This window comes from Dicentrarchus labrax, unplaced genomic scaffold (assembly GCF_905237075.1).
Source record: "Dicentrarchus labrax unplaced genomic scaffold, dlabrax2021, whole genome shotgun sequence".
Classification (NCBI taxonomy): Eukaryota; Metazoa; Chordata; class Actinopteri; family Moronidae; genus Dicentrarchus; species Dicentrarchus labrax.
Genome location: NW_026136701.1, coordinates 19,209,194 through 19,269,594, shown reverse-complemented (window position 1 = coordinate 19,269,594; position 60,401 = coordinate 19,209,194). Strand labels below are relative to the sequence as shown.

The following is a 60,401-nucleotide window of genomic DNA, read 5'->3' as shown; positions in this document are numbered from 1 at the left end:
AACGTGGCCCAAATCAAAGTTGAAAAGATCAGATTTTGTATCATCTCCTAATCTATTTTTACTATGGATAGAAGCTGTGAAGTATCTGATCGATGTCAAACGTAAAAAAGGACTGTACTAATACACTGTTGCACAGTACTCAGATGCAAAATACACCTCTATACAATTATCCATCCAAAAATAAATTGGAGCAGCTAAGCCACACAGGCTACTGGAGGGCAATTAGAGCTTGAGCCCTTGTGGCCTCTGCAGCCTAGCAGGCGGGGCCTCCTGACACCCCTGGTTGGGCCTGATGGAGTGGAGCTTCATCTGTCTAACGGCCTGGCAAAGGTCCACAGGCCTGGACGAACACAACAGGCCTCCATCAGGCCAGCTCGTCTGTCACAGCTTACGTGGCCTATTGTACACCAGTGCTCATTAACAGCACTAAGTCATGTTGGTGGCTCACTAATGCGTGTGGAGAAAGAAAAACAAGATCCACAATCAAAGTGCTTCTAGTTGGTGCTACTGTAACTTTATTCTGTGTTTAGCACATGGAAAATAAAAGTCACGTTCTAAAGAAACTTGAAAAGGACTATAAAATTAGTATATGATGATAGCAATTGAAAAAGAAAATTCAAAAATAATCAACATCCTCGCACATTTATAAATGTTTGTTCTAGTAATAAGAAATTTTCTTTTTTATTTCTTTGGCTTTTTAGTCCACTGTTGTCAACAGGGATTATAAACAAAATAAAACAACAAAAACCTGTAAATCTGACAGTGTGGATGCTGTCATTTCTAAAGGCCATGATATGCACATAATGTTTGGAAGTGATTGAAAATGATAACTCTTCCTTACACTTCATTACGGTGTCTGCAGGGACTTCCATTGCCAGATAATTTCCCCCTCAAAGTGTTGCCACAGGCTCAGTATCACCTCTAAATAAGTCTGTTTTCTTTCCAGTGCCAGAAAGAACATGTATTTTGCTAATCCAGCACACACACCAAATACAACAGTTAGATCAAACTGCCACTTTCCAAAGGTATGAGAGGCTGCCAGCACCTATTAACTTCTGCACTTTAAATCCAGCTGACTTAAGTGACTATTTTGTCAATAATGCAATGAGGTGCATCCTTTACCAATAAGGATGAAGACTGAGATAGTGCGTAATAATAAAAAAAAACATTGATACGTTATGCCATATCTGTAAATTAGAAATAATATAAATGGTCACAAAGTTAAACGGGTCTTGAAAAGGGTTTGTCGGGGGCATCTGAGGGCACGCTGTCTATGAATCCGGGGTTAATCGCTTTAAAAGCAGTAATTAGGTGTTAAGAAGTATGCTTGTCTGTTTAAATTAGCCTCTGAGCCAGATTACGCTCTGTGACTTCCGAAAAACCTAATCAAAACTTGAATTGAAGTGGTTTTAAAATACTTGTTTGTGCCCATTTTCAACATAACTGAAAATGTACCACAACAAAAAATAAAATGCTGGAGAGCATTTACAAAGATACAGAAAACCCAACCAAACAGACGTACAGGTAAAAAGAACAAATTCAGTTTAGATGCCAGCAAATGTCCTCAAAGTTCAATAATCCTCATGAAGATATTTTCACTTTAGTGGAGCAGGAACATCTTACAGGTACATGTAGACAGAAGTAGGGTCAGTATTGCTTTTTTTTTTTTTTTTTTTTTTTTAATAAAAATATCTTACTTCCACAAAAAAGGACAATTAAGACAACCAACTTGTATACATTTTTTTTTAAATTTCTCATCAAGTAATAAGTAAGTAAGTCCAAATACAAAAATGTTGCTACTACTGACCACATGGCTCTACTTAGCCTCTCATATACTATATTGCAGTTTGTCAGTACTGTCTGAAATCTGTCTGAAATATACAAAATTACTGTTGACACAAGTGTTAAAACATTCAGGTTGAAGATTTTCTTGTACTCAAACAAGTATTTTTCTAAACCTTCTGAGCTAAACCAAAATAAACAACCCCCATAGATTTGAGGCTAAAAAACTTTTGTATTAATTTTCAAAGTTGCTTAAACGTCAGTGAAAAAATATCAGACCCCTTTGGTGTCATGTACCCTCTTTACTGGTACGCGAAACAAACAGTGGAAAAGCAGTTTGTAAACATTCACGGGGAGCAGCTCAAACATCTGTCCGCAGTGGCTCATCAGATCACATGTGCTGCCAGGTTTTATCCATTGACTGAATGTGCTCTTTGGCCTTCATCCTGAGGGCTGCGATGCTGGAACTCCTGTCGTCCTCCATCGGGTATTTATCGTTGAAGCTGGGTGAGCACTGGTAGGGAGGAGGGCCCATTGGCTGCATACCCTGAACCATGCCGGGTGGGGTGTTGAGGAAGCTGTGACTTGGATAGGCAGGCTGCAGGCCCTGTGGCGAACCCATGAACCCCGGGATGGTATGCATAGGCGTGGCACCGGAGATGGGCGAGGTCAGCCAGGGATCTAGGGGCATCGGGTTGGCCACTGGCCCCACGTTAGGAGGCATCTGGGGACGATTGAAGGATAGCATGGGAGAGTCATGCAGCTTCATTGTGCTAGTGTCCATCTTCTCTTGACGCCTCCACTTGGCCCTCCGGTTCTGGAACCACACCTGGACAAAGAGAAATGAAGATGAGACGATTGCAGTGATGCTACCACTACGTGGTGCAGGAGACGGAAACTTTCAAATGTATTTGACGTCCACAATAATTTCCATTTCATTTCAAGAACCGTTTTTGCTGCTGGGAGTGAAATGACGGATGGGACAACTTACTAATGCATTGATGAATAAATTGTGGTATTGTGTAGGATAAATTGTTCAATATGTTTTGCCTAACGAGGCCTATAACTTAATTTAACTGCAGTTTTCTTTTCAGTAGTACGCCATTAGCATCTCACATAGTTCTTACCTGAACTCGAACCTCAGGCAAGTTGACCTTCATTGCCAGCTCCTCACGGCTGTAGACGTCGGGGTAGTGGGATTTCTCGAAGGCTCGCTCGAGCTCATGAAGCTGGTAGGTGGTGAAGGTGGTACGGTTTCTTCTGTGCTTCTTTTTAGTGTGCTCTTCTTCTTTGATGGCCTCCGGGGACCCCTCGGCAACATCCAGTTCCTTCTGCAGGTTGCTCATTTCTTCATCGCTCTTGTCACCGGAGAAGAGGTCAGATTCTAAAATGAAGGACGGGATGCATAGCAAGGTGTGTAAGATTCAGACATCAGAAATGATTGTAACATTTGAAACAACCGACTTGCATGCAGCTGGTGTTAAGCCGGTAAGCAGTCCTTTGATTTTGGCAACAGTGCCATCTTGACAAATCTTATTTGGCTAGGACAGATTGAGAATGGTGGAGCTAATGGAGCAATTAAGGCTCTTGGAGAGGTACAACCAGTGTACATCTAATACTACAAAAACAAACCTCTCAGCCAAGAGAATTAAATGACATATCAGTGAATCTTGGTGAAGACAATTTGATCAATATTTATTCATATGAAATACATTTTGAAATGAACATAGCTTCAGCACACATTAGCTTCTGAAATGACTCTTTAGACAGCTCTGATGATGCTCAGGATTTGCCTGCTTTACTTTAGACTGTGTGTGGGACCTTTTGGGTGTGTAGAAGAACACAAAACATGAATCAACATTAGATATTGACCGATCCTGAAATAGTTTTTCAAAACTTGTGAATCACTCAAACCTAAATAACCTCCGAAACATTCACAAATAATATTTTCAGGCTTATGGGTCCAGCAATATGTGACAGATACACACACGCACAAACAATCAAACACTTATCCCTGATCTAATATACGGTGTGCTGTCTTTTACTACTGGAGGAAAACATTTTTGCTTATGTGTTGGTAATTCCAAAATAAATGTAATAAACAGCCCAAACAAAAAGTGAAATCTAAACTTTTCTCATCATGTTAAAAGAGCTTAATGACTGATGCCCTTTATACATTTGAGAGCTTATAAACACCAGGGGTTTGGCAAGTCCAAATTACATCACGTCTTTCACTGAATTCTTCCCTTGCAGTAATCCCATAGTAACAGATGCTACCACTTAAATCTACGAGCCCCCACCTCCTCTAATGGGACTTTAGTTGGCTTCTGCACAAACAGTAGATAGATAGTACAGTAGAGCAAGTGTGTGTGTGTGTGTGTGTGTGTGTGTGTGTGTGTGTGTGTGTGTGTGTGTGTGTGTGTGTGATGCATCAAAGCTTGTTCATATACCAAATTGTTTGTAGCAATATGGTCAGCAGATCATTGGAAATAATGATGCCAAGCAACAAAGGCTCAGTGTACAGTGAGATCTTTAAAGCATGATAGTTTTAAAGGTCAAGCCACGAGTAAGGGATGATCAAAAAAATCAAAAGTTGCTGCCATTCTTTTCTGCTGAAAGGAAAAATAAAGTGTTTCCAGATCAGCAATATCCCATCTAAAGTGTGTCATCCTTACTGTAACATGGTGAACTCTGTAGCTTTGGCATATAATTATATCCGTACATGTTAGAGGCATTAAGCACCCTCATAGAGGTGTGTAGTCTGCAAATCTAGCAGACAGACCTTTAAAAGAAATCTAATTTTCTGTCAGGGCTCATATGAAAGTCTTGCTTTAGAAAAAACCTTTTACATCAGAAAACAGTATTACATTGTTCAAAGAAACAAATCTCTCCTTCCCAGTGTATATTAGGTACAGAAATCTCCACTGTCCATCTGTTTGTCCTCCACAGTCTGGCCTGTTCAGTTGTAGCTCACTCATTGGCTTTTGTCTGTTGTGGCTCCTGTACTGTACCGTTCACATACCTTGTAGCTATGTCAATATACCATTAATATATTCAGCTATCAAGCATAGCTTAGCTTTAGTAGGTTCTATTCAGAGTCATGTTTTCTTTACATTGTGTCTCTTGTGTTGACAGGAGGCATGTGGAATTGTATCAGCAGGCCACATTCAGGCACAATGTGAGCTGCAGTTGTTTATGGGCATGCCAATGTCTATAAAACAAAGTGAACAAAAGCTGAAGTTTGTATCAAACAGCATACCTTAATAAGTGTAGCTGCTTTGCAGTAGGTAGTAATGACCTGCAGAAGGCTAATTTCACTGGCTTCTTAAACCCTTATTTCCTGCCAGACCCACCAGTGGGTCCATACTTACAAAGGCCTGTTGTGTGGACAAATGCTGGACAAATTGCTCTGATCCACTGAACATTATTTCAAATTTGCTCACCATCCCGAAGTTACCAAAGATAGAAAATATATCAAGCTGATTGGACCTCTCTCACACACAGCGAGAAGAGCAAAGGTGTACAATAACTAATTACATTAATCTTATCTTTCCTCCATATAGATGTGCCATTGATACCAGGACCCTGGCATGTACCCTTTATTCATATTAGTAGTGAGAGAAGGAAAGAATGACATGTTACAGGGAAATGGCTGTAAACTGAAAGATGTTCAATTTATTTGTATTTAAAGGACCAGTGTGTAGGATTTAGTGACATCTAGCAGTGAAGTTTCAGATTGCAACTAACTGACCACTGCATCTACAGTGGTCATGAAACTTGCGAAAAAATGCAAAAGGGCCTATATACAACAAGTGTTTGGTTTGTCCATTCTGGGCTACCGTAGAAACATGGCAGTTCAACGTGGTGGACAACAACACAAGGATTATTATATTCAGGTGATTATACAAGAATGAAAACATACCTATGAATATTGTATTACATTTCTGCCAATAGATCCTGCTAAATGTTAAACACTGGACCTTTAATATAAAGTTGAGGTGCAGCCATAATATATTTTCTTATTGCAATTAGTTAAGCTTTATAAAGATTAAATACAGACACAGAGTCTATTTGTGATATGGTAAGCACTCATGAGCAAAGGTAACGTTATCTTGGACGCTATCAGCCATTTGTTATTTATGAATTTTCCTTTGGCTGGCTTTCGTATCTCTGTTGTTTTACTGTAGATGTGAGAGTCCAGTAAAATAGCATTTCCGAGAAATGACTGGGGTACGTTTTATCTTTAGAAAGAAGCACATGATTGCGCTTCACTTCAGTATTATGCTCTTCCTTTTCCACTCACCAAAAGCCCCGCCGTTTTCGCTCATTTTTGCAAATTGAAGGCTTTAAAGTACAAGTTATCACATTTACTTCACATCACTGTCATTGCAAATAAGTGAATAACTCATCATGAAAGTGGTTGCTAAAAGGTGACATTGAATGTCTATGCAGAATGGCACTGGTTCAATATGTAGTTCAATAAAACTGTGTGGGACTAAACGGGACAAACTTAGTACAGCTCTAATTCAACTTGTTGCACCGTTAAAGACCAAATTAATCCTTGATCCTGAAAAAATGTATGAGAGAGTTTTTCTGACTGATGATACTTTTTGAAAAGACTCACCGTGGTAGGAAGAATGTTGGGAGCTGTCACCCAGCTCTGGAAGGTGTCCATAGGGGTCTGACGGTACCTGCTTCTCAGGGTGCTGTGGGTTTTCTATGTTTGTTTTTTGGCTGTCATCATCTCCTACCGAATGGAGCAAAGGGTCCTTGTCTTTAGTGAATCCCAGTATGACGTCGATACTGTGGACCCTGCCCCCAACACTTGACCCAGCACCTTTTGCCATGTCATAGTTGTCCAGGCAACTATCGTCCACTATTCCCAGAGTATCCATTGACAAATGCATCCGAGCCTTTGGAGACACTTAAGCTCTTCTTTTCAAAATAAAGCAAAATTCTACCAAGCGAGACGAGGCAGAGTAGTTGTTCTACACAGCGTTTGTTCTCCTTCTCGTGGAATGGAGCAGATTCACTGTATGCGACACGCGTGGGCCGTATCGTTCAAGGACCTCGTCAGTGAGGCTGAATGTATTGTTTATGCAAAAGAAGAACAAACTCACATCTTTGTCTGAAAAGGAATGAGAGAAGAGAAAAAAGACAGTAAAGCAGTGCTCTAACATTTAAGAAGTAATGTAAGAGTTGTAGTGGAAATCAGATCCTAGTGCAGCAAACCCGTTTCCTTGTTTAGATTATTATGACAAATTACTTTAAATAGTGAGTGTGAATATCTTCCCTTTTTATGCCAAGAAATTTCACCAAGTTATTATTGTTATTATTATTATTATTTATTTTATTTTATTTATTTTTTAAATTTTATTTTATGTTTTATGTTAGCTTATTTTTACTCTAACCTTGTATTGCTTTCCAACCTTTGTATTGAAACTGTTGCTCAGTAATTTCCCTTGGGATAAATAAAGCTTCTTGAATCTTGAATCTTGAATCTTATTATAGTTGGTAGAGAATCTACCCAAAGACATTTGACAATATCTTGAGAGGCATCAAAAGGCAAACTGCACTCATATTTGTATCTCTTACTTGAATAAAAATGAGCATAATGGAAACCCATACATCAATAAATACCATAATTGACTGAAATCACAGTAAGAAAGTACATCAAGTAATCTTACCTTCCTTCAGGTTCCTAGCACAGGCTATGCTACGCGCATGGTGTCTCTGTAGTCCATAAGTAGACAAATGACACTAACGGTATCTACTGTAGGCACTTGTTACTCCCAGCTAAGTCCTTGAAATCCCCCACACACAAGTGAGCAAATGAGCTGTTGGAGTCCTGTGCAACAAGCACATGTAATGTCTTTCTCTCTTGACAAAACTCTCCTTAACCAAACAAGACACCAAAGCTTGTGGGGCAATGGTCGTAAAACCAAGGGGTCTAAGAGGTTTATTAATTGGAATCCTTCCCCTTTAAGAATGACTGACAGTTGTTTTCTGGTCAAGTAATTGCTCCAAATGTGTCCTGCATTCAGACCACAGAGGGAGGCCATTGCTAATGAAGCCTCAACAAAACTTTCTTTCAAATAATCTATTGTCTGAAAGATAATGGCTCGTACTGAAAGTTTTCGCTAATCCCTTCATTATAGACAATGTAAGGGAGAAAAGACACAGAGATGGACTTTTAACTTGAATGGTTAAACACTGTAAAGACTTGTATTCGAAAAATAGTTTCATTTAAGAAGGCTCTTAATTCTTTATGAGCAGCATTGCTTTTGGAATAAAAATGATATAATGGTTTCCAACTGTATTATTAACTCCATTTAAACTAAATATATGTAATTGTAAAAGGTTACTCTGAATAGTACACAACTAATAAGTTGCACCTTTTAATAATACAAACTTAGAAATATCTAATGTCTGATGCTGCATTTTCTATGTTTATACTGGGGGGACTTACCAGAAGCCAAAATTGTAATGAGTTGAAGAAGCACAGGTCTAGAGAAGCAGTTAGTGTAATAAGTGTCAACCCAGTCGTTATCCCTTCAAATGTTTCTGTTAAAATTGTGACATACAATCATATTGTTTACATGTGTTAAATGAATACACAACAAATAAGATGACCTTTTTTACAAAAAGTCTTGTTGCTCAGCCTCTGATAGTTCACAGTAGAATTGGTTCGGGGCATTGGGGGTGTTTATTCTGCAGCCTGCAAGTTTCTCCTATGCCAGCTGGCACACCCAAGCTGTGGCAGCTACAGTAGGTGTTGCAGAGATCAATCCCAACCTTAATGAGCCTAAAGACTTCACTAGAGATTTCCTCTGACCTCACTCCTCCTATCTGAAGCTATATTTAGGAGTTCTTTGCAGGGCAAACAAAAACTCTGACAGAAGTGGTGCATAAAAAACAAATGTTATGCAGATTTATGTGTTTTTCATTTAATTAAATCTCAAGCATTAACCAAGCACCACAAGAGCATACTTACTGTTTTATTATATTAAGTTAACTAACTTACTTACTTTAAAACCCCACAGTTTGCTGATAAATTACATATTTTTCATCATATGCTGCTAGCAATTATTACATGAAATAGGAGAATGGTAAAAGTTCAAAAATTTAAAAAGATTTAAATACCATTTGACATGTATTAAAGATCCAATTAAGGGGCTTCCATCCATGGATACACTATCCTCTAGAAGACACGGACATGCACAGAGAGTTAACACTTGTTGGCACGATTGGCACATGTCTAAGCAGCTGAGGAACTTTAAATTCTAACAAGTTTAAAGCCATCTGGCAACACTGTGCTGCATGGCCAAAGCTTTCTATGTGCAGAATGGCTGTAGGTTAAGTGGCTTTGGCTGAACACCTTTTCTTGGTTGACAGGGTTCTTTTCCAAGAAAGCAGAGAATATAACATCCATTACTTTTGCCTGTGAGCAACGAGCTTTGTGCACTACAATAATGAAATAAAGATCTTAGAGATGCCCTCATGGCAGGGATTTGCCAAGTAAGTTTCTGCCATATGGTGACTATAAAGAAAGTCAGGCCTGAGGAGAGTTTCACAGAGCCATCTCTCTACAACTTGATACATGCACCAAAACAAAAGAGGATGCAAAGACAGCCTAATTTCTTCATTTATTTATCCGTTAATTAATAAGTTATTCTCACATTAGACACAAGCCGTTTTAAATGACTGGTAGTTATGTTGGTTTCACAAATCAAATATATCGTCAAAATATTGTTCTAGCTAGGCAAAACATTGAGAGGATAATTAATTAGTGATCCAAATGATAAGAAGAGTAATTCAGTACATCCAGCTGTTGCCAAGAAATGTTTATTTCGTTAAAAATATAATAATAATACAGCAGTACGCACTCAGTAAATTCTGTTCCCTGTAAGAAAACCAATACAAATTAGACATGGTTAATTTGAAAGATGTGGTACTTTACATGTATGCAGGTGGAGTTCTAATATAAATATATTATCACGTTGCATTGTGGGAAATGTAGGCTCCAGGGTTTTTGCTGCTTAACCCATACAAGGGACAAAAAGAGTTGATATCTTGGCCTGTGCTGCTTCTGTTTTGATTTATGGAAGTGCAATACTAAATCACTGGAGTACCCACTTTAAATTTCAGTGAACATACCCAGCAAACATTTTGACATCCATCCTTCCATCTATCATTCATCTATACATGCCTATCCTTTGCAGGGTCTTGGTGGTGGTGGTGGGGGGCTGGAGATGATACCACATTTACAATTTATGCAGGGGCCTTGAAATGACACACCTACATGGAGTTTAGTCTATAATAAATATTTTTTTATTGCTATTTGATAAGTCTAAAGGCCTGCTCTTACATTTGTATTTAGACATTTGCACTTGGAGATGTTACTCTACTGTTGGCAGATAATGTTTAACACTTTCTTAGATCGAACTCAAATAATTCTGATGACCTTTACTGTTTTGCCCACTTTATGAATGGCTCATATTAAGATACTCTTAATACCACCCAAGTCGTAGGAAGGGGGAATTGATAATTTATCATGGTAATATACTAAAGCTGTCCCTCTTTGCTTGTTTCCCCATTATCCTAATTGAGTATAAATTGGTTAAGAGGCTGCAGCATAGCTATCAAGGGGCTCCCATCCATGGATACACTATCCTCTAGAAGACACGGACATGCACAGAGAGTTAACACTTGTTGGCACGATTGGCACATGTCTAAGCAGCTGAGGAACTTTAAAAGCTAACAAGTTTAAAGCCATCTGGCAACACTAGGCTGCATGGCCAAAGCTTTCTACGTGCAGAATGGCTGGGTTTTAAGTGGCTTTGCCTGAACACCTTTTCTTGGTTGACAGGGTTATTTTCCAAGAAGCAGAGAATACAAAGCCCATTACTTTTGCCTGTGAGCAACAAGCTTTGCTGCTAGAATAATGAAATAAAGATCTTAGAGATCCCTCATGGCAGGGATTTGCCAAGTAGATTGCTGACATATGGTGACTATAAAGAAAGTCAGGCCTGAGGAGAGTTTTGCAGAGCCATCTCTCTCCAACTTGATACATGCACCAAAACAAAAGAGGATGCAAAGACAGCCTATTTTCTTCACTAATTTATTCCTTAATTAAGAAGGTATTATCACATGTAAGCAGTTTTAAATGACTGGTAGTTTTCAGTTCTGTTGGTTTCACAAATCAAATATATTGTCAAAGTAGTGTTCTAACAAGGAGCCAATCCTGCATGTACAGTGTGTGCAGGGGCCTTGAAATGACTACATGGAGTTTAATCTATAATAAATAATTCAAAGGCCTGCTCTTACATTTGTGTTTGGACATTTGTTCTTGGAAATGTTATGCTACTGTTGGCAGATAATGTTGAACACATTCTTAGATCTAATTCAAATAATTCTGATGACCTTTACTGTTATGAATGGCTAATATTCATATGAGACTTGCAAGATACTCTTAATACCACCCAGGTCGTCGGCAAGGGAAATTGATAATCATTTTATCACATTAATATATTAAAGCTGTCCCCTCTTTGCTTGTTTCCCCATTATCCTAATTGAGTACAAATTGGTTAAGAGGGTGCAGCATAGCTATCAAGCTCCTTAGTTTTATCAGATGACAATTTAAGCCTCGGAGATCCTATTAGGAAGAAAGCAGCTAATGTTTGAAGGCGCTGTGTCAGCTTACAGGGGGAAAGGGGGATGGTGACCAGCAGGGGGATGACAGGGAGATGATGGAAAGGGAGGGTAAAATGCTGAGAGACTGGTCATGTGATTAGCTTGAGCTGAAATGTGAAGAAAAAGCTGACTCCGTCACATCCTGTACAGTCGTAGACGTGCTGGTTCATGATCATTTTGTGTTAGCCACTTAGAAACAGGATCCCTTTTTTTCCTTTTACAGGACTTAAAAACCTTTACTCACTTTAAACTTAATTCTCAGAATTTTAAATGTCAGTTAAGGATATCTCACATGGCTATAAATGTCAAAATATATGTAATTTGATTTATTTTTTAATCATTAACTAAAACACGAGTAATCTAATTTGACTGTCAAGTAACAGAGGGGAGAGGCAGGTGTCAGGGTAAAATGTTTAAAACTAGATTTAACCGTTTATGTTTTATAGGTACAAGCAACTCAGAATCCTGCACGGTGCACATACAAGCCACAGGGTGAACAGACGATACTGTAGTTGAAGTGGATGTATATTTACTATTTATTTAATATTTTTGTCCTACTTCTAAGCTAGTTCAAAGCCTGCTTTGTTAATATTCTAACTGATGCAGACAAACTCATTAAGCAAGGTAAAAATCTTGGGGGCATTTAGTTACTTTATCTTTTAATCTTTTGGTCTGTCATAATAGTCAATGGAGTTAACCCTCCCTCCACTCATCCCGATTAGGACCTTAATTGACCTATGGTTAATAATTCTATCTTAAACTCTAACCTCTTTAACCTGTTTGTATTTGAGTCATTTGTGGAATACAATGTTTTGTACTGTAATACATAAAATGAATTAAGTAATAATATGAAAATATAAAACAAATATATGGGATGAAGAAACTTGAATGTTCGCTAAAATACTATTAATGCTATTAAAGAGGAATTTAAATGCAATATTACTCTGCAGCGAAATTGTTATTTTTTCTATCTTCAATATACAATCCATTTATTGTTTACATGATTATATGAACATTGTTGCACATTTGAATGTGTCCTATGTCTCTGTATCCAAGAGGCCTTAGCCCAAACAATGTGTCCTAGCATAAGGACAGTGTATTAAAAGGTTAAAGGGTAGACAGAGAAGCAGGTGGCTTTGAGTAAAGCTTCAGATCACAGTCTTGTCATCAGCAGCATTACCACGTTACAGTAATGTTGTTGGCAAGGGAAAACATTAGATTCCTTTACAGTCACATTACTTTGGTTAAGGTTAAGGTATGTTACCCTGGTGTAGGTTTGGGTTAATTATTTTGTTTTGGCAGAATAGTAGACAGTTGTTTTCTTAAAATAATAATAAGAAGAAGAAGAAGAAGAAAATGTTATATTAGATCAGGCCCCATAAATAGATAAAATGCCTAGGGGTTGCTCAGCACTGGAAAGTGGGGTTTGGCTAATTTAATTTAGGCAGAAAATAAACAGTTACTTATTCACTTCCTAAACCCAGATTTACCTGTCTGTCCTAATTCTAAAAGACTGAACTAATGTCATTTGTGTTATAAGCCCAGTACCTGCAGTAATGTCGTCATCAGTGCTATAGGACAATCTCCACATTCAACCTATTTCTATTTAAGGGTGGTCTGCCCAGGTCCTGACCCTCTTTTTAATAAGATTAGCAGCACTTAGAGCTGCAGCTTGACACGGATCTGCGGTTACTTGACATCTTGGCCAGGACAGCGCTCTTTCACCCTATTTCCTTACACTGCTGTGTCATCTGTACCCAAAGACCATCACAGCATTTACTGAGATACCGGTTTGTGCTTCCTGCTCAGTGGATCTTCTGTAGTCCGAACAATTTCAGAATTTTCTGCCCAGTGTGGATGTACTGAAACTGTGACAGCCAAGACCTAGATACTGTGTCTTACGTACATTAAGTAAAATGACGACGTGTAGCTTATCCTTAATAGCTTAATGAAGTAATCTCTTGTTTTAACAGCCAGGCCCTAGTTTTGACATGTCTTGTTTAATTAGTTGCAGAATTAAATTCAAACAAGTGTTAAACTTGTGAAATATTATATGCAGACTAACATTTTTTTTTTTTTTTTACGTTTACTACACTCTAGTCTGATGGATAGCTTTAATAATTTCAAATAAACTTTCTAAATGGAAAACTTTAAACTGTCTTATTGAACACCCTATTCCACTTGAATTCAAAGAAATAACAAGTCTTAAACAGGCTGCCACACTTTCAATTGGACAATGAGACCTTAATGCCATTACCTTCAGCATTACCTAACATTGTAAGGTGATTAAATAATTATTGTTTTAAAGCACACTGTCTACAAGATGTGTTTAATGGTGGCTTCTTGAAATTGAGCCCTGACAAGTTATTACACACGGAGCCTAATCTGCTTCTCTGGCTAATTTGAGCCCCAAGGAAATAAACCCCCACCTAAAGCTACCTTATAAGCCTCACTCACGTCCGTTGATGTCACACAAGTATTACACGTTGTCACACAGGCAAACAAGTTCCAACTGCCTAATTCACACCCACACACTTATATATATAAAAAAAAACTGAAATCAACTTCATGTTATCTGATAAGCTATTATAGCAATAATATACACTGTGATAGATTAAGAAAGACTTAGGTTTAATAGAATTCACCTTTGTGTATTTGGGAAGTAATTTTGTTAATCAAGGAATTGTTCTGTTATATTGACAATTAAATATTACAGATACTGAAACATACTCCATCTGTAAGGATTTGCTTGTATGGATTGAAATCCTTCTCTGTGAACTTCCATCCACTGTAACAAATGAATAGTTATGACCTAAAACAAATGAAAGCCTGTGCACAGTCAAGACAAAGTTCAAGTCAGCTTGAGACTGAGTGAAGACCAAACCAAATCTTTGTATTTTGTCATTTGAGAGTTAACTATAACGTCAGGTATCACTCAGATACCTGATGATGCAGAGTCAGGAAACCACCAGTTATAATACACTGTAGTTTATTGGGTACCTGTGCAATCTAATACAATCCAATAAACATGGTGATGTTGTACTGGACAGCATTATATAAGTGTCTAACCTAACAGGCCTAAACTAATCTTTCTTCCATTTCAGTTACAGCAGCTTAATTTAAAAAGGCCAGTGTTTTCTCATATGTCATATTGGCAGTTTTCTCAAAATGTTGTAATTATATGACTGAAAACTCAACATCATTGACCAGTGTCGATACATAAAGACACAGATGAAGGCTTCTGTGTAATAGCCATGAATCATACCTGGGAAATGCAAACCCACCAGTTTATTTCTAGTACCACCAACATGATCCACATTGCAGAGGCACCCCGTGTCACTGGGTGTACTGTGCTGTATACCAATACTGTATCATTCCTTCACTGTCATGTGAAGGTGTAAGACTTTTTTTGTCTAGTTTATGTCTGTGTTTACATCTGTGTCTCTCAGACAAACATGAAGTGGGAGCCTACTTTAAGTAATACTAATCACACCTGCTAATCCCTGCTTAATGGATATGTAGGTCATATTTTCTCTTTACTGCCACTTTCAACTCAACAATTTAGTATAAACAATCTAACATTAATTACACTCACTTTTGTGTATAAAATAATACAACTCAGTGTTATCTATTGTGTAAAATGTTTCCAGGGACACACACTTGAACATTTAGGCATTTTAATATGTAATTCAAGGTCCTTCCTTCTTCTTATGTGTACATACATCCTGACAAAGCACACACGGATTAACCATTTTAAAGCAGGACATCCTGTTCAGTACTACACCAGCCATACGTTATTTTAAGCACTGTAGGCGGTATTACTATCTCTGCTTACTCACTTTTCTTCCTCAAGCTGCTTCTGATACTCCTCATACTCCTTTGGACTCTGATGTTTTTCTTTCCATCTGCTCCTGCTTTACCTTCGTCTTCATCTTCCAGTAAAACTCTTCAATTTAATACCCAGCATTTGATTCACGAGGAACTCGGTAGTACTCCATAACTCAGTTCAAATATATGTTATTCAGTCCTACAAGGAAAGGGGAAAAGACAGCCGTGGGCTTGTGGATGGGTGAAGGGTAACACTAAAAAAATCAGATTATTAACAGGAGCTGGTTGCTATTCAAACTTCCCAAATTGAAACCGTGGCTATTGTGTGTCAAGATGATTACACTGTGTCAATATGAGCTAAAGAGCTTAGCTCATAACTGGAAGACAATGGAAAGTCTTTACCTTGTCATGAAGATGTATCAGGATAGACCCTCAAGATGTAGGCCACTGCTGTCTACCTCACAAAACAGCACTAATAACTAAAAAGTAGATGTGGGATAATGTGGTAATAAACACAGTTTAAAAATTCATAGCCACAAAAGAAGTTTGTAATTATGAAATACTGTTATATGGACACCGGTCCCACTTGGGTTTAGTTCATGCTTTTATTATTTAGAATGGATGTCCTTAGAATGAACAGTACCACTAACTGGAAGATGTTGGTACCATCCTCCTCCTCCTCCTCCTCCTCCTGCTTCCTTCTTGTAGTGCTGTCAGTCACTCAAACCTCACTGTTAGTATGTCAGACCCTGCAATCGTAGGACATGTTTGTTTGTTTTTTTGGTCATATCCTGATCTGAGTCATTTAGTTTGTTATATTTACCAAAATGTTGATTAAATATGTATTTGACACATTTAAATCATGGCTGTTGACGACTAAATTTGGCGCACTTTATTTTTCATGAGCTACTTGATCCAAATACTGAAGGCCCCACAGTTACATTTAAAAGCTTATTATTGATATGATATGTTATCACTCTGTTGAAGTTGTGGGAACTACTAAAACACTCAACAATAGATAGTAGTAGTGTATAGTAGTGTAGTATAGACACCAGCTGAGAGCACTTTAACAAACAGTTGATCTCGGATTCAACATTACTTAGTGACAGCTGATGTTACATCAGCTGCAGATTTATAATCGGTGAAAGTGATGCACAGCACCGACAAAAAATGAGAAGCTGCTAGCATGTTTTGTACACTTACCTTTGCTTATTATAAAGAGAAAGGATGTTGATTAGCACCTGAATTATCCTGATTCTCATTACTGTGCAAACTTTCATTTTCATATTGAACACACCCCAGACTGCCTCCATTATTTTACTGAACACCAATGCTTGCGTTTAAAAAATATTTTTGTTCTTTCACTATATATTGATCAGGTACGACCAAACGTTTAGGAAGTCATAAACATTTGTCTGTATCAGTATAATCCTTTTAGAGTCATTCATAAAGTCTTAACCTGGTAATGGATATATTGTGGATCATTGGTATGTCCTGATGGGACCTTTGTTCCTAGTGGATTTGTGATTTAAAGGGACTCAAGAAGCTGTAAGATACTTAAAATCTTGCTGATCAGCTCTTGTGTCCACTATTACTACCATATATCGTCCTCTTAAGACTATGTATTTTAGGGACGCTATGGACTTAACACCTTTGTGACCTAAAATCTCTGTCCCTAACACAGAACTAATAAGGCTCTGGACATTAATCCTGTAGGATTTAGGATCATCTAATTACAGAAGATCTGTTTAGATTATTTTCCTGTTCTGTGGACTGAAGCCAAATTGTCTAACTTAAGGAGGCTTTTGTAAAATGGGCAGTTCCAGATCTGATATCTGATTGGTTGAGTGACGTCAGACTCATTAAACACAGTAAACGCCTGAAGCATATTTGCCAAATTATGCCTAAATAAACTACTTCTGTGTCACACTATCCTCCCTCCTCAAACACTTGGAGGTTCGTCAGAAGCAGCACATTTAACCAATGATGAGCCAGTTACCCTTCAGAAAAATATGTAGAAATATAACTATTTTTGAAAAACTACACCACTTTACAGAACTTGTCCTGATTCATATTCATTCATATTATTGTTGTTTATTTCAATATAAACACTAACCTTTTCCATATGACTTCGGGGAAAAGGCACAGACAGGACACAGACTAAGGTGATGATTAATGTGGTGAAGCCATAGTGTTGTCAATCCGCCAAGAGAAAAATAACTGGACTTTCCCACCTGTTGACCGTGCTGTCTTTACTGTGGTGACTGGAGTTGCGTTAAGTCTTTTTTTCTATCACTACCACTAGACTGACGAGAATGTAAGAATTTTTAATACTTGCTTGTTACTTCCATGGGATTATTTAATGTAATGTAGTGATTTGGCACTTTTAAGGTCTCTTTAATTTAACTATTGGTGCAATATCACAATTTTATCCTGCTTTCATATTGTATATTATAGTTTTGATGTGTTTTGAAACAGGAATGATTAATGACACTTCTTTCCTGACTTTTTCTGCAGTCTATACTGGTTGTAGGGACTAATTGTGAAAGAGATGCTGCTAAATCCTAATGACCTGTCTGAGTTGGACTCAGTAGAGGTTACAGAACCACAGGGAAACCAGACATACCACAAATGTAATAAGTCCTCAGATCATGTATCTTGCACTCAAAATGGATCTAATGTGATGACTTTCCTCAAGAGAAATGCTTTTGTTGTTCTTACAATGGTCAGTGTTGCAATAGGTAAGTGTTTTTTTTTTAACACACTTTAAAACTGCCTTTTAATCTACTATATCATTGTAAAGACAAATTACAACCTGCTGCTTGCTTTGTATTAATATATTACTTCTTCAGCACTGCTTTGTGTATTCACTATTTTTTATTTGGTATTCTGAACTCAACCTTTGATAGCACTGACTTGCTGACTCTTGTTTATGTTTCTCTGAGGGATCGGCCTGGGCTTTGCTCTGCGACCCATTAATATGTCAACCAGGGATATAAAATATTTAACCTTTCCTGGAGAACTTCTAATGAGAATCCTGCAGATGTTGGTGCTTCCTCTCCTCATATCCAGTCTGATTACAGGTTAGATCTGCACATAAAAATGGTAATAGCTTCCTAATAATGATCACCACAGTACATAAACACAGTCAGTAGCCACACTACTGACTGGGCCAAGCATTACTAAGCTTCAAGACTAATGACACAGTCAGTGGAGCATAATCTGTGTGTACAGTAGAGCTGAGTCTAGATCTACAGTAAGGTTTCCCCATTATTTATCCATCTATCAGCCATTGTTTTGTGGTATGTAATTATCATTACAGCATCATGAAACTATATCTAGTGACTAAAATGCTTTTAACACTTTATATAAAGTTTTCAGTCAGTGTGCAGTAACTGATTCTTTTTACATAACAAACCTGATGAGCTTTTATTCACATAGAGTTCAGTAAGGTTTATTATGAGATTATTAAAGATTATGACAGCCACCTATTTTTATTTCAGGAATGTCATCTGTGGACAGGAAGGCTTATGGGAAACTTGGGCTAAGGGCTCTCAGCTTTTACATGGTCACCACAATTATTGCTGCATTCACTGGTATTGCCCTAGCAATTCTTATCCAACCAGGGAAATCATCCAGGACGGCTTCAGTGTCCTCTAGTGGTGAAGCAGAAGCTGTGCAGACTGTAGATTCCTTTCTAGATCTTATCAGGTATGTATTAAAATCTTCCAAGGAAACCGAATTTTTTCCTCCAGTACAAAATATACCGGTAACATGTAATTATACAGATTATAGTTAAAACACCTTATCTGTATTTTTAATTTATAGAAACATGATTCCCTCAAATCTGATTGAAGCTTGTTTCAGAAAGGTAAGATTTGGCTATGGCTATGATTTGGTTATATATTCATACCGTCACTGTTTCATACTTAACAACAAGTATCATTCACTAATTATTTTCATCCAGTATAAAACAGTTTATTCCAGAAGTGTTTCAACAGGAAGTCTTGGTGTGATCAATGAGACTGAAACCAGTGAAAACAGTGAGATTATTTTTTTCTTTCTATTCCTGTGATCGAAACCAAATGTGTGTCTAACCCAGATTCTCTTATGTTGTCTGCCTGGTTGTTGTTGTCACTACGCCACCTACTCTTAACAACATTCCTGCATGGGACCCCTACAGATGACAGAGTACCAGTGCCAGGCACCTCAGATGGCATTAATATATTGGGTGTATTGGTCTTCTCTGTTGCCTTCGGTCTCACCCTGGGCAGTATGGGGACTGAGGGAAAACCTCTGAGGGATTTCTTCGACTGCCTGAATAAAGCCATGATGCGTCTAGTCAGCATAGTCATCTGGTAAGCACAGGAGGAGATCACAAAGATAGATTTTTAAATTTAAATTAAATTTTATGCTGATATCTATCCAAATACAAGAGCCTAGCAACAGTCATCTCTTAGTGCTTACTGTTATTTCTGTAATTGTATTGCTGATTAAATGCTGTCTTTATGATAAGATTTTGGCACTTGCTATGATAAATAATTAACTGTCCCGGTGTTTGTTTCATGCCCAAGGTTGATTTTTTGTGATGTACTGCCTAGGTGATGTATCACACTAGCTCTGAAATCTTGTGAGAATATACTAAAATATGGATATGCTCACTCAGCCCCGGCATTGAGCCTCTTTCCTTGCCTATTCTCTGCTGTGTCTCACCTCTATATCACAGGTATTCACCCGTGGGAACCCTCTTCCTGCTGGCAGGACAGGTTGTGAAGATGGCAGACCCTGGAGAGATAGGTCGGGAAGTTGCCATGTATGCTCTCACTGTGATTATTGGCCTGATAATCCACAGTTTCTTCACCCTGCCCCTCATCTATTTCATGGTCACACGTAAGAATCCCTTCAGGTTTATAGGTGGTCTACTCCAGCCTCTCACCACTGCTTTTGGGACTTCATCAAGGTGAGCCAGAGTCTTGATAGTAAACAGAACACATTGCAGACACATGAACAATGATTTTTTTTCTTTCTGTTTCTTCACAGTTCTGCAACCCTACCTGTCACTCTCCACTGTATGGAGGAAAATGACAACATGGACACCCAAGTGGCACGCTTCATGCTCCCTATTGGGGCCACAATGAACATGGATGGTGCAGCGCTCTATGAAGCTGTAGCTGCTTTATTCATTGCCCAGGTTAATAATATGGAGTTTAACCTTGGTCAAATCATTATCCTTAGGTATGTTCAAAAGAGAGTGAGCTGAGATTGTGAAGATATCAACTAGCCATTACCAAGTTTCTATGAGTTACTGAAGACTTAAAATAGGAAGGAATGGAAAAGTACAGGCCTTAGAGAAGAGTAGTTCCCATAGAGTTGAGTCGGTTTTGTACTCATTACATATTCTCACTCTTTGCAAAAGTAATATCATTACTTTACTTATTACTCCCTGCTAAAAGTAAGTTATATTACTGTCCCACAAAATTGGTAATTCTGTCCGTCCTCTTCAAAATTCAGACTTATAATGAATAAAATCCAGTTTTGTTTGTTTGTTAGAATCAAAGTAATGTGAATATTCCCAGCCCCTGAATAAAAGCGTTTCCACCTTCCAAACTACATTGATAAAAATATTGAGCTTGATCTACTTAATAAAGGTAAGGCAACTTTTTGCATCAGATTATTATGTAGATAAAGCAAGGCTAGTCTTTGTATAGGCTACTTAATTTCTTGTGTGTAAGAAATGAGTTTTGCAAGTAAAGTCAATATTAATTTATCAAGTAAAGTCAGCTTAGTTTTGCAAATGAGTGAACTTAACTTTATAAGTAAAGTCTATTTAATTAAGCTAAGTTGACTTTACTTACTAAATTAAATATTTTACTTTACTTCCAAAACTCATTTCTTACATTCAAGAAATTAAGTAGCCTATACAAAGACTAGCCTTGCATTATCTACATAATAATCTGATGCAAAAAGTTGCCTTACCTTTTTTAAGTAGATCAGGCACAATATTTTGTATCACGCTTGGTCTACTTAAAAAGTTAAGTATGTGTCATCTATGTGTTGGAAATGACAATCCTCTTATCACATGTCAAGATATGCTGCCGTGGAGCCAAGTGTTGACCATGCTGATAAATAGACAGGAGCTGCAACAATTAGTTGATTAATCAATTAGTTGCTAACAACTAAATTAATTGCCAACAATTTAGATAATTTTCTTTGAGTCATTTTTTTAAGAAGAAAAATCCCAGATTCTCTGATGTGAATATTTTAAATTGTGGACTGTTGATCAGGGCAAAACAAGACATACTAGGTTGCGTCTTGGGATTTGGGAAACAGCGATTGATTTTTCACCATCTTCTTACATTGTATGGACCAAACTACAAATCGATTTATCACACTGTATGCTATGAACAACACCCACATGAGTCAAACAATCTCAGGTATAATTATGCATCTTAACCCAAAACAAGACTTGGAAGTTGTTTAGCTCAAATAAACAAATTTATTTGACAATAAAATATGAACTCCATTCCACAGAGTCATGAACACTGAAGGGATAATTGCCGTCAGCATAAGACATGCTATCAGAACCCCACTGACAGCCTTTCTTTGAGGTCAGAACACCATAACGAAATGAAATCCTAGCTCAAAACAGCTACATTCAAATTCACAGCTACATTCAGATACATTGATAAGGCAAAAAAACAAACCAAAATCCAGCAGCTCTCAAAATTTAAAAATGTAGTAAAGAAATTTCCAGTTCTGCATGGTTTCTCTGCCTCTTGTGGCAGTACATGAAAAGCTGCTTGAAAAATAGAGTTCAGGTTCAAAGGTTTCAAAATAAAATACCCCGTGCAAACTGCCGGTCGTAAAAACAGACAAAAGCGAAATTTATTAACTACGTAGCATATTTACACATGTAGAAGCATGTTTAGAAGAACATACACCAGGAAAATGGCCAAATCTGAGCAAGTAAACAAAGTCTGGCGGGCTAAACAAGCCAGAACACGGAAAAAACACATACATCATTCTGAAAACTGAAAAGACAGTAATATCTAATATAACCAGCTATTTGGCAAAATTTGTTCTTACCTTAAAGTTCAGTCGAGTTTATTATTATTCAAGTTTATTGTTTGTTGAGTGTTTGTACTTGAGAAGATCGACTGGGATAACTACTAAATAACGCTTGTAAATGAAAAAACACACAATATATTGTATTTTGAACAAATGCATATTAATTTCAAACGATACATTTTCATGTAAAGATACAAACTGAGATTATTTTTTGTTAATTCCACAGATTTCATTAATGTTATATTTACAAATGCTCAGAATCACTTTTTTCAGTGTAGTTTCCTCCATGATTACAAACATTAGTCTAAGGATGTGATTAAATTATTGGATTTCAAATTAGTAGTTTACAAAAGTAATATTGGAACAAATATTTTTACACTACTAGTTACTGGGGGAAGTAATATTGTTATTGTAATATTATAATACTACAATAATGAGTTTACTGCTCAACACGTGTGGTCAAGCCTAAGAGCACTGTTAATGGGTTGCCTGTTTCTCTTGCTCAGTTTGATCGTCACAGCTGCAAGTACTGGTGCAGCAGGCATCCCACAGGCTGGCATGGTATCCATGGTGATTGTGTTGGCGTCAGTTGGACTACCCACTGAAGACATATCGCTGCTCTTGATTTTTGATTGGATACTGTAAGTGCATATGTACACAATGTCAGATTTTGAGGGTGAGAACAAGAACATTTTTGGAAAGTGTGGCCATCATTTGATCTTCACGTCTTCTACGGGCTGTTTAAGGTTTCACAGTTTAAGGTCAGGGTAAAGTTTGGGGATTGGCATGTAGTTATAGCTGGAGGTTAGTGAGTAAATTACAAGTAGAGAAATGCATGCTTTCTGTTTTAAATGGAAAGAACTCCAAATGTATGAAAACATTCTCAACTATACCAGCAAATGTTATTGATTTCACCTGTTACATGGTTAACAGTAATTTAACAGTATCCAATAACTTAACAATTTGAAATCACCCTAAACTTGTGTGTAATTGTGGTAATTCTATAAGTCTGATTTTGTTGTATGTTCGTTGATAGGGATCGTCTAAGGACTACCACCAATGTGCTGGGTGACTGTATCGGCGTGGGTGTCGTGCAGCATCTGTCCAGACATGAGCTACAGAGCTTTCAGCTCTGAGCTTCAAGACAGCATCTATTTCCAAAGGCTAAGATTCGTGTGATATGTTATTGCTGAATGATAACAAAAACTGTTTTTTGTCTTTGTGAATTTTACTACCCAGTATACAATAGTAGTTGATATTAATTTAGCACACACAGGAACATGTTTTAGATCTTCAGGAAAAGCAGAATTAGATGAATCAGATGTTAGAGGAACAGAGTTTAGGAGTGAATTAGCTGCCCCTGCTCCTGCTGGTATCAATAACCCACAGTACTTGAAGAGCAGGAGGAATTAACACACTTTGAGCAGCGTTGCAGGGGAAGCTTGGTGAATATTTCTATGTAGAGTATGTTGGATATGAAATGTTAAACTTTAGTGGACAACATTTATAAAATTAGGATGACAGTATTGGGAAATAGAGTGTGCATGTTATTAATTAAAATATTCAGTTTGTGCCTTTATACCATAACTGGTGTTTTCTTTTGACCCCATAATGCTTATGTGTCATGATAAAACCTTTGGCTGCCATTTTGCCCAAATTTCTTTGAAATCTGTTTCTTCTCTGGAGGTACACCACCGATAACATCAACTCCTGTCCTATACTCCCTATACTAGATAACTTTATGGAATCAGTGCATGAATTAGGGTGGTAAATATACTAACCATGTAAAATATAACACAGGCTTCACAGGAGGTTATCAAGAGGTCATTCCAACCCATGTATCTTAAACATGATGAGTAGACCGGCTCACAGTTTACTTCCATGTAGTGCTGCAGATGTGTGTTTTCATAGGGAACACTCTACCACCATCTGGTGGCAGGAAAGTTAACATGCAAATATCTCAGTGACCCAGTTGCACACATGGGCAATGCAAATATATAACTGTACTTTATGGTACTGCACTTTATGAAAGTTAATACAATACAAGGTGGGCCTGGAACTTAAACATGATTATTTATAGTTTATTATAAAAAATAAAGGGCAATAAAACAACATTAAAAGATTTGTTTCAGTTTTTGGACAATGAAAGAACTCAAAGATCTATAGTACTCAAAATAAGATAAATCACAATTTAAAGCCTTTTTTGGAAACAAGATAATTTATTAACTTATTTATCACAGTTAATTAAAACAATCATGGCATTGTCTCAACTGCACCAAAACTGTGGGGAAACAAATGGTTTTAGTCACAAGTCTGGGCATGTTGCAGCATTTTAGAGCTGTGCAAAGTAGCGTTATTAATAGAAAACTGTAAACACACCCGAAATGCATTATTCTGCCAAACAGCCAATGGCAGGAGAAGAATAGGAAACTGCTCCCTCTGGGCGATGAGTGCAATGTCAGAGAGATGCCACTGACATCACCCAGAGCTCAGTGCAGCTGTGAGGAGAGCAGGAAAGAAAGAGAGGGAGGGAGGGAGGTGAAGGAGGGGGTGTGAGCATCACAGCCAGCGAGCCAGAGAAAAGGAGGGGAATTCATTTGGAGGAGGGGTTTCATCAGGAGTGAGAGAGCTTAAAAGAGATGGTGAGAAAAAGCCAGAGAGAGAGAGAGAGAGAGAGAGACTGTGTGTAAGGGGACAGAGATGCTGTTGCCAGGGAACAGCGGTGAAGTAGAACTGTCCATTTATTCCAGCTCAAAGCAGGATAAAAACATGTTAAATCATGGATGCAAAATGGACTGAACGTGAGGAGAAGAAGAACAGCTGATCCTGACTCCGAGCAGCCAAAGAGAATCAAAGAGAAGGTAGGAAGGTGTGATTACATAACCACCATAACACAGCTATCATACTGGTGACATCATCACAGCAGGATTAGAGCCTAGGGGTGGGGGCATTAGTGTTGGTGGAGAGAGGAGGCGGCAGAGGGGGATTCAGCAGAGATGAGCAGAAGTAAATGGGAGGAAGAGATGGAGAGTGATCATGATGAGGCGAGCTAAAAGCGCAGGGTGAGGATTATCTTTTGTCCAAAAAGCAGCACAGGCTGCGACTGACAGAAGGAGATTGAAAAGATGGGAGCAGGATGGCGTTGTGCTCTGTGATGACCCTCACTCACCTAACCATTCTCCTGTCTACAGGAGGATAGGATTTCTCTCTCAACCTCCATTCGCAGCATCAGTAACCAGCAAGAATCATTCCGCTGCCCAGGTCCTGAGCACACCTCCTGAGTCCAAGCTGCAGATGTAAACAGTGATCACCTTCACTCTCTGCTCAGGCAGATCTACGGAGGAGGAAGAAGAAGAGAAATAGGAGCATCTGAAAGCAAAACAGGGAAGCTTTCAAAACGGAGAAGAGGAAGTCTTCCTTATAACAATATGTGAGTACCCTGCCTTTACGTGAGACATGATTTTTCTGGGTCTGGCTGGATGTAGTGCTTTTCTTCAGGGCAGATTCTCTATCAGTGACATGATATTTAATGCTTCGTTTCATTCTGCTGCAATGAGTCAAATCACTGAGAGAGTGTCTGTTTCCCTTTGTCAAATAAGGAAAAGATGTCGTGACAGAATAGCTTCCCTCCTCTCACACGTGCCCTGAAAATATAATTTCTCAGTCAAGTTACCTACATGAACATATTTTTTATTGTCTGCCAACAGTTTTTGGCAGCAGATATTTATATTCCTCTGTGCTCTTCTCAGTGGACAGGACTCATTTGGTCAGTTACTATCATGTACAAATCAGGAATTGTTTTTTAAAGTCTGATGACAGTTGTTGAGTTGTTTGATCACAACAAATCACGGCCATTCAGTCCTGATGAAGAAAAGTTTTCAAGTGTTACATTGACACTTGATCTGGGCCTTTTTTTTTTCTCGACTGTATATTGCCATCAGACAAGTTGAGAGAGGCTGTACTCGATCGTGACATGTCACCCTACCTTGCATTTTATCATCAGTGGCTCTATTGAGGCTTATCTCCAATCTGAAAGCCATGCAAATGATTTCATAACGCAGTAGAGGAAAGAACATTGTGGTAGTTTTTTCAAGTGGAAGCTCTACTGCTTCACTGCTCAAAGAAAGAGACTTGAAACATATTTAATAAATAATGCACAAGTATAGCTTCTGTATCTTGAATATTCTCAGCTATTTGTTTTCCATTTCTGTGACAGATTATTAGGTGTTTGGTTCAGTGAATGGCTCACAAGTTCGTGTTTGGGAAATGAAGGCTGCTCTGCCATCTGGACTCAAATCCCTACCAAACACGTGCTACTGCAACATTACTTCGTGTCCATCAATCAGCAGTTCAATGTATGAGCAGCTGAGCCTTCGCAGGAGACAACAAACCCCACGCACTGATCTGCTGTGTGAAATTCCCACTTTATTCTCAGGAAGTCGCACCCCTTTCATTCTTAATCTAGAGTGAAAAAAGATCAATCTGTTTCAGAAAGCTTTTTTTTAAAGGATTGTGAGAACAGAGGAATATGACTAAAAGTGTAATTTCCCCATCAAGCTCACATCAAACACTGCTACTTTCTCATGGGATGATACAGTGTAAATTCATTCTCTGCCATAATTTACAATCCATTCACAACACAGCAGCACCAGTAACATATCCTGAGTGCCTTTGCCTTTTAGCCCACATTTGCTGTTTTTTTCCCCCCAGTATAGATTCTGATGTGTCTCACTAGAGCACATCAGTGCCATCCCAGTGGACAAATGGACGGTGGTAACGTCTGCTATAGCATGAACTCTGGCTGGGACAGTGATGTAGGAAGGACACTCCTCCTCCCCCCATACGCACACTTGCACATGATATTCACGCTGTGCTTGACTTGCCCTCGTATTACAGCCTGCAAAAACACACCCAATCACAAGACACTGTAGAGCTTTACGTCATATGCCAAGAAAAGGACATGTATTGTTGGATGGAGGCTTCTGTCATTTCTGATTTGATTATGTAAAATGTGTAAGTTCAGATCACCATCTGTTTTATGGCGGCACGGATGATTTGTTTGTATCACCCTGAGGGGCCGTGTGAGCAATGTGATGTTTTATTTTTGTCTCTTTCCCTAGAGATGCAGGGAAAGGAAACTCACTGGCACTTTTTTAAAATGTATTATGACATCATTATACATGAATTACCAATAGAAAAGTAGCACTAGTGTTTTTAGGGATTGTAGTCTTTTTTTTAAGGTTTGGATTCTTTATTACACCGATGTTGTGTTTTCTACCAGCTCTCCCGACCACTTAATTAAATCTCCTGAAAGCTATATATTGTGTATAAGTCTTTGTTTATCGGTCTATTTAAGTGTAGTCCAACAATGTAATACTGTATATAGCTTCCATGAGTGTGTTAGACCTGTGAGATGTAGATGATAAATAAAAAAAAGTGGTCAAAACTTTTTCGTACCAAGAATGTTTCAAGCTCCAAAACCACTTTCCTACATTTCCCACAATACAACTGGATAGTGTCTTTTATTAAACCCTCCCTGCCTGGTGAACACCCACATCTTTTAAACTCCACACCTTGAGTTTGTAACTCTGGCTTTCTGTCTTAAGTTTAAAGTCTAAAGCTAAAATTCTAAAATCCTGATGAAATCATCAGGGTTTTGTAAAGCGGGTGGAGCCCCTTTAAGACAGCTACAAGTACAGCTTGTTTTAACAGGGTTTTAACACTTGGTGTCCTGCTGAATTACTTTGTTTTATCTGTTTGTCAACCACAGTGAGCTGAAGCCCGTCCTCCCTGGCAGAGGATGGGTACAGCAGAAGCCACATTACGCATGGACAGCATGGAGGTTAAGGACGAGTGGCAAGATGAGGACTTCCCCAGGTAATCCCTTGTGTGTGTGTGTGTGTGTGTGTGTGTGTGTGTGTGTGTGTGTGTGTGTGTGTGTGTGTGTGTGTGTGTGTGTGTGTGTGGTGTGTGTGTGTGTGTGTGTATACAGTTTGTCTGATTTGTGCACAAGCTTTGATAAAATGGCCCAGCTATAATGGGAAGTTAGTCACGTGTTTCTTACAGTCGGCAGGTGTGTTCTGTCCTCGATGTAGTCGTTATGTGATGAGGTTTTATCATGTCAGTGAATAAAACAGCAGATAGTTTAAAGGAAAAAAGAAGAGAAGTCAAGCACATCACAGGGTCCAGAATCATTTCAGCAGCAGAGGAAATGTGTTTGTGAAACATTTACAGGGAAAACTGGTTATTCAAGGACATCCAGTATATTCACAACATATTTATATATAGTACATTACACAGAATTATACATGTTTCATATCTTTCTGCTTTCATATCATCTTGGTATTTATAAGAGAAGATTTTTTATTATTTCTGTATGTATAACAATGAATATAGTTGCAGCGTTAAACAGAGAAACACAAGAATGCTTTTATGCTGCAAATTGTTTTTCTCCTCCCCCATTGTTTAATCCGCTCTTGAATATCTGTTGGTGCTGTCTTTAACTTACCTCTACAAAGCGGCTGACAATATAATAACAGCAATTATTCCAACAGCTCCATCAGCTAGCCCATACTTGTGGTTGTTTAAGGGTGTGTTTGTCTACGCATGCATGTCTGTGTTAATGTCTGTGGCTTTCTGTCTGTGTACCGTATATTTGTGTGTGTGTGTGTGTGTGTGTGTGTGTGTGTGTGTGTGTGTGTTTGTATGAGTGCTATCTACTATAATCTAGCCTTCTGGTCCCCCAGTGCTGAGGGTGCAGCTGTCTTATTATAATGTCAGAGGGGAGTTGGTAATTACTGGTGTTACTTTCTTAAAAAACACATATTGTTTCCAAGGACACACTGTAGTTTAATCACAATAAAGACACTCCAGAGACAAAAGGCTAAGATTGAAAATGCTATGAATGACAGCTCAAACTTTGTTTTTTTATCAGAGCAATTTATTTTAAATGTCAATGCTTCTAACTAGCAATTAGAAAAAGAAACTACAATTCCTTTAGATGTCATTTCATTTTTCATTTACGCTGTTTCCGTTGTATTTACGCTGTATATTATACATCTTTCTCTGCAGGCCACTACCAGAGGATGGATATGCTGATTCCTCATGTGGCCTCACTGACAACAGGACCAGTAAGTGGAATAAATACCCACCATTAAATATATTATTTTACTATAAGCTCTATCTAAACTTTCCTGGCCTGCCTGCTCAGATCCTCCCACCACTCTGAATGTGGGCGAGTCCATGGCCCACCGTAAGCGTCGTACTCTGGTTGCACCTGACATGAACCTCTCCCTGGATCAGAGCGAGGGATCGGTGCTCTCTGATGACTTCCTGGAAACGCCCGATGACCTGGACATCAACGTTGATGACATCGAGACTCCTGATGAGACTGACTCACTGGAGTTCATCAACAATGGCAATGAGCTGGAGTGGGAAGGTAAGACTGAGGTCAGAATTAAATTGACAGTTTCTTCTAGGGTTCAGGGATGCATGTTGTAAATTATTTGAGAAGCAAATCATATTACCTGCAGTGTCCTTGGTGTGAGTCCTGCCTCAGACATCAGATGTTGTCTCCCTTTTGCTGCCAACTGTCAAATACAGCTAAAAATGAGAAATGAAAACAAACACTGAAATCACCGCACTGCAATTGTTTTCTTTAGAGCAGCAACTGAATGTTTTTCACTCTTAAGGAAATATTTTCACTGCTTTGTCTTTCCATCACTGATACTGTACAATGATTGCACTAAAAACAGTCTACAAAAACTCATAAGAAAACACTACTATGAGATATTTTAACCAGGTTATGGAATCCCTTTTATTTTGTCCACAACCTGTAAGTACAGTCTGTGATGATAAATCTAAGAATAATATTGTGGAAGCTGTGCAAAAATTCACATTATGTGCCAAGAATCAAAGTCAAAGTTGATATTTTTACTTAATATTTCCACAGTGTTGAAATGTATTTGTAGTGTCACAAGCTGTGAATCAAGTTGATCTGACTTCATGTGATTTTAAAAATGTTAGTAGGGAAGAAAGGTTAAACTGTCTGACCAACAACTTCTCTGTGTCACCTTGTGTTTAGATGACACTCCTGTGGCCACCGCCAAGCGCCTTCCAGGTGAAAGTGAGGAGGAGAGAGACTCATCTGGGCGTCTGTGGCGAACAGTGATCATCGGTGACCAGGAGCAGCGGATTGACATGCAGGTCATCAGACCGTACCTGAGGGTCGTCACACACGGAGGTTAGTAAAAGAGTGTGTGTGTCTGTGTGTGTGTGTGTGTGTACTTGTACTTAAAAACCTGAGTGAGTTATTGTGGGCTTGTGTTTATCCAAAATGGGTTTTAAAAGATTAATGGGACCGTTTTAGATCAAAGTTGGTTATTGGTGCTCAATTTTTATGCAAATATTATGAAGTTATGCAGGTGGAAGAACAGAAACATTGCACTCAACCAAAGAGAGCTGTGGTGCAAATCTATATTAAAAATCCAACACAGAGTATGTTAATTGTATAGGGACATACACTCAGTTGCCAGTACACCAAGCTGAACTGATGTAGTCTATTACAACGGTCCTGCAATAAATCCTACCCCCATCAAGATTATCATGTTTAGGTTTTGATTAAACTGTTTTAGAGAGGAGTTGATTCAACTTTATGATCATTTTAGAGGACGTAGTTTGTGGTGCTGTTGAATTGTATCGCACATTACCAGTGTTTCTCAAGTGTTTTACACCGTGTGCCACTTCAGAAAACATTCTGCTCTCCACAAGTACCACAATTATAACCAACGTTAAAATACATTACTGCAGGCCGTCCGCAAGAGGCAGGTTTATTCCTGATGAGAAGCTTTTACCTCCACTTACTATCTTGCCATAACATTTTAGCTAATCCAGCTAATCATGGATGTTTATATTGAAACAAAAATATTACAGAAAATGCAAAACTTAAATTAGATTTCTGCAATATCATAGTTTAATTATTTTAATTCAAAATGTTGTGTTTTTAAAGTATTAATATTTTTTAATTAAGAGGCAGGTTGCGTAGCACCAGTGGTTAGACATACTATGGTTTCAGAATCAGTGCACTACACTAACATGCAGTTATTATTTAATCTACCCTCATTGATAATAATGTGGACAAAGTAGACAAAATAATAGAAACACCTGTCAGTATAACAATATACAATCTAAAAGCACCCCAGAGGTACATATAGCCACTTGATTCACCTGAATTGATTAAAACTCATTGTTGACTGGTTATTGTGACTGTCCCATCCTGAAGAAGGAATAAAACTGAAGCCTTAGTGCATTTAATTCGCCTGTGCCATCAGAATTAAAATAAAATAGAATTAAAAGTGCATTCGCACTGTTATTGGTGTCTAAACTCCTTGTATTTGAACTTTTAAACAGCTTTTGTCCCAGTTGTCACAAGTTAATGTTTTCACCAGGATCGGAATAATCTTGTCTGAAACAATATTCGGGCCAACAAGCTCATATTCTAATAGTTATGTGGCACATATGATGCACAGGAAACAAGGTACAAAAAGACAAAACTCAAAAACTCAACAAAAGCAAACATTAAAAAGAAAAGTCGAAAAGCTATTTTATAAGCAAAAAAAATCATACATCAGGAATTGATAAATGCAATGATACATTGTGGCAGTTAATATTTTTTTACCTCAATGATAAAGCAGTCAGTGAAATATATAACTATGCCAAGGTAGCCGCATCATACTGACTGCGTGTGGGTCCCTCTCCTCTTTCAGGTTATTATGGTGAGGGTCTGAATGCTATCATCGTGTTTGCAGCCTGCTACCTCCCTGACAGCGGCTGTGAGGACTACACATACATCATGGAGAATCTCTTCCTGTAAGATCCATTCTGGTCTCTTAACAGTAAAATACTGTATAATGGTTTCATAACATTATTCTTTTACTTTTATTCTGTTTTCACTGTGTAATTTGATCAAAGGGCATGACTGGGGAAATTATTATTAACATTAAATGCTATAAATTAAAGTTAAACCGCACTTATTTTGGATTCAAGAATTTTACTTTGTGAAGCATACGCCGATCAGTCATAACATTATGAGCACTGACAGGTGAAGTGAATAACACTGATTATCTGGTTAGTGGGTGGGATATATCAGGCAGCAAGTGAACATTTTGTCCTAAAAGTTGATGTGTTAGAAGCAGGAAAAATGGGCAGTGGGAGTAATTGAGCGACTTTGACAAGGATTGTGATGTCTAGATGACTGGGTCAGAGCATCTCCAAAATTACAGCTCTTGTGGGGTGTTCCTGGTCTGCAGTGGTCAGTACCTATCAAAAGTGAGGTCCAACAGACAAACTACTGTAGCTCAAATTGCTGAAAAAGTTAAGGCTGGTTCTGATAGAAAGGTGTCAGAACGGACAGTGCATCACAGTTTGTTGGAATTGGGGCTGATCGTCTGTATATCTGGATAAGATCCACTTCTATATAGGAATTCTTTCAAGTAAAATGTTTTTATCTTGTATGGTACAGTCTGAGTCACATCTGAGCGTGTTTGTTCTGTCCTCAGATACGTTGTGAGCAGCCTGGAGCTTCTGGTTGCAGAAGATTACATGATTGTTTACATGAATGGAGCAACTCCTCGCAGGAAGATGCCCGGCATCAGCTGGCTGAAGAGATGCTACCAGATGATTGACAGGAAGTAAGTGTGTGATGGAAATGAGAACATAGACAAGAATGTAAAACTAATGTTGCTGATCCTAAAGATAGAAAGATACATTACGATACAATTTGAATTGATTATGATTAAAATGATTACGAGAAGGAGGAAAACACTGCAAACACTTTAAATCTGAATGTCTCCTGCAGGTTGAGGAAGAATCTAAAGTGTCTCATCATTGCTCACCCAACGTGGTTCATTCGGACCGTCCTGGCGATCTCAAGACCTTTCATCAGGTGAGGATACATTCAGTTTGGTTCATAGTTCATCCGTCTATCCTTTGAGTTATATACTGGCTGAGAACCTCTTCTCCAAACAAATCTAAGAAACAAGATAAATTAGGGATGATCTAGTTGCATGCAGATTCAGACCATAACAAAAATGTAAATGTAAATGTATAGTTTTCAGACATGTTGTTTATGTTTTCTACAGTGTGAAGTTTATGGATAAGATCCGGTACGTTCACACCCTAGAAGAGCTCAGCCAGATCATCCCAATGGAGCATGTGCAGATCCCTGAGTGTGTGTTGCAGTAAGTACTCTCAGCCACCAAGGGTCCCTGTTGAGACACTGCACATGTCTGTCACAGCTAATGTTATGTGCTGCTTTCAGTAACACCTTGAGAGAATGCTTACAGTACAGTGACTGAACTAAACCTGAGCCAACCTGTATTTAACTTTAACTAATGTTTAATGTTAGCATTTATTTAAATCTATAGTTGTCACAGTTTATTTTAATGTGTTTGGACCATGACTGCCAAGTCCCATACAGCATACAGTAGAACAGGATTTCTAAAACGTAAATAATTATACTGGTATTCATTTTTATTTTGAATAAAGGTGGCTAAACTGTGGAGTTCAATAGTTTCAGCTGGGTGAGTCTCATAACCAGACGTTTTGGGAAACACCACAATAAATACCTGAGTACAGTAAACAGGTCCAAACTAGAACAACAGAAATAATCTTTGACTCATTGTGGATGTAGCTTCTTTGTACCACTGCTGAGAAGTATGTTGATTTAATGAAAAATTATCCTGAGAGTTATATTCTCTTGTTTTAAAGGTATGATGACGAGAAGATAAGAGCACAAAGGGAAAGGTGAGCAGTGGATTTCCAAGTATTTTAATGAGTGCTCTTTTTTTCTGCATCTTAGTAGGATTATTAACAGTCGCCTGTCTTACTTTCAGACTTGAGCAAGAGCAGCAGCAGTCCAACTCAACACTGCCTAAAGAAAGGTGACCTCAATTTGCAGTACATACAGTCCACTGCCATCTTTGGATAAATCACACATTTTCCTACCACAGCACTGGAACATGGACAATGTTGAGACATTTTGTTCTCTTATCAATGACTGCTGGCTGCTAGAAGTCTGACACCATTTCCCCTATACTACTATAGTTAAAATACTGAACTAAGGCAGCTCTGTCCATTAATATGTATAAGAAATGTGATATAAAAGGCTGAATAGCAAATCAATCTGTGCATTTCTTCTCTTTATTGAATGTGAGCTTCTGCTAATATGGGCTAAAACAAATTATATTTACTTATGGCTTAACTTTAATCTGTCATTTCCAGGCCAAAGTCAATGATAGCAGAAGTTGGTCATGACATCTGACATTAAGGTAAGGGTTCTCATTGACTTAACTGCCTTTCCAACTTCAACCTGGCTGGTTTGTAATGTCAGCCCCTCTGTAACTAATCTCTGACATACAGGGAAATGTTCTCTTCTGCTCCCGCACACATGTGCTTATGTGTGCAGAATAGACGCAATACAGTAAATCACCCAAATGTTGGACGATGGCCTCTCAGGAGTGTTTGGTCACTGACCAAAGGACCAAAGGGTCACCTCTCAGTTCAGGGGCTCCCAGATCCAATTTACAGTATCAGACTTGAGTCCAGTGAAACCACATGCAGAGAGAATGAGAGGATGACTCAGATCTCAGGTAAATCTTAAAAAGATGTTCAGCTCATTTAAGTTTTCAGTCACTATTACTAGTACATTTTGTTTGTCTTATATTAAAATAGATTCAATATTTTGTGGTTTTGGACTGTTCGTTGGACAAAACAATACATCCGATTATGCTACATTGAGCTCTCTGATATTACAAAGGGAATTTTTCACAGTTTTGACAAAAAAAAAGATTAAATGAATAATCAAGGAAGTCACAAATCAATCAAATCTGTAGTTTTTGGATACAAGTCTAAGTAAAAGTACATCTCATTCATGGATAGTTAGCCCCAGGAGGAAACAAGTGCGCATTAATTTCTTTAATCTCAATCACTTTCATGTTTTGACTGTGTTAAAGATAGAAAAAATAATGAATGTTAAATAAACAACTTCTCCCAGAGCACTGGACCAAAGGCTGAAGCATAGAATATGGTGCCGTGTGATTACTGTCAGTCAACATGTCCAGCTCATTTTTACTTATGCCAAGTCATGTTTCAGGTCTTTAAATTAAGACTGCGTGTCAGTCCCAGAAATGTTAGCTGATCCTCAAACATCATATTCCCTCCGTACCCGGTGTTACGTAAAGCACAGCTGCTTGTCTCTTTAGGCCAGCCTGCACAAAACCAATCGATTCTATTTTTAATGGGTTGTACCACTCAGGTCTGGCGAATTGATCTGCGTCTCACAGCCTGTTCTGAAATGAAGAGGGGGAAAACCCACCACAGCAGGTTGGGGGTGTGTTAGGGTGGGCGAGGTAGGTTATTTTAGAACCCCCCCCGTCCCATTGCCCCCTTCAATGCTGCACTGTGCTGCTTACCATTCCTATCAGCCTCCATATATCAAAGGACCTATCAGCCGGAGGACTGGCCGACATCCAAGGAATGGACACAGGCACCATCTCCTAACCAAATGCCAAGGGAGGAAGCAGGGGAAAAATAAATGGGCAAACCTGATATGTGCCCAGTTGGATTTAGTTTAGACATTGTGCATGCCTACAGACAAATTTAAGGATTATATAGAAATGTTGTATTTGTGGAGATGCACAAATGTTGACCTTTCAATATCTTTGTGTGAATAAAGGTGACGGAGAAAGACAAATAATTAAACTGTCTTTATTTGCATTACAGAGCTTTAAATTGAAGAACCAATGGGGGACATTCATTCATGAAAACTGGAGCCAGCGTAGACCACCAGCATGGGCATGTTGCGCAGGATTAAATCTCCTGACTGGATCCATTAGCTGCAAGACAATCATTTCTCAAAAAACATTATCTTCAGTGACATGCTTGCTTCTACTAAAAGTTAATTTACACCACAGCATTACAGATATAGTACAAAATATAGCTAAATCAAAAAGTATCTGCTCCCTGCATGCCCAGTTGAGCTTTATCTACAGCATGACTTCAACTATATAAATTAAAATTTAAGGACTTGGATGAACACTCAAGCATCCTTTGAGAGCCGGGAATAGTGCACATTACTAGTGCAAAGTGTACATACTTGTGTATATATATTTTTGAGACGGGTGTATGCACAGATATTTGGGTTTTGATATGAATGGCATGGATATTGTTTAGTTTCAACTTTCATGGCTGTTTACAGAAAAATTATGTGCAATGATTTTGTTCTTCTTAGACCTACAGTTGATGTTACTGATGCAAATGTGTGTTACAGTTTTCCAGATTTTGATATGCAAGTGGCATGCTTGTTTATATCCTTCTGTCTGGGTTACAGTTGTCAGTTTTTAAGTCATTTGCCATCTTGTTTCCAAAGGTACATTTACAAGATGGAAAGCATACATTGTTACAAATGAAATATATTTAAAAATAGAGTCAAACTTATTGATATAAATGTTATTTATGAAACTGTGCCATTTACTGTTTGTAAAAAAAAAAAAGAATAAATGAGTGAATTAAAACAAGCTTCTGTCATGCCGTGACCTCTTGTATCCAACCTTGACTTCTGATACAGAACAGATGATTTCCAATGACAACCACGCTCATGTACATTACAGCTTATATTTTCATCTTTTTTATTGCCTCTAAATGTGTTTCACTTTAGTCCAGAATGTTTTTGACTGACAGTTCTTGATGAGTTATTGAGGGGCATAATTGTGATTTATGAGTGTGTCTGCCAAGTCAGTTGACGTCCTTTGTGTCACCTGTCCACAGTCCTGTGCTTCATAGGAGTCATATGGACATAATACTCCTGAAGTGACCTTTCTTTATTTTTATATGCCACGTTACTATGATCACACGCTGCAGTATAAGTGCAATACATAACCCATAATAAATAGTTCTTTCTGCATGTCGCTCGACATTTTTATGATCTTTTGTTTTAAAAAAAAATGTTCTAGTTGTTTTCCTGTAATATTTTGTGTACTTTCCTGTAGTCATTTGTCTATATTGATCTGTTATGGCAGTGAAAGGTTTGACTCACTCATTAACTCTAAAATATCATACTGTATGGTGTTGTCAGGATAAGATTTACAGTGTTGCGGCACTATTATGAATGGGGGGGGGTTTGGCTAAATTACAATAAATACATTAACTTTACAAATTCCTCCAACAATATATATAAAATCAATTTATGAAATTCACATCCAAGAAGTATCTTCTGGCTATGGGACTGACCTGGACTCTCTCCAAAGTTAAAACATCTACCAATGCTTCTAAAACTAACTGATAAGCACATTGTTAACTTATACATATTATAAAAATGGTATTTTGTGATTAAAGGGGTAGACATGTGGACTTGGTCAACAACAGTTTAATGTCATCCAGAAGAAGTTATGTAACTTCCTCTAAAACCACAAATCTGCATTTTTACATTTCTTTTTATGAGCAGATTCATACAACTATCCACTAAAATGCTGGTCAGGTAAAGGTTTGTCTGTCTTCGAAGTCTAAGGAAAAAGTGTGTGCACCACATGCTTCACATGGTAGACCACATGGTTTGGTGCCCTACAAAATGTCTGAGCTTATATGGCTTTATAACCCCAAAGTCTCAACCGTTTTTTGTTAACAAACATTATTACAACACATTAAAGCTGACATCACTTTTGGGTTCAAGAAATATTATCATCACATGGTGTCAACAGGAATGCCCTGTCCTTTGGGATTGTAATAGCAGTGAAATACGAACCCCTGAAGACGAACATGTGCTCTGATATCCGAGACTCAAAGTTCACCTCTTTCACACTTTCAGAATAATCTGTAAACCTACTTGTTCAAATACTGTAAAAACATAACGAACACAAGGTTAAACTGCACACATCCGGAGGTGTGTAACAAAAAGGGCTGATAAGCGGCACGTACTTTAGTGCAAAGAAATAGACCTGTGTTATCAGACCTATAGCTGTGATTCGAGACACTGTGGTCACATGGCTGGTGGCCACTTACTCCAGCTGGTTGCATCAGAAATATGCGTGACGCAGCAGGCGGACACACAACAGCCAACTAAATATAGGGCTTCTGGTTTTCACCTACCCAGAGCTGTCTAGGCATGGAAAATGTTCCCTTCTAAATCCCCCAAATTATGAGTTTTTTACTTTGAGCTGTGATACAGATGTTTCAGTTACAGGATGTGGCTTTTATACTCTGGCATGTATTACAGTTCATTTTAATGATTGTACAACTTGCAGCCCTTGCCTCCTCTCCATTTATTCTAAGACAAAAACTCCCTTGTGATAATCTGCACCTAAATCACCTCTTACATTTTAGATTTGGATTTGTTTTTATAGCAGGTTTTATACGTTTTTATCTCAAATTAAGAACAAATAACAGATTTTACAACCTCTAAACTACCAGCATCACTAGTCTACATTAGCTCTCTATCTGAGACTGCACATGTGATTGTGGTTCTTTCCAAAGAGAGAATTAATTTTGTGTTTTCCAGCTTAGTTTCATTACCATTTCTCTGTTATCTTCTAATAATTCTGTTGGGTATGGGCATTTGTCGTGCCTTTGCTTGGCCAGTTTTCAGTGACCCCTGACAGCAGGTGGAATATTTGGGATCTACTTTCATGCAAATGTGAGGCTCCTAAGTCCTCCTCCAATTGGTGCTGCGTGGCTGCGTGGCTGTAAAGCAAACAGGTTATTGGGTGCAGGACAAGGCGGATGATTGGTTTGAGAGACTGTGACGCTGCAGCTAAATCCTTTATATGCCCGGCAAAGAGATTGTCTATCAATGAAGTAGTAAAAGGGGGGAACATCTGTGACAGAGGAGAAGGAAAGGTTTTCAGAAGAAGCCTTTGAGAGAGGGTTTGTTTTGGCTGGGTTCCCTTCTTTTATTTACTGAATTCCAGAGGTGACCAATACACAGAAGTGAAAATGAAGTTCATCATTGGTATCGGAGGGTAAGTGTCTGTTAAAGTATTTACCTATTTGTCTAGCGATAAAACTTAGCAAAATCCTAGAGTCTAACTCATCTGTGTGGCATGAAATATAATTTAATTTCAGAGTGACCAACGGTGGGAAGACCACTTTGACAAATAGACTACTTAAGACATTACCCAACTGTTGTGTGGTGCATCAGGATGACTTTTTCAAGGTAAGAAAATTGAAGTCATCATGCTTTTAAGCTTTTGACAATTGAATCACTACAGTATAGTTTAAAGCTACGGTTAACATTTGAATGCATTAATGTTGAGTTACTGTAAGTATTATTTTTGATATAGTTCACTTGCTATGTTAAATTTGCCTTTGAGGACATTTTTACCCACCAGTCTGACCTGCAGATGTCCTGTCAACTCAGTAGCCTAGTAATACATCTGGCTGATTGTCTCCTGGACAGCCAATGAAAGGGCTGAACGTCCCCACTTAAAGTCAAACTTTGTACCAATCATGTTGCAAATTCTGCAACCAACTTTTTTTTGCATGATCAGTAACCTCATTTGACCTAAAAGAAACCAGAAGATTTTAGCTCTACCACATGTATCTTTTCACCTCATATCTTGTGTTTTACTACTTTAGCAATACATCAAGGGTGCCGCACAACTGCAAAACATCGAAATCGCAATTACCAAATCGCAAACCGGCAGATTTTTTCTTAAAAGAAAAGGAGTTTGCTAAACAAGTCAGAAGTTTCATTTTTAATAACACGTTATGAGCATTTTTTTAGTCTTAAGGCATTTGCAAACGATATTTGGCAACATTAGGAAAAAAAACATTTAACCCGCACCGTGCGTTACTTTTGGTGGAGACGAGTCCTTGACTTGTCCTGTCCAGGTGTGATCAGCTCCTACTGGTTACTAGGTTGCAGCAATGTTTTATTGGTGACTGTTATTTCAGAAACCCGATCAAATAGAAGTCGGGGAGGACGGCTTTAGACAGTGGGATGGTAAGAATGGATTTCACGTAGGAAAACCATGCAGTAATGTACTTTTTCTTTCCTGCACATTTCTTTAGTTTGGTAACCAATCAATCCTAAACTTTGTGATTTTCTATCATCTATTCTGTGAATGCAACAGACATTCACTAACTGTGACTAATGTGTGTTAGAGCACATTGGTGAGGAGTGTTTATTGCATGTGTGGTGAAGCCCACTTTTCTCTCTTCTCTCCTTGTTCTATATCAGTGATCTCTGCCCTGGACATGGAGGCTATGATCAGCACTGTGAAAGGCTGGCAGGAGAACCCAGTCAAGTTTGCCCGCTCACACGGCGTCAGCCTGTCACCTGAAGCTGAGGAAGCCGACTCAGAAGGGATCCATATTCTCATTGTGGAGGGCTTCCTCATCTACAACTACAAGTGGGCCATCTTGCTTTTTTACTCACTACACAAGCTCTAAAATGCAACCTATCTTGACCACTTAAGCTTTTCACTAATCTGAACCTTTGTCCCCCTCTGCAGGCCTCTAATTGACGTCTATGACAAATGTTTCTACATTTCCATTCCTTATGAGGAGTGCAAAAGGAGGAGAAGGTAACAAACTCTTCTGGTGACATTGACAGATTGCGTTAGACGAGTTGTTGCAGGCTATAATGTGACTTGACTGATTGTGTTTCTGCAGTACAAGGACATACACAGTCCCTGACCCCCCAGACCTGTTCGATGGCCATGTCTGGCCCATGTACTTGAGACACAGGAAGGAGATGGAGAACAACTGTGACAGAATAGGTACATTTAGCCCTCATGTGCCTACCTCACTATGTCTTCCTATCCACATCCATATCGTCAAAATATAAGCAAAATATCCCCCTCTCTCTCTTATAAAAGACTATTATTCACTTCTCATTTCTCTTTCTGCACAGAGTACCTTGATGGGATGACATCGAAGGAAAATATCTACAACAAAGTATATGAAAGTGTTCAGAACTCCGTACTGAACACCTTATAGGTAAATGCAAACTTTTAAAATATATTCACTGACAGATTGATAAGTGTTTTATTCATTGTGAGTAACTTCTCTCCCCTTTCTCTCTCTCTCTCTCTCTCTCTCTCTCTCTCTCTCTCTCTCTCTCTCTCTCTCTCTCTCTCCACAGCAAGATGGGGATAGCAGTGGATATGTGTATAGACTTGTAAATATAATTTTGCGTCAATGTGTAACACCAGTTCTGTGCTTCTAGCCGGATTTGTAAATAGTTAATCCTGTAACTTATTAAGAACTAATGGCAGAAGTGTTTTGTATAATCCTGTGTAACTTTTTTCTAAAAGATAAGCCACCTCTGGACTTCCCAGTGTTTAACATCAAGGACACATCTTGTTTTATGTGAAAGCATAAATTGCCCACTGGGAGGAAAGATTTGTGTCTCGCAACTTAATGAAACTACTGAATCCACTTAATGCTTCCTGTCTTTTTTTCCTCACTCATTTCACACACACCCATGTCCTTCCCATAAAGGAAATCACAAACCACATAGATTTCTGCACACTGAGGGTGACTGATAACATCCTGTAGCCCCTGAATGACACTCACAGATTAGATTTAGAGCCTCAATAAAAGTGAACTGAGAATTTTTCCTCTAAAAGACAATAGATTTACGATCACAGTTTACAAGATGGAAAAAGAAAGAAGGTGATTTATCTACCGTCATTTTAAACATTATGACGTATATAAATATGGAAATTACATTCTATAACTTTAAAAAATAAAACAAAGAAGAAAACTGTTTATAGTGTGTTTCAAGAGGAAGGCAAGTTTTGATATTTTATGATGTGCCTGCCCATATTTATTAAAGGAGCTTTATTTTAAAATCATCTCCTTGTATGTCTGGAACTGGATTTTTAATGCCTCAAGAATGAGGCCATATTTATTCCTCTTACTTTGAATACTTTATTTTCATACATTTACACTCTTGACATCCTCTGTTTGTTTTGGGTATCAGTTTGAGTTCAGATTTTATATGAGAGCAATGTGTAAGGACATGTTTTACTACTTATATTGTACTGTCTATAATACTGTGAAATGCTAAAATCAGCCATTACCGCACTGAACTGAGTGTAATAATGAAAAAGCTACGAAAAAAAGTTAATTGTAAACCGATAGGGAGATCTTATAAGAACTCATCATCCATTTGCAAAGCACTAAATGAAAATATCTGTGATATTTCTGTAAACCCTGTTTCTCTTGTCTCTTACATCCACACAGGAATGTCAGCTACAGAAAGTCTTCATTCAGTCTTATTATGTGCCACCAACACATTCAGTAACATTATATATTATAGCCTTCAGCTTTGCAGAATAAAGGAGCAAAATCTCTGTCTTGACAACCACTCGGCTGTATTTTTTTGTTCAATTAATGGCATCACACTTTAATCAAGACATGGAGAGAAAGTAATTGCACTTTTCACTGACAGGTATCTCAAAAGGATCAAAAGGATCTCAAACGTCCCAGGGTGCGAACTACAGGGGAGCCAGGGGGAGTTTGGCTGCTCTTAATAAGACATGAGCCCCCCCTGTAAAAATGCTCTTTATCATCCTGGATTATATACGTAAAATTAGGCTATTATTGATGTATGTCAATACATGTGTGCCAGTCGTATAGTATTATATATCAGATGCTGACATAAGTAGTCCCACATGATTGATAAGTTATGATTGTGTCTTTGCAACTAGTGCCCCCCCCTTCCAAAAACAAAGTGAGCTCCCCCTGAAATCTATGGCATAGTTCACACACTGAAACGTCCTTTCAAAAGTCACCCACATCGCTCTACCCTCAGCCAACATTGTCTGCACAGAAATGAGGGGAAACATAGAGCAGTAAATTCTCACTTTTATTGATATGTCAATATCAAATACCAGTGAATTGTATGGTAACCTTGAGAGTTCCTATCTGCAGCCGATAACACAGCCTGAATCATAAAACAAACGACTTGTGTCTGAATGATTAAAATAACAAAGGATTTATAGTCTTTATGTGTATTATATGTCACATAGTCTTTTTCTAAATTTCTCCTTCATATAGATTGCCTCACACTGTGCACCGACCAGCTCTGTCCCACGACCTGGCAGTGCCACAGCGGGTGTGTTGGGGAGTGGGGTTCAGGGTCTTGTGATGCGTTTCTGGGAGTCTTTACATGCCAGCAGTTGGCCTGGAGCACAGGGTGTCTGGTCTGTCAGTTTATATTTAGGCTAAGGGCCTGGAGTGTCAGGGGAATATATTTAACAAGCGCACAGCCAATTACTGACCTACACACCCACTCTACGCTCCACAGCCTGGTCTGACTCAGGGGCCAGGCCCACCCACCACCACGATGGTGGGTAAGGTGAGAACCTTGTGGGGTGGCATGTGTTCCCACGTCACCCGCCACCATGGCAACCCCAAAAGTACAGCAGGGGTGTCCATATTTGGGTTCAGAGGCAGGGACACAGGAGATGAGCGGCTGTCACATGCTGTACAGACGCCCCCCCTTGTATGAGTGAGTGAGGACCCCTGACGCATGTGAACAGTTGTGGTTATTCCACTGAATGAATGATATTTATGGATGCCTCGGTGTGACTACACATATGTGAACAACTGAATTAATTTATGGGTAGCCCTTTTAGAATTTATAAGCTGTATATAAACATTTCATTAATGGTTTATAACACCTTATGATGCAGTTTTAAGCTTATATAAGGACTGGATTTGTTAGCAATGATTATTTTTCAGATTAGGTAATGTTTTATAATATTGTCACTCATTATGTATGTTGTAATAACAGCAGCCTCCACTTATGGAGAGAAGTTATACTTGTTAATACATTAATAAACACTTATACGTGCTTACAGCTTCATTATAGTGTGTTTATAGACCATTCATTAAATATACTGCTTATAAATGCTAAAACAAGAGACTTGGGTTTTTATTGATTTCACAAAGTAGGTGATTAGGGAACAGGCACCTGATCCTGATCAGTTTTCAGTGACCTTAAACCCGCAACAGAGAAATCAATGACATGTGGTTCTAACTCACCACTTACTGAGGGGCAAAGACGCAACAGCAGCTTCAATCTCTTCTCTTACAGCAAAAAATCATATTTTTCAGCACCGGATGAAGGGGATTAATGAATTGATTCATACTCTGCACCCTCAATACACAATTTAACAAGAGCTGACAGTCTCTTACTAATCATTAACATTCATGTATCAGATAAATCATGTTGTTTTTCTTGCTTGTTACATCATTTATTTATGTATTTTGCTTTTGTAAACGTGGCAACTGTTCCTTGAGGGTGTTCTTTTTTCTTATGTTGAATATTTTCTTGTCAGCACCAAAGTTACTTTACTTTCATGATATTTCCCAACCTTTTTTTTTCAATAAAATAGTTTTGAAGAGAGAAGAAGACATACAAATTTAACGATAAAACAAAATTATCACCCAAAAAACACATCAAACTTCTAACTGTAGTCCAACATACAATGATATTATTCTTTTTATTCATAACTTATTTATTTTATTATATTTGTTTTAGCTGCTGTTTTTTATTGCATAACGTAACCAGGGACTGTAGATGAAAATGAGCCTTTTGGATAAATCTGACTAACTCATATCACATTGGCTTTATTTAATGTGTGCGGTCTCTGATAAATAAATGAATACAGTTTATCCAGTCTAGTTAATAGCGTAAAATGCGTAATGAACATAAATAAATAAAATACCTCTGATGTAGATTGGGCAAATGAAATGCACAGAATCAGTGCATACATACTTGACCTACATATAAGTTTAGCCTATCCACAAGACAAAATACCTAAAATTACTCTTGTTGATACTTTATGTTTGTTGTCTTCCTTTATTGTAGACTTTAGTGCAGACTTTAGGGATAAAAAAAAAAGTTTATCCAAAAAGTGAAGTAATCACTTATACTATACAGTGAAGCTTAAAGGCCAAGATAAACCCTTAACATAAGAAGTTATTAACATTTAAGTTTGGGTTAAGGGTCAGCTGGTTAAAACTGCTTTAAAGACAGTTTTTAATAGCTCACATATTAGTTGCTTTCAACACTTATTCGTCACGTGTGGACTGACCAAAACGTGAAGATAGATACAGCAGCTTGCTGCTCAAAGCTGAAACGTGAGGAGCGCTGACCACGCTCATTTTGGCAAAGGTTAATCAACGATAAGCAAGACATGTGTCACAAGAAACCTGATGATCTGCAGCCCTGCAGTTGTCAAATAATGCATAATTCATCATTTAATAGACATTTCTATTTTAACATAGGTTAGACTTTAGAATAAACACAAATTTGGCTTACAGGGGGAACTATGTATGACCACATAACGGGAGATTGTCCCACAACAGAGTGTAATAATTTTCATTTTTGTTCAAACATTTTTTCAGCAGCTCACCTGTACTGTCTCCCCATGATCTGTGGTAAACCCTCTGGATCTATCATTTAGTTGTAAACTCCTCAGACTGGCAGTGTGAGGCCTCAGGGGAAGACAACAGGTATATTCCTTGTGGGGAAGTTTTCTTGTGGTAAAACCATTTTAAGACCATCATCTTCGTTTAATCTCACAAGAAGCAAAGCTGTGAGCAGCCCTGGATACCTAGATTCATGGGATAAGATATATTCAAAGCGTAAAAGAATTAGTCTTTCACACGGGGAAAGATCTGCTGCTGCTGCTGCTGCTGCTGTAGGTGTACCAAGAAAACAACCAGAAACTGTTTATTTTATTTCCAAGCATTCCTAATTTACAGTAAAGATTAGTTTTTTTTTGTGGCAACATTTGTTGTGATTTGTTTACTTTCAGGTCAGACACACAAGAAAGACTCAATTCAACGTCAATACTTACTGGCTAAATTTTGTGGGTTACATGTCCTGCTCGGGAAGTCTTGTGCCAAACCAGTGCCTTGGATCTGCGGCTCTTATAAAATCTGGACTGCAGCAGAGAGCTGGGCGGGGGGCTGAACTTTGGAACAGGAGAAGGTTTCTTTCACTAAGAATAGAAAAGCATGCAGGCTCGCCATCCTGATGCCCTATTTGGCACTTCATCTAAGAGGTGACAAATACTGAAGTCTGCAAGACTCCTCTGTGGACCAGTGTGTGTATCTTACCCTATTTGTGACCCATATTAAACAACGTTACCTGTAAAAAAAAAAAAAATTGTATTGATCTATAGCCTTTAGTTATATGTAAAAACCAGTTTGAGCAACAGAGTTAAAAAGGCAACAGGCTGACAAAAAGTTTGATTATTGCACTTAATGAAAGGGGTGTAGCACAAATACCTCCACACATATTCAGCTTCAGTGGGCCTCCTTTCTCTTTCAATACATCCATTGTCACACTGATACAAATAACAAGTTAACACATACAAAAAACAGACTACTTGATGTTAGTGTTCTCCTTTCAGTGTAAACTGCTACAAACTTTACGGGCTCAGTTTGTCTTTAAAGTGGTTGTACTTGTATTTCCATTTTATGCTGCTTTATACTTTTACTCCACTACTTTTTTATTCACTACATTTATTTGACCCCTTTAGTTACTACTTTGCAGATGATTCATGCAAAATAGAAATCAACTTTAATAGTTCATATTATAGCCTATTAAGACAGCAGTATATAGAGTAGTGTAAAATTAACTTGCAACTTCACTAGCTGCAACATTAGTGAGGTTTACACATCATTGCATCAGTAAATGAGCGATTTTGCACGATGAGTACTTTTTGGTACTTCAAGTATATGTTGATGTTCATACTTATTAGTATTTATACACTGTGGTATTATGTCTACTACTTTTACTTCAACCTACTACAAGGAGTTTTTAACTAATTGTAAAGAAGTCTCAGTTTATTTAATACTGATGCCTCTGACATAAACGGACACCGTCAGAGAGAAGCTGTTTCTATATAGTTATTCTTAATGCCTGCCACTGGGTCGGATTTGGTCGGATTCACTAAACACAAAGTTCTTTGTTTCTGCTTTAAGTAAGATCTGAATACTTCTTCCACCTTTGCTTCTTATGCACAGTTCATCTAATTTCCGAGAACCTCTACACATGAAACCCTCATATTTAGTTAAACTTAGATGTAATGTTAATCAGTAATGTAATAACAGCAGTGTGTAACAAAGTGAGGTAATGATCATTATCAGGTCATCTAATCAGGGTGAGTCACGTTTGTTTTATTGTGTGTTGTACCTTTACTCCATCACATGACAGACTGGACGGTGCTTTTGACACGTAGCGACAACGTTTGGAAGTCTGTTGAACTCTGAACCCAAGTTGCGCCTGCGCAGCCAATGGATCTCTAAATAGATGTGACAAGTGAGCCTAAAAAAAGCCTAGCTTATGTTTTGTAAGGGTGGGAGAGCATTTTCACTTATGTAATAATAATGATAATGCTTTAGAATTAGGTTAGTTTATGAATTTAAGAAACAAAATAATAATAAAGGTATGTATGATATACATTTATAGGTTTAACTGCTTTTGTCAGGTGAAATAATTGTTTGCATGTTCAGTCTGTTTTTTAATAAAATCTTAACACAGGGCTTAACCTTACAAAATGTGCTGCTGTGAATATGGAATTTAGCCAAAATAAAATAAAGTTGACAAAATGTTTGGACCGTTTGTAAACAAAACAGCACATGTTCAGAAGTAATTCAGGAAGGATCAACAGTAAAATAGTTTTGAGGACCTAGATTCTCCCAGGAGGGATAAAATGTTCCTGAAGAGCAACAGTGTTTGCAGGATGGTAACACACAGACGCAGCCTGCCGCCGTGTGGCGGACCGGTGGTGCCACATGAGGACATGAAGTAGTGCGGCCAATCTGAAGTTATTGCACAATGTTAGTCGATAGGATAAAAGCTACCATCTGATATCTGTTATTAATAACAGTGTGCACTTGAAATAAACGAAATATTTAGAATATTTATGTTCTCTAATGGCATTTTAATAGGCGACATCAATTCTCACTAAACAGTAGGTCTATGTTTATATTTTCAGCTGAAGACTGTTGTGTAAGTGAAATCAAAAACGTACTTTTTTCAACAGTTACTGTGCTTTTGCTTTTCCTCTACTGAGCGGACTGGTTGTTGAAAATAACCAGATTGGACGGCAACATTTAGGAGACTGCATGTCACACCCGTGCGTAAAGTTTACAAAGCAAACGTTGTGTAACAGAACTTAACTACGGCAAGGCATGGGTTAAATTGTCTTGCTAGAAAGTTTGACTTCGCGTAAGTGACTGGGCTGAATTCGATAAATGACCAGGAAAAAAAAAAGACTCCAGCCCTCCTCTCCTCTCCACTTTCCCTCCTGGGAACTGATATGTGGTTCTGTGTAAGAGCTGGAACACTCCTGCTTTTCATCCATTTCCCACAAAGCAACATCTGTGCGAGCAATTTATCTAATAATCTGATTTATCATTGACTTACAGGGTTATTCTTTTTTTTTTTTCTAGCTTTACTGCCATGGCAAAATGGTCACTTTTATTTTTATACTTTTTCCAAGGACTATTTCTCCTCATCTTTGGGCAGCAGCAGCGCACAGCTGGTCCCTGGCGGCACCGTATTCAGTGGGAGAACAACGGGCAAGTTTATAGTTTAATGAGCACTGGATTAGAGTACCAGGCTCCGGTTCGGTCCAGAAGCCAGTCGAGGGTTTTTGTGAGCAGCCTGAGGGATGGCACCAGGAGCCAAATGCCGGGAGCGCACAGAGGAGCGACGCTTATGAGACCCGGACAGGCTGACTCCAGACAGTTAAGGACTGATCACGGTGTAGAGCCTGGGTCTATTGCGCCAGGACACGCTGTTAGACAATATGCGTCGTTTAACAGCCGTGCGTCCGGGACCAGACAGCAGCCTGAGCGTCCTCACGGAGTAGGAGTTTCAGGTTATCCAGGCGCGCAGCGCTTTAGTGCTGATCACACCAACACTATCAACGCCTCTGCACCGGGGAGTTTTACAGATTTTCCAGGCAGAAGAGGAGGTGTCAGAGTGGATGCTACTGCACCGCACACCAGAGGAGGAGAACCAGGGCCCGGTGCGCAATACCAGCAGTTACGCGCGGTGCCAGAGGCGATGTCCGTCTCCAGGCAACCCGCGCAGACGGATCACTCCATCCCAGCGAATCCCACAACTCTGGACAGGGAATCTGAGGTTCCTGCTCCATTCCCTGCAACTAGTGAGGAACTTCCAAGCGAGCCAACTGGTAATGGAGAGGACATGGTTAACGACGACCCTCGAAATCCGCTTAAAAACCACAGGAATTCTGTTTTCTACAACTCGTATCCCACAAGAGGGAGGTCAGCGGCCCGCACGCGCCGTCCGCCTGGCACAGGATATGGAACAAGATATTTCCAAAATGGTACGTTAAGTGTGCTAATCACATGAAATGAGCTTAGCCTTCTTAATTGGAAATGGATTTAAATGATCTTAGACCAACATGATGGTCCAGTGGGTGCATCAATTTGGATAAAACCGACTCAGTCTAAATAATAATCCATTACATTAAAAAAAATACGTTTTAAATCAGTTGGTTTTGGGAGTAGTTTAAGGCTTCAGGTCTCACTCAAGTAGAGGAAAAAACTGAATGAAAATAAGGGAAAAATCCTATTTGGGTTTTGGATCCCAGACTGTCAGCTCTGGAATGTGAAACACTTTGAATTATGCCAACAAACACAAACAGCTGCTCTCATTTCCAACTTACACACCCTCTATTTCAGTGATTTATTCTCAGCATGAATGAAAAGGCAACATTAAGAAAAAAAAATTGGGTTGTCCCTTTAATTTTCCTCTTCCAGGACTGCCAGACCTCGTGCCAGACCCATATGCCATCCAAGCAGGTGCTTATATCCAGCGCATGCAGATGTATGCGCTCCGCTGTGCTGCTGAGGAGAACTGTCTGGCCAGGTAATCTGCGGTGCCAAAAGTGATTCAGTTCTTCAGCATGTAGACACTGAAGCACACATACACTCACACACACCAACACACACAGGTATTTCCTTTGTTTTTACTGCTCATTGAAGGTTAATTTGACTTGCCTTAACACAGATTCTGGTTGTTTTAGGATAACTTTCAATTATGTCTGCCTAACTTTTCAGTGTGTCAGGATAACTGTTCTGTTGATAGAGTTACAGAAACTGTTTGATCTTATTATGGAGCAGTGATTCTCCAACATGATGTCCTGCCAAGACATAAATGTTCTGGGTTGGTTTTCCCAAAAGCATTAAGCACAATGGAACAAACCCTTTGCACTCCGTTACTTTTAAGAACACTAGCCCCAGGAGCTCAGCCAGTTGCACTTTCCAACGCAGCTTATGCCTGTTTCCCCTGTAATCCATCCAAGGTCGGCTTATGGACCCACCGTGAGAGACATCGACTTCAGAGTCCTCCTGCGATTCCCCCAGAAAGTGAAGAACCAAGGCACCACCGACTTCCTGCCTGTCAAGCCGAGATATCAGTGGGACTGGCACAGCTGTCACCAGTGAGTTAACTCAGGCTACAAGTGAAATGACCTCACATCATTTAAATGTTGTTATTAGCACAACTCCTTTCAGCTCTGATATGAAGAAAAAAAAAACACCACCCCCTAAAAATTCATTAAAGAAGGTATTAAAGGTCTCAAAGTCATTCCTGAACTCTGTTTGAGTCATGCGTAAGAGGCTTTTATTATTTTCTATTCTATTATGTTCTACATCCTCAGACACTACCACAGCATGGACGCCTTCAGTAACTACGACCTGCTGGATGTTGTCACTGGACGAAAAGTGGCCGAGGGACACAAGGCCAGTTTCTGCCTGGAGGACACAGGCTGTGACTCCGGATTCAGGCGGCGCTACGCCTGTACATCTCATACACAGGTAATATAAACTTACACAGTCTGTAAAGTACAAGAAACAACCACAGACATCTTAAAGTTTAAATCACCCATAGGACTTTTCCACCAACAGGGAACCGGCAGTTCCCACACCTAGTTTTGAACAGTTCAAAGCTTTTCAACCAAAAGTAAATTGGAACCTGAAAAATTGGTTCCCTGCTGAAACCAAAACATAGAGAGTTAGTTTGGTGGAAAAACACTTTCATAGTGTTTTTGGTTCAAGATTCATGGGACATTGGTGTTATCTAACTAACCAGCCCACGTTTCCACCAGTTTTGAGTGGAACCATTGTAATCAAATGCATCAATGGAGGAATATTATACACCCACTTTGGTTTCCAAGGACAACCTGATATTTTTTGGTTACAGCTGGGAAACAACTTTTAAGGTCTTCCCAAGTTTAGTATTTACATGTGGGGTATCTTTCTATGATCCTGGATCATCATCCATATGGTATCATAGTCCTCACTCAGCAGTTTGAAACATACATTACAGGAGGATATTTACCAGATAGGAGCAGTCTTATATGGTGAAAAAGAGAAAAAAACACAAAAAACATGGCTTACTCCGAATGGCTACAAAAGCAATCCTTCGCCATCTTTGATTTGGTTTGTATTATATTTAATGAAAGAGCAATGTCTCGGTTTGTTACGGTGCACCTGCCAAATGTTATAAGTCGTAATATATGAACTATAAAGAGATGGACATACAGAACTGTGATCTTGGCTGGAGTTAGTCAGTCAGTCTTCAGGTCTGGTGAACAGAAGGGTCAGATGTGAGAAGATAGAGATTAGCATCTCTCCTATTTAGTGTGTTGTTCAAAGTTTCTGTCTAAGATATTATTTTATTTTATCTAGTCAAACAATACATCATGTATTTAGTGAGGGTGAGTTGTTTTGGAGTTTTTTGCAAATCCTCCAGATCCACTTCTGAGAAATGTTTTTATACCAAAACTCCAGTGAATGCCAATAAAGAAAAACATCCTGAGGACATGGGGATATTTATTATATCTGTTGTCTGGGCTCTGTGATTCTGGCTTTGCACTGCTTCATGCCGGTTTCTTGTAACAGCTTTGCTTCCCAAGAGCTGTTTGTATGACTAAAACTCAAATCTGCTTCATTTGCAGCACTTTTAGGAAAATAGTAGTCAAAGTCGTCTGAAGAGCCTGAGTGAAAGCTTTAAACCACACTGGGTTGGGGGGGGGTTTGGGTTGTGTTCTCAGGGACTGAGCCCAGGATGCCATGACATCTACGCTGCCAACATCGACTGTCAGTGGATTGACATCACTGATGTACCTCCAGGAAACTACATCTTGAAGGTAACACGTGTCATACTAACTTTATATCATCTGCTCTTTCCCAACATGGGAGTTATATTTCGCTATCCTGCCTGCAGAGCTGCTCAACAATTTTTGTTTATGTTTATTTGTTGGGTTTTTTTAGGTTACTGTCAATCCCAATTTCCACGTCCTGGAGTCAGACTTCACCAACAACATAGTGAGATGTGATATCATATACACGGGAATCTATGTTCAGACACGCAACTGTCGAGTAACGAGGTACGAGTGTTTCTGTTAAACGTGGTGTATTTTTATTTTGAACATTTATAATAATACATCTAGATAAACTGAAAATGAATAGGTTATATACAGGATGGAAAATACAGTACAGTTAAGAGATGCTATATCCTGTTTCATATTTCCTTTTCTTTCCTTTTTCAGGGGTTGAAATCTTCCCTTATAAGAACTATCTACAGCAAACATCTCTCCCTGTACTGTACAGCAACATCAATTCTATGACTAACAAAAGGTGCAATTGGTGAAGTGTTTAATCACAACTGTGTGCTACTTAGTCTTGTGTTGCATTGCCTGGAAGTCTGTGCATACGTTTACACCAATTTTGTACATTGAACTGGTGAGATCGTGAGATTTACTTGATTGTGTATTTCTACAAATGTGCCGTGATTCATAACAAAAATATTAATAATACAAGTACTGTGTTTATATACATTTATTTCTTGAATGCTGGTTTACTGCTTGAAATGTGTGTTTTGTTGCCACTTGTTGTCTTGTTTTTTTCTGCTTTGTGTTTTTGTTATGTGCACATCATTAGTTTTTACAGTTTTATTTACTATAGGATTAGATATTCTATATAGTCCAAAACCAACAATGTGTTAGTCCATCTCTCAAAACTTCTTTACCTGGTCTGTGGCTCTCGAGCTTATAAGTTCCCACTGAAGACAATTAAAAAAACAGCTGACAAATCTGTAAAACATTCTTTAAAACAGCTGGGCAAACGGGAGCAAATGGTGCATTTGGATGTGCAAGTATTTATGTTACAGTATGTGTAACTCAAAATAACCTGCAGTGATAGGAACATTTAAACCAGCCAATGGTGTTATGGACACCATTAGAGCTCTAAGGCAAACAGGAATAAGATGCACTAGGTTTTTTATACACAGACAGCATGTGTTAGTAGAATAAATTCATTGCTGGTTTCACAGTTTGTACTGATAACAAGAAAAATACAAATTATTACCTGATTTATCCTTTAACCACTCTGTGGTCACACTAGCAAATTGCAAATATCTCATCTAATGTTAAATAGTAAGGATATATGTTGGAGTATGTGTATGAATGTGTGCTTGTGTATAACTGAATGAATGAAAAATGTGGAAAACTGTAATGTAAAACTTTTAATATTGCTTAAACATTGAAAACCTTATTATATTCTGTGGGTATGTTTGATTTAATGCAATAAAGATGGTGAGGAGAGAGGAGTTTATTATTATAACAATTCTTCCTGATTAGTCCTCATTCCTTTTTTTAATGATAACCACAGACATCAGTTTAATCTTCTAAAAAAGCCAGAAAAGCAAAAGTTTATTTATTGTAGCTGCTTGCCCATGTTTTATTATAAAATGCCAAGGACCACTCAATAATAGACTCTTTTAACAGTTTTAAATCCAGTATCCTAGGCAGACAAACGCGGCTTGTTCAATCAGTATTTCGCCCTCATCCTGTTGAATGGAGGAGCTTCACTTTGAGTGATGCGTGCAGATCGTGGCCTCAGAGACAAACAGGCCTGCAGGCAGACACTGGCGGCATGTTTGCTGACAGGCCTCTGTGAAGACACAACCCGCAGGATCTTATACAGCCGTGCCATATCTACTAAAACACAGCCAGAGCACGATGAATGGAGGCCTTTTCTCACTCTCTCCTCTCTGCATGTCTCTCGGCTGCTGTAAAAGACTCCTTTCTGGCCCAGAAATTCATGCATCATGGCTTCATTCACCTCCAGTGGGGATTGTCTGAGACGACAGGCGTTTTAACAGCATTTGGGTATTTTTGTCTGAGTGGGAGGATTGACACAACCCACCAGAGAGTCATTCAAAGATGTTTTTACCAAGGACAAATGTGTTTTAACAGCAAGCACTAGACTGTTTCAAACAGCAAAAGACTGACAGGAGAGACGCTAAACCTGCACAGATTCTATTCACTGTGGACTGGGTAGTGATTCACCTGACTCAAAGATGTTAAACAAATCACTTTCTCCAACGAGCTTTATATATCATGAAGCCAGTTTTGACTGATGTACTGGAAAACATGAAGGCTCCAGACAATGTATGCACTGTTAAATGCACAGATGTTGGGTATTTACATCGAAACAGAGCTCAGTCTCAGCTTAAAAAAGCAGCGAACCGGGAAGATTAAGCGCAATTGAAATGGTTTACGTTGGAAGTCGCCAAGATGCCTCCCTGCCAGAAGAGATTGTCTATGTTATTGAGAGTGTCTGGAAAATCCCCCGACTCCTATTCAGTCGACTCCATTGCTGTCTGTCTAGGAATTTTCAGGACAATATTTACAGACAATGAGTATTTCAGCAAAAGACGGCTGTTCTGGGTTAAAGTCTAGATCTGAACTTAAGTAAAACAAGCAGCTACACAGCAGTGCATTGAGGTAAATGCTAACACTGGAATGCTAAACACTGACAATGTTATCATGCTGATGATAAGCACCTACAACTTTTTACTGTGTTCACATTTTAGTTTAGCAGTTAGCATGCTAACATTTGCTAATTAGCAGGTAATAGCATTAGTTTTGCAAGTATAAGGACATAAACCAATGTATTTGTCAAATTAGAAATATGACCTGGTGATGGCGCTAGATGAAAAGCAGATCACCAAGTTATAATCTTAAGGGGAACATTATATGTGCCCCAACTATGGCAATCAATCCAATACTTGTAAAGACATTTTACTAGAGGAAAAGTCAGAGGAGCAAAAAAGTGGCCATGTTTCTTACATACTTACTTTGCACTCCCTTGACATTCTTTTTTCACTCACTTATAAGTCAGACCAACATTGCCATCCCCAGAACCAGTAAAAATTCAAGGGATGTTGAACTTTAAGCTGTCCGATCAGGTGATGAGTGTTTGACTGTGATCCTCAGAACTCAGCTGGTCTCCTCCTTTTTGGACCAGCATGTCATTTTAAACATGTCATGCTGGGGAGAAGACACTGACTGTTTGCTCAGCTGTGGAGCTGTGCACCAACATCTGGACGCAGTCTCTCGTTAGCCTTACACAAGCACAGAACAGCCTTGGCAAAGGCCAGAAAAAAAGGCAGACTGGCACCTCTCATTTGGCCTCAACAAACACAATCCAGCGTACAGGTAGGTAAGGTGAGGATGGGGATGGGTTTTGCCATCTGCGTGCAGCCTACACTGAACATACTGTGGCAAGGAGAGACATTTTCCGGATGCATCTGCACGTAGGTGGGCAGTGTTTGGAGAGGTTACTAAGGCCATGGTTTGGTATTTGCAGGTCATATTTCAACAAAGCGGGGCCACGTGAGAGCCGGCGAGGACGTAACAGAAGAACGTGCTCAGCCTAAAGAGAGCGTCTTGACAGGTTGGTTTAGGCACAGACCAGAGAAATTCCTCAGCACTTCTGTCATCCCGTTGAGATTAAGAACAGTGCTGAGGTCAGCCGTAGACCAGCGAGGGCGTGTAGGGCAGACATACTGGGCTACTTCTTCACCCCGGGTCACTTACACAACCAGCAGACGCAGTGTTGTAAATGTACAGAGTGAAGAATACAACGTGCGCTGAGACAAAACACAGAGGAGTCATCTTCGAGTGGGACTGATGATGAATTCTGTTTCTCTTTCTTGCTGGGTGGTATTATGACTTGGGTGGTATTTGGAGGGATGGCTCAAAGGATTTTGCTATTCTTTGATTTTTGATCCATTGTCTTTCTGCTAGCTTTTCATCTCTTACTTCAAACACTTGTCTTCATTTTCCTCTGTTTTGTTCACTTTAAAATGCCCGAAGGAAGCCGTTGGTCATCATGGAGATGTTTTATTTGTGAGCTTCTCATTTTGTGCCGACAATCAAAATGAATTCCTTGTTGTCTTAAAATTGGGTGTTTTGTTTACTACACAGAGAAAAGTAATTGATCATGAACAGTAAATTTCACTTGTTGGACATTTTAAATCAGGGGTCTCAAATTCAAATTGGCTTGGGGCCACAGCTACTATTGTCATCTCAGGAGGGCCACTTTAACTTGCACTACAAGATATAATAATATTTTTATTAGTAACATCATACTTAGCAAAGAAATGCAAACAGCAGCTTCTATACATTTGTGTATAATTTTTGTTCTTTGTGTTTTGCACATGAAAGCTGCTCTCTCAGTATCCAAAACATTTTTTAAAAAATAGAATGGCGTTTTTGTTTTAATTGTATATGAAGGGGTAGTTTAAATTCATATGAAACAACTAGAAAGAATAATAAAAAATAAAAATAACCTTGTGGGTTGTGTAGCCGGGCCAGTGGGAGGGTCTGCGGGCCGGCAGTGTGAGATCTCGTGTGTGTGAGAAAAAAGGGAAAGCAGCTCAGTTTCTGTTGTCTGCTTTAGAGATTACAGTATTTTTTAGGATTACCTCAAGTTGCTGGTTTGTCTACAACTAAAATAATATATGGTGTAAGACAACTTGTTTAAGCTCATACACAATAACACATACAAAGTTATCTTCCTTATAAATAGCAGTGACTTGGGTTTTATTTTTTATCACTTATTTTATTTCCAGTTGTGGTTCTTAATAAATAGGCCATATTATGATTTTGGGGTTTTTCCTGTGCTTTTGTGAGTTATATAGATTTTTTTGTGCATGTAAAACATATGAATAGTGACAAAGTCCAGGCCAAAGTGTCTCCCACAGAAAACACTGCTCCTGTGCTGCCTGACAGTGTTTGTATTCAGCCTTTTCTTCCATTTCTCTATGATAAGGCGCCACCTATAGGCCAGGTGACAGTGAAACTGAAACTTAGTGAATCTACCTTGCTGTCCACCATTGCTGTTGTCTCAATAACACAACTCTGGTAACACGAAGATGATGAAGGAACGAGCAAAGTAAGCAGATTCCTCTGTTGTTGACTGCAAACAACAAACCCAAAGGTCTTCATTGACTCCCACCATAGGCCATAGGCCCACCGTAGTTACTTCATTTCAGTGGAAATGTTACTGAAATGTCTTCACAACGATGGAAAAACTGGAGTGTGTTTGTGCATTGTCCTGCAGACTACTGTATTAATGAGGGCCGTAACGGTTCAAGCTCAAGGATGGATCAATACTGGCAGTCCGTGATCCGACTTCAAACTTGGACGCTGTAAGTTTTACTGTTTCTCAGTGTGTTAAACTTGGTTCTAGCATGTTGCACAGGGGTTGAGCACGTGGGGGACGAATAAACCGTGTGAACATTAAACCTCATTTGCAGCCAACTAAATAACGAGCAGTAGGTTGGATGCCAGTAATTGTTTTTTCATGTTGCTTTTTGTGCAACATAATGCTGCAGCACAAATGTTAGTTAGTTAGTTGAAAAAGAAATAAACTTCATTCAGGAATTAATTTGGCAACGTTGTGTAACTTTGATGAGCATCCAGCAGCTACGTTAGCATGCTCATTGCTAAAAACAAACAGAAATACAGTGGGTGGGGCCTGCTCAGGCTTGTGGGAGTTGACCAATCATAGCAGACTGGGTTACTCTGGAGGAGGAGCAGGAGCTAGAGGTAGTGTCTCAGACAGACAGTGAATAGAGGTGCTGCTTTAGATGGCTGATTAATCGAGTCAATTACCCGGCATTTTGAGATAATTGGCATCAGCCAATGCCTGCGTCTGCCAGGCCAATGAACCAAAAATGTCTACGACACATCTGCAGGGCAGCCATGTCAGTGCGGCTGCTGTGTTAGAGCTCCACTTCGTTAATTATGTCAACATATACACATATACATCAACATACACCCACATTAACGCTGCTGCCGATATATCCACTTAATATGTAACTGAATTTTGATTCCTGTGTTTTTTTTCCAGTCACTAGATACACTGTCGTTATTTTATGTAGTCGATTGGGACTATATGTCTTTACCTTAAAGCGGCTTCTGTCTCTCCTTGACTGGGTTTGTGTTTCAGGAGGCTTTTTGGATCCAATAGTACCTAGCTGTTATTCAGGATGCTGTAGTTTTGCATCCAGAACCTGAGCAGAACAGGAAACACTACTCTACTGGACAGAACATCTGTGGTATTAACAGCATCCTATTCATGTATTATGTTGGGTAGATGAGACAAACGGGAGGTGGCAATACTAAAAGTCGGTGTTTCTCTTGGTCTGAGTCTCTGTCTGACATTCCAGAGTCACTCCGGTATTTACAAAAGCAGCACGGCCAACAGCTCAGCCGGTGTGCCTTCTGTCTGACAAGATTCATAGACAGGGTATGCGGAACGGCCTAGACTTGGACAGCAGGCCAGGACATGGCCTTTCTCAAAGCCCACCAGGCTTTAGGTGCAGCAGGCATTATCTGAGATCCAGGCCTGTAGACCTTTAAGTGATCACTCTGAGGATTGATGGTTGTTTTGCAACTTGTACTTGGTATTCATACAGCGTCTTATCATAAGATATTTGTTAGCTTTTAGTCAAATGGAAGCGTTGAAAGAAAGGTCTTTTTAAAAACGTACTTTTATCTCACTGCCAATACAGTGCTCTCCTATGAATAGCAAGCAGAGGGATGTTGTATCTGGAATATGGAAAATATTCACAGTTCATGACTAAGCTATACAAATATTTAGCCTTTGCTATTGCAAGAAAACGCAGAACTTAGGAGACACAATGCTGCACTCATGATTCATCAGTCCAGTGCTGAAACAGTTAGTCAATCAATAGAAAAAAATCAATCGCTTAAGGCATTTATCAAGCAGTTTTGGCAAACAATCTCAACGTGAGGATGTGCTGCTTTTCTATGTAACATTTTTAGGGTAGAATTCTGATGGAGAAATTCAACATCCCTTTTTCAAACAAGTTTAAAACAATACTGAAATTGTGAAACTGTGGTTCAAAACAGAAAACCTTTTGCTCTACAACCAAAAAAGATTCTGCTAAGAACTCAATTTCAACTTTCTCTCTGCTGGTTGTTCATCACAGTTAAACATCTTGTCTGCTTTTACTGTTGTCAGGGTGAAATTATTGTTGTGTGTAAATGGACTGTGATTTTCAAATCAATAAGCACTTCACTAACAAAGACCCCGGCAATAAAGATATGGATTCAGAATAGTTTATTGCGTATAATGGATGGAGGAGAGCAAAGGTGATGTAGGAAGGGATGGATTCAGGGTCCTGAGGGAGGAATCAAGGATGGAGGTCGAGGGATGAAGGGATAAGAGGAAGAAGGATGAGAGGAGAAATCAGGGTTGTGGATGGATGGATGGATGGATGGATGGATGGATGGATGGATGGATGGAGGATTACAAAGATGGACCGGTGTGAGGTGGTGGCAATAAGACAAGGGAGTCGAGACTCTGGGTGGGGGAGCCGTCTCTTTGTGAACTCTAATTTCGGATCAAGCCTCAGTAGTTCATGGATTCAAACAAAAAAAAGAGATGGGAAAAAAGGGGGGTTGGGAGGGGTGAACACTGAGTCAAAGGGGAAGTGAACAGATAAAGTGTGCTTAAGTACTTGTGCCGGAAATGAGTTCAAGGCGTGGTCTTTGTTCCCGAACCTAGTTATTATAAAACTTAATTTAAAACTACTTGAACATACAATGATAAAAATAGCAGCCAGTAACTCCACTATGATGGATTACACA

At 38.8% G+C, this 60,401-nt stretch overlaps 5 protein-coding genes and 1 long non-coding RNA gene across 12 annotated transcripts; 4 read left to right on the top strand and 2 right to left on the bottom strand.

Annotated features, from left to right (window-relative positions):
- Positions 1–652: 652 nt before the first annotated feature.
- rx2 (retinal homeobox gene 2) lies at positions 653–7,685 on the bottom strand. Its single transcript, XM_051378323.1, has 4 exons — positions 7,470–7,685; positions 6,407–6,910; positions 2,910–3,166; positions 653–2,611 (listed from the first exon to the last, which is right to left on the bottom strand). Exons 2-4 carry the CDS (start codon positions 6,687–6,689, stop codon positions 2,174–2,176), a joined length of 978 nt encoding a protein of 325 aa, XP_051234283.1. The 5' UTR covers positions 6,690–6,910; positions 7,470–7,685; the 3' UTR covers positions 653–2,173.
- Positions 7,686–17,360: 9,675 nt separating this feature from the next.
- LOC127364918 (excitatory amino acid transporter 1-like) lies at positions 17,361–24,039 on the top strand. 4 transcript variants are annotated; one of them, XM_051402619.1, is made up of 11 exons: positions 17,361–17,620; positions 17,821–18,044; positions 18,249–18,386; positions 18,807–19,014; positions 19,132–19,174; positions 19,271–19,346; positions 19,487–19,661; positions 20,030–20,263; positions 20,344–20,538; positions 22,878–23,012; positions 23,408–24,039. In XM_051402619.1, exons 2-11 carry the CDS (start codon positions 17,855–17,857, stop codon positions 23,505–23,507), a joined length of 1,494 nt encoding a protein of 497 aa, XP_051258579.1. In that variant the 5' UTR covers positions 17,361–17,620; positions 17,821–17,854; the 3' UTR covers positions 23,508–24,039. The 4 variants fall into 4 exon arrangements, with proteins under 4 accessions (XP_051258579.1, XP_051258578.1, XP_051258580.1 ...); XM_051402618.1 differs by having other exon boundaries at positions 19,132–19,346; XM_051402620.1 differs by having other exon boundaries at positions 19,132–19,346; positions 20,344–20,494; positions 23,408–23,506.
- Positions 24,040–25,034: 995 nt separating this feature from the next.
- On the top strand, positions 25,035–36,944 carry atcayb (ATCAY kinesin light chain interacting caytaxin b). Of its 2 annotated transcripts, none has more exons than XM_051402622.1 (14): positions 25,035–25,232; positions 25,563–25,801; positions 28,142–28,248; positions 29,443–29,501; positions 29,582–29,809; positions 30,455–30,613; positions 32,136–32,238; positions 32,928–33,059; positions 33,227–33,313; positions 33,510–33,608; positions 34,138–34,173; positions 34,263–34,310; positions 34,651–34,697; positions 36,151–36,944. In XM_051402622.1, exons 3-13 carry the CDS (start codon positions 28,172–28,174, stop codon positions 34,688–34,690), a joined length of 1,068 nt encoding a protein of 355 aa, XP_051258582.1. In that variant the 5' UTR covers positions 25,035–25,232; positions 25,563–25,801; positions 28,142–28,171; the 3' UTR covers positions 34,691–34,697; positions 36,151–36,944. The 2 variants fall into 2 exon arrangements, with proteins under 2 accessions (XP_051258582.1, XP_051258583.1); XM_051402623.1 differs by lacking the exon at positions 25,035–25,232 and adding an exon at positions 25,321–25,433.
- On the bottom strand, positions 29,688–46,221 carry LOC127365012 (uncharacterized). The gene is made up of 4 exons (XR_007885076.1): positions 45,795–46,221; positions 30,444–30,591; positions 29,898–29,973; positions 29,688–29,796 (listed from the first exon to the last, which is right to left on the bottom strand). It is a non-coding gene; the product is annotated as an uncharacterized LOC127365012 (long non-coding RNA).
- LOC127364990 (nicotinamide riboside kinase 2) lies at positions 39,208–41,802 on the top strand. 3 transcript variants are annotated; one of them, XM_051402631.1, is made up of 8 exons: positions 39,208–39,380; positions 39,484–39,574; positions 40,315–40,363; positions 40,601–40,772; positions 40,875–40,946; positions 41,035–41,141; positions 41,276–41,361; positions 41,511–41,802. In XM_051402631.1, exons 1-7 carry the CDS (start codon positions 39,355–39,357, stop codon positions 41,359–41,361), a joined length of 603 nt encoding a protein of 200 aa, XP_051258591.1. In that variant the 5' UTR covers positions 39,208–39,354; the 3' UTR covers positions 41,511–41,802. The 3 variants fall into 3 exon arrangements, with proteins under 3 accessions (XP_051258591.1, XP_051258584.1, XP_051258600.1); XM_051402624.1 differs by having other exon boundaries at positions 41,507–41,802; XM_051402640.1 differs by lacking the exons at positions 39,208–39,380; positions 40,315–40,363 and having other exon boundaries at positions 41,507–41,802.
- Positions 46,222–48,658: 2,437 nt separating the features above from the next.
- On the top strand, positions 48,659–54,057 carry loxl5b (lysyl oxidase-like 5b). Its single transcript, XM_051408649.1, has 7 exons — positions 48,659–49,751; positions 50,188–50,296; positions 50,733–50,870; positions 51,090–51,246; positions 52,485–52,580; positions 52,705–52,820; positions 52,983–54,057. The coding sequence occupies exons 1-7, from the start codon at positions 48,857–48,859 to the stop codon at positions 52,987–52,989; spliced, it is 1,518 nt and encodes a 505-aa protein (XP_051264609.1). The 5' UTR covers positions 48,659–48,856; the 3' UTR covers positions 52,990–54,057.
- The last annotated feature ends 6,344 nt before the right edge of the window (positions 54,058–60,401 follow it).

Excerpts from the sequence above, each read along its gene's own strand:
- LOC127364990 (XM_051402631.1), top strand. The coding sequence starts at position 39,355 with ATGAAGTTCATCATTGGTATCGGAGG. Across the intron at positions 39,381-39,483 it reads TTCATCATTGGTATCGGAGG|AGTGACCAACGGTGGGAAGA; the intron begins GTAAGTGTCTGT and ends ATTTAATTTCAG. Across the intron at positions 40,947-41,034 it reads GAGTGCAAAAGGAGGAGAAG|TACAAGGACATACACAGTCC; the intron begins GTAACAAACTCT and ends GTGTTTCTGCAG.
- LOC127364918 (XM_051402618.1), top strand. The coding sequence starts at position 17,855 with ATGCTGCTAAATCCTAATGACCTGTCTGAGTTGGACTCAGTAGAGGTT. Across the intron at positions 19,015-19,131 it reads TCCTTTCTAGATCTTATCAG|AAACATGATTCCCTCAAATC; the intron begins GTATGTATTAAA and ends TTTAATTTATAG. Across the intron at positions 20,264-20,343 it reads GCTTTTGGGACTTCATCAAG|TTCTGCAACCCTACCTGTCA; the intron begins GTGAGCCAGAGT and ends GTTTCTTCACAG.
- loxl5b (XM_051408649.1), top strand. The coding sequence starts at position 48,857 with ATGGCAAAATGGTCACTTTTATTTTTATACTTTTTCCAAGGACTATTT. Across the intron at positions 49,752-50,187 it reads AACAAGATATTTCCAAAATG|GACTGCCAGACCTCGTGCCA; the intron begins GTACGTTAAGTG and ends TTCCTCTTCCAG. Across the intron at positions 51,247-52,484 it reads CCTGTACATCTCATACACAG|GGACTGAGCCCAGGATGCCA; the intron begins GTAATATAAACT and ends TTGTGTTCTCAG.
- atcayb (XM_051402622.1), top strand. The coding sequence starts at position 28,172 with ATGGGTACAGCAGAAGCCACATTACGCATGGACAGCATGGAGGTTAAG. Across the intron at positions 29,810-30,454 it reads CAATGAGCTGGAGTGGGAAG|ATGACACTCCTGTGGCCACC; the intron begins GTAAGACTGAGG and ends CCTTGTGTTTAG. Across the intron at positions 34,311-34,650 it reads TCAACACTGCCTAAAGAAAG|GCCAAAGTCAATGATAGCAG; the intron begins GTGACCTCAATT and ends TGTCATTTCCAG.
- rx2 (XM_051378323.1), bottom strand. The coding sequence starts at position 6,689 with ATGCATTTGTCAATGGATACTCTGGGAATAGTGGACGATAGTTGCCTG. Across the intron at positions 3,167-6,406 it reads CCAACATTCTTCCTACCACG|AATCTGACCTCTTCTCCGGT; the intron begins GTGAGTCTTTTC and ends CCTTCATTTTAG. Across the intron at positions 2,612-2,909 it reads TGCCTGAGGTTCGAGTTCAG|GTGTGGTTCCAGAACCGGAG; the intron begins GTAAGAACTATG and ends CTCTTTGTCCAG.